The sequence below is a fragment of the Lampetra planeri genome, chromosome 44 (genome assembly GCF_965212315.1).
Source record: "Lampetra planeri chromosome 44, kcLamPlan1.2.h2, whole genome shotgun sequence".
NCBI lineage: Eukaryota > Metazoa > Chordata > Hyperoartia > Petromyzontiformes > Petromyzontidae > Lampetra > Lampetra planeri.
In genome coordinates this window covers 4,117,413-4,189,205 of record NC_136150.1, presented here as the reverse complement: position 1 = coordinate 4,189,205, position 71,793 = coordinate 4,117,413, and the positions used below count along the sequence as shown (strand labels likewise).

The 71,793-nt window shown below is 55.5% G+C and overlaps 2 protein-coding genes across 3 annotated transcripts in view; both read right to left on the bottom strand.

Moving 5' to 3' along the window:
• Positions 1-5,761, bottom strand: part of LOC144732837 (L-selectin-like) — a 7,712-nt gene extending 1,951 nt beyond the window's left edge. Inside the window, exons 1-4 of one of the 2 annotated variants that reach the window (XM_078614457.1) lie at positions 5,582-5,761; positions 4,982-5,092; positions 3,836-4,132; positions 1-3,114 (exon numbers count right to left, since the gene is read on the bottom strand). The exon at positions 1-3,114 is cut by the window's left edge and continues 1,951 nt beyond it. In XM_078614457.1, coding sequence (XP_078470583.1) covers positions 1,707-3,050 — 1,344 coding nt within the window. In that variant the 5' untranslated portion in view covers positions 3,051-3,114; positions 3,836-4,132; positions 4,982-5,092; positions 5,582-5,761 and the 3' untranslated portion in view covers positions 1-1,706. Of the gene's footprint in view, positions 3,115-3,786; positions 4,133-4,981; positions 5,093-5,581 lie in introns of those variants that run through there. The other variant, XM_078614458.1, reaches the window with a different exon arrangement.
• Positions 5,762-25,938: 20,177 nt separating this feature from the next.
• LOC144732827 (plasma membrane calcium-transporting ATPase 3-like) lies at positions 25,939-56,241 on the bottom strand. The gene is given in 24 exon segments (XM_078614442.1): positions 25,939-28,252; positions 33,497-33,610; positions 33,612-33,680; positions 34,105-34,212; positions 34,816-35,027; positions 35,471-35,684; positions 36,526-36,717; positions 37,659-37,762; positions 38,540-38,627; positions 39,470-39,649; positions 39,991-40,240; positions 41,019-41,076; positions 41,155-41,338; positions 41,637-41,756; positions 42,766-42,888; positions 43,335-43,549; positions 44,078-44,198; positions 44,235-44,281; positions 45,297-45,329; positions 47,592-47,732; positions 49,195-49,320; positions 49,521-49,778; positions 53,577-53,774; positions 54,791-56,241. Coding segments are annotated over 24 exon segments (3,882 nt in total). The 5' UTR covers positions 55,110-56,241; the 3' UTR covers positions 25,939-27,844.
• Positions 56,242-71,793: the final 15,552 nt, after the last annotated feature.

Below are 71,793 nucleotides of genomic sequence, written 5' to 3'. Positions count from 1 at the left end.
TAGAGCAGGGGTGGGCCGTATAAGGCCCGCGAAATCATTTGGTGTGGCCCTGCCAAGGCAATCAACCGCAGGCGGGACTCGAAATTCAATAGATCTAGGAGAAAATCTGGCAAAGCAGTTGCGAGTAGCAGCAACATCATCAATAGCAGCTCACATCACACGCCTCGCCAAAGAGAAGCAGTTCCAGCCATCGCATTAGGGGTGAGTTAATTAAATGTTTGAGCAAATATAACGGTGCTAATTTTAAAGTTGATAATGTTGTATGGCCCGCGAATGATGTTATAAATATCCAAATGGCCCTTGGCAGAGAAAAGCTTCCCCACCCCTGATTTAGATAGACCAGGGGTCGGGTAAATATGCGGCTTTTTAACGACTGCTTCGTGACGTTATAAACATTCGTTGCGGCTCTTAAAATATTTCGGAGCAAATTTTTTCAGCGAATTCGGAAGAACAAAAATCGCTCTTCTTGTTATTTCGGTTGCCGACCCCTAACACATAGACCCATGGACTCGCATAGAGACCCATAGACTTGTAACAGAGACACGTGGAGTCACATAGAGACCCATAGACTCGCGGACCCACCGGTGCTCACACAGAAACCCATAGACTTGTAGCAGAGACACGTGGAGTTACATAGAGACCCATAGACTCGCGGACCCACCGGTGCTCACACAGAAACCCATAGTCTTGTAACAGAGACACGTGGAGTCACATAGAGACCCATAGACTCGCGGACCCACCGGTGCTCACACAGAAACCCATAGACTTGTAGCAGAGACACGTGGAGTTACATAGAGACCCATAGACTCGCGGACCCACCGGTGCTCACACAGAAACCCATAGACTTGTAGCAGAGACATGTGGAGTCACATAGAGACCCATAGACTCGCGGACCCACCGGTGCTCACACAGAGACCCATAGTCTTGTAACAGAGACACGTGGAGTCACATAGAGACCCATAGACTCGCGGACCCACCGGTGCTCACACAGAGACCCATAGTCTTGTAACAGAGACACGTGGAGTCACATAGAGACCCATAGACTCGCGGACCCACCGGTGCTCACACAGAGACCCATAGACTTGTAACAGAGACACGTGGAGTCACATAGAGACCCATAGACTCGCGGACCCACCGGTGCTCACACAGAGACCCATAGTCTTGTAACAGAGACACGTGGAGTCACATAGAGACCCATAGACTCGCGGACCCACCGGTGCTCACACAGAGACCCATAGACTTGTAACAGAGACACGTGGAGTCACATAGAGACCCATAGACTCGCGGACCCACCGGTGCTCACACAGAGACCCATAGTCTTGTAACAGAGACACGTGGTGTCACAGAGAGACCCATAGACTCGCGGACCCACCGGTGCTCACACAGAGACCCATAGTCTTGTAACAGAGACACGTGGTGTCACATAGAGACCCATCCTTGACAATACACAGCGGAGTGTGTGAGACACAGAGGGAAAGAAGGCAGGTGGCGTCTTTGGAAGGTTCATCGCAGGGCACCGATCTTCAATCAGTGCCTTGGAAGGTTCATTACAGTCGCCACCGCAGTCGCGGCAAGAATGTGTATCCTGGACGTGGTATGCCGGGTGCTGAAATGCTTTCCGGGGCCGCTGGTAAAGTGTGGAGTAGGCGACAACGCAGCGAGTAGCCACCAGGGTCAAGGCACCCCCCAGGCTCGTTACGCTGCTGTTAGCACGCGGCGTGTACAGCCGTGGCGAGAGGGGAATACTGGACGCGGTGTGCCGGGCTGCCGGTCACACCAGGGAGAACTTGCCGACCTTGCGGCTCCTGCGGTAGAGGAAGAAGAGGGCCGAGCCGCCCACGGCGGAAAGGCCTGCAAGGGCGGAGCCCACGGCGACGGGCGACGACGTGGATGATGACGAGGAGGAGGTGGAGGAGGAGGAGAGTAATAGTTTTGTCTCCGAGGGTTTCTTCGGCAGAACCACGTGACTCGAGTGGAGTGCCGGCTTGGGTCCGGCGCTGGGCGATGATGTTGGTGGTGGTGGTGGTGGAAGTTGTGGTGATGGTGGTGGTGGTGGTTTTAATGATGGTTCCGACCTCAATGAGGATGTGGGTGACAGAAATGAAGGTGATGATGATGGTAATGATGATGATGGGGGCATTGCAGATGATGGTGACGATGATGGTGGTAGTGATGTTTTTGGCGATGGTGTTGTTGGTGATGGTGTTGTTGTTGGTGTTGTTGGCGATGGTGTTGTTGGCGATGATGTTGATGATGTTGTTGGTGATGGTGTTGTTGGTGATGATGTAGATGATGTTGTTGGTGATGGTGTTGTTGGCGATGATGTTGATGATGTTGTTGGTGATGGTGTTGTTGGTGATGATGTAGATGATGTTGTTGGTGATGGTGTTGTTGGTGATGATGTTGTTGTTGGTGATGGTGTTGTTGGCGATGATGTTGATGATGTTGTTGGTGATGGTGTTGTTGGTGATGATGTAGATGATGTTGTTGGTGATGGTGTTGTTGGCGATGATGTAGATGATGTTGTTGGTGATGGTGTTGTTGGTGATGATGTTGTTGTTGGTGATGGTGTTGTTGGCGATGATGTTGATGATGTTGTTGGTGATGGTGTTGTTGGCGATGATGTTGATGATGTTGTTGGTGATGGTGTTGTTGGCGATGATGTTGATGATGTTGTTGGTGATGGTGTTGTTGGTGATGATGTAGATGATGTTGTTGGTGATGGTGTTGTTGGTGATGATGTTGTTGTTGGTGATGGTGTTGTTGGCGATGATGTTGATGATGTTGTTGGTGATGGTGTTGTTGGCGATGATGTTGATGATGTTGTTGGTGATGGTGTTGTTGGTGATGATAATGTTGTTGGTGATGATGTTGATGATGTTGTTGGTGTTGTTGGTGATGATGTTGTTGTTGGTGATGGTGTTGTTGGCGATGATGTTGATAATGTTGTCGGTGATGATGGTGGCGATGTTGTTGGTGATGATGGTGGTGGTGATGGCGGCGGTGCTGTATACGAATTGTTTGCGAGCCCATCTCCCAGGATCAGGCATTTAAATGCCCCCACCGTCTCTATGCAGCGGGACCCCTCTGGGCACGTGCCTGGCACACACGAGTCTGTGGGGGAGGTGGGGGGGGCACGGGAGTGGGGGGCACACAGAGAGAGGGAGGGGCACGCAGGGAGGTTAATTGGCAGGATTACATTCGACTACTTTCTCAGAATTATCATCTTCGTCATGTTCATCAATACCACCATCGTCATCACTACAACCACAATCTGTGGACATCGTCATCATCGTCGTCACACTCATAAACACGAACCACCATCATTGCAAGCACAGCCACCACCAACACCACCATCGTCACAATGATGAATTACAAGCACCACCACCATCATCACCAACACCGCCACCAACCATGACAACAATCGCCACCACGATCATCATCAACGACCACAAAAACAACATTAACGATGACCCCAACTAAATCAACGTCACTGCCCCCCCTCCCCCAACCCCCATCGATATTTATCGATCAACATCCATCAACGTTTATCCATCAGCATCGACACCCATCCACATTTATCCATCGAAACCACCGCTCCCGTGACCGCCACGGGGCGGTTGACGCGGCACCTGGCGGTAACTCGCTCGTCACTGGCCGTTGCCGAGGCTAGCGGTTGGTACGTGGCAGGCCGCCCTGGTTAATACCGGGGTGTTTTGCGGTGTATTGTATCATCGTCGTTATCGTCGTCACCACTATCATCATCATCATCATCGTCGTTATCACCGTCACCACAATCGTCATCGCCGCCACCGCCGCCGTGCGTGTCCCTCACCTTGAGCGCAAATGCCAAACTTCGCCATGTTGCAGCTGGCGTCGTTGAGGGGGGCCCTCGGTCCGAGGGGGGCACTCTTGCCCAGCGCCACGTCGGCGCACGCCTGCTGCCCGCCCATATTGTTGGGCTCCCCGGGGCCCCACTGGGCCACCCCCTGGCCGAGGGGCGCCCCGCCGGACGATATCCACTGCCAGCCAGACGGGACCTTGCGGAGGCCCAGCCAGTAGTTTAACTTGCGCGGCGGGTAGAGGGCGTTGAGGTGGTCCAGCTCCTCAACGCTGCGCAGCACCAGCAGCTCTGCGGGAAGGAGAGTGGGGGGGGGCGGGAACGGCGGCCACGGGGATTACCGTCTTGATGGTCGCGGTGGATGGAGGGTTTGTTGAGATAAGGCCGCGGTGGTTGGTCATGATTGTTGCGTAGGGGAGCGGCGGGGCAGCGGTTAGCGCTCGCGCTGCGGACCCCCCCCAGCTCGATTGCCGCTCGCGGCCAACACCGGTGACGATTATCTGAACCGGTCCTGAGCCTCCCCTAGGTTGACTCGGCCTAGAATGAGTACCCGGTGCGATGTGTAAACATCGCCACTTGGGAGACAAAGGCTGCCGGGCGTGGTGCTGGCCAACCACCCCCCTCGTGTACCGTGCCGGCCTTCATAGGTGCTCGCTAACAGCACTTGCCCCAACAGTCTGCTAAGGCTACACGGGGGATCTTTGGTCATGATTGTGGCGGTGACGGTGGTGACAGTGATGATGGTGGTGGTGGCCGTAGTTGTTGGTGGTCATGATGGTGGTGGTGGTGGTAGTGAAGATGATGGAGGTGATGCTGATGGTGGCAGTGGTGGTGATGGTGCTTGTGGTAGCTGTGGTGTGCATAGTATTGTGATGGTGATGATGATGTTGAGAAGGTTGGTGATGGTGATGATGGTTGTTGAGAAGGTTGGTGATGGTGGTGATGATGAAGACGCTGCACCGCGTGGCACTCATTCAACTCCACTCGACATTTTTACATGTCGACGTGCAATGTTCACTCACTAAACCCACATCTCATGAATCCATGTGTTTCTTCATTTGTATATATATATCTTGTTTTAAATGCATCGATTGGTATAACCTCCGGTGACCTTTGGCCAGGACCTTAACAGTGACCTACCCGTGTGGTGCGTCTTGCAGTGGGTCATCGCCATACGCCACGGCGATAACTTTGGGGTTTGGTGGAAGGAGCGCGCGGTCACGTGGTGCCACGATCCCAGCACGTGCACAACTGTGACAAAGACAAAGGTCCCCCGTATAGACTTTAAGCGACCATTGGAGCAAGTGCTGTAAGCGAGTGGCATCTATGAAGGCCGGCACGGCACACGAGCGGGTGGGCGGTCAGCGCCACGCCGGGCCGCCTTCACTGTGACAAGCGCACACATACACAGAGCACGTGGCCAGCAGCATCGTCGTCATCAGTATCAGCAGCAAAATCATCAACAGCATCAACTATCGTCGTTTCCACAACTGCCAGCACCATCATCGACAGCACCGCTGTCATCGTCATCATTATCGATGGCATCACAATGGTCATCTTTAGCGGTAATGTAATCGTCATCATCATCATCATCATCACAGTATCATTAGCAGTATAATTATCATCATCATCATCATCACAGCCAGCACCCTGCACCCAGCACCATGGACTCAGCACTCAGCAGAACTCAACAATCAGCACCCTGCACTGCCCCACTCAGCACCCAGCACGAGCGCTTACCCGTCATCACCAACAGAGTCGTAGCAGGAATTGCCATAGCGCGGTTGTCAGACGCAAACGACGCGTATCACTAACTGATAACACGGAGTACACACGGAGTACACTCACAGTACACAGCGTACACTCGCAGTACACACACTGATGACACTTACAGAGTACAAGCACAACCTCGGGCTATCGTTAGATACTGCGCGCTTCTAACAGGCACACCAACGAATCTTTATACACCTTATCATCCCTCCCGCCCCCACTTCTCCGCCTCTCCCTCCTCCTCCCTCTCCTCATCCACTTCCTTGAGATTCCACGAACACTCTTGGCCAATGGCAGGAGCCTCGCTCCCCTGGCCCAGGCTCAATCCATGCTGGGAATTTACACGTGGAGTTTCCCAGAAGTCCTGGACCGAATTCCCCACGTGGTCGTTGGTCGTGGTGCTGCTGCGTTGCCAGTACCGCAAAAGTAATAATGAATACAATAATAAATATATAATGTGCGACGTTTCGGGCAATTAACCTTTGTTCATAGGGCAGTTAACTGCACTATGAAGAAGGGCCATAGCCTCGAAACGTCGCCTGTTACATAATTGTCACGTGATGGTACCTAAGCACGTGGGTGGAATGGACTGCTCGGTGGAGGTCGGGGAGCGGTGGTGCAGTGGTCAGCGCACGATGCAGTGCACAGGCGCGTGGGCACGCATTGGAAGTTCACCTCTCCGCTACGAAGAAGGTCCATTGCCCGAATCGTTGTCTGTTAGATATATTAGATATATATTAGGTATATCCAAGTCTGCTTTGAAAAACGAGACTCTTTAAAGTGGACTTCCCCCTCTAGTTTTCTCGGTTGTCTCCTGGTTCTGTTTTTGTTTCCCGATTTTCATGCCTCACGCATTAGATCCGAGGATGGAATCCGCATTCTACACATTCGTCGTCGTATTATTATTATTATTATATGCGGATTTATTTCTTGAAAGGCCACAGTGCTATTGACGATTGTGTTGAGTTAGTTAACACGGGTACCGCATTGAGTAGTTCTGATCAACCCTGTTCAACTCGAGTTTGGTTTGTTTCGTCCAACCTCTGCAAGTGCAAGGAAGCTGCCGCAGTGGCGATGTAACGGGCAGCAGCAGCAACAACAGCAGCAGCTACAGCAGCAGCAGCAACAACAGCAGTAGCAGCAACAACAGCAGCAGCTACAGCAGCAGCTACAGCAGCAGCAGCAGCTAGAGCAGCAGCTAGAGCAGCAGCTACAGCAGCAGCAGCAGCTAGAGTAGCAGCTACAGCAGCAGCAGCTACAGCAGCAGCAACAACAGCAGCAGCTACAACAGCAGCAGCAGTTACAGCAGCTACAGCAGCAGCAGCGACAACAGCAGCAGCTACAGCAGCAGCTACAGCAGCAGCAACAACAGTAGCTACAGCAGCAGCTACAGAAGCAGCTACAGCAGCAGCTACAGTAGCAGCAGCAGCAGCTACAGCAGCAGCAACAACAGCAGCAGCTACAACAACAGCAGCAGCAGCTACAGCAGCTACAGCAGCTACAGCAGCGACAACAGCAGCAGCTACAGCAGCAGCTACAGCAGCAGCAGCAACAACAGCAGCTACAGCAGCAGCAGCAACAACAGCAGCAGCAGCAACAACAGCAGCAACAACAACAGCAGCAGCAGCTACAGCAGCAGCAACAACAGCAGCTACAGCAGCAGCAGATACAGCAGCAGCAGCAACAACAGCAGCAACAACAACAGCAGCAGCAGCTACAGCAGCAGCAACAACAGCAGCTACAGCAGCAGCAGATACAGCAGCAGCAACAACAGCAGCAGCTACAGCAGCAGCAGCAACAACAGCAGCAACAACAGCAGCAGCAGCAGCTACAGCAGCAGCAACAACAGCAGATACAGCAGCAGCAGCTACAGCAGCAGCAGCAACAACAGCAGCAGCTACAGCAGCAGCTACAGCAGCAGCAGCTACAGCAGCAGCAGCAGCAGCAACAACAGCAGCAGCTACAGCAGCAGCTACAGCAGCAGCAGTTACAGCAGCAGCAGCAGCTACAGCGGCTACAGCAGCAGCTACAGCGGCTACAGCAGCAGCTACAGCGGCTACAGCAGCAGCAGCGGCTACAGCAGCAGCGGCTACAGCAGCAGCAACAACAGCAGCAGCTACAGCAGCAGCTACAGCAGCAGCTACAACAGCAGCAGTTACAGCAGCAGCAGCAGCAACAACAGCAGCAGCAGCTACAGCAGCAGCTACAGAAGCAGATGCAGCAGCAGCAACAACAACAGCAGCAGCTACAGCAGCAGCAACAACAGCAGCGGCTACAGCAGCAGCGGCTACAGCAGCAGCAGTTACAGCAGCAGCAGCTACAGCGGCAGCACCTTCCACCCACACAGTACGACGGTTCGACTCCCATCTTCTGGCGCGACAGTTAAAATCAATGGGGGGGGGGGGGGAAGTTTATACAAAAACAAAACCCCGATGGGAAGGTCGCTTGCGATTGGTGGGTTAAAGCGTGGGTCAGCCCACCAACTTCCAACTCGTCATCGCGGGAGAGTCGGCCAGACTGGAGATAAAAAGCGTGCGATATTTTGATAGTAGTCCATTTGTAGCTGCTCGCCGCGAGCCCTGATGGTGCATTGCCCTTGTGCTGTTCGCCTGTTGGCGTTGTTCTCTGGTCTGAGCTGGTGAGAGACAAGGCCCTAACGAAGGCTGCTGCTAAATTTTGATTTGAAGCTTTCGTGACTGACTGCAGGGATTCATATTCTTGGTCCTTTCGGTAAAGTCACGTAGAAGGGAAATAATAAAATAATAATAAAATTCAAGTAGTATATATTAAAATCCTTTATATTAAGTTCGCTTGCTTGCTTGCTTGCGTGCTTGTGTGCTTGTTTGCTTGCTTACGACCGTGCAAATCTTTCAGTCGTTTTTTAACCCACTTCCCGTGATCCAATCGAGCTGACATTTTCCACACAGGCTCGTTGTGCGTGACAACTAATTTTCGTGAAAACATTTTTCCAAAATTTTACACTGTTTAGGGAATTTTTTAAAAATATTTATTTACCAATTGCTTAATGCTGGCAGACAATCATCTGACCCATAGGTGGCAGCCATCTCAAGCCAGAGGACGAGAGGACTCTAGCCGCCACGCATTTAAAGGATTTAGAGTGAAAAACTTTGTTTTTACAGGTTAATTTTTTTCTTTTCTTTTTTATTTCCCTTCTACGTGACTTTACCGAAAGAACCAAGAATAAGGCTGCTGCTGTCTGTGGTGTAGCCCCAATCAGTTTCAAAGACAATGCATCATCATATAATTATCAGAGCGCGTTTTGTTTGCGTGTTCACCACAAGTACCGTTTGTGGTTAATGCAGTGTAACTTGATTCCTTGCAAAAAGGTACCTGATTTGGTGTTCGAACATCTTTACACAACTCGTTATTTCATTGCCAGAAAGGGTGGAACCTTTTCTTATTTTTCCATAATCCATATTTTTTCACAATTTTTTTCTTTAAAAAAAGTACATTTTTATATCGCGATTATGATTTGCATTTTTTTTATTTCGCTCATCTGCTACTGTTTTGTTATTAATTAACTTCGTTGTGACTTGTTGCGTATGTCGGGGAAGCGGCGGTGGTGTTCTTTGTTCATGAAACCCGATGTGAGAGCTTCGTTGGCTCACAGGGCAGTTCAAAATCAACTGAACTGAAATGTCCCCTCGAGAATTCGCCGCAGTGGTGGGCCCCCCGTCCTGCTCGCCTGGGGCGGGAGCGAGGGAAATTGCAGGGGCCGCGCCTTTAGCTCGCAGTTAGCGCAGCGTCTGCTGCCGACGGCGTCGAGTTGAGATATTGCCATCGTCGATGGATTGCGAAAGAGATTTTCATCCAGCTCGTGGTTCGATCATCGCTGAAGATGATGCAATCACGGCGCACGCATTCAAGTCGATAACACTGGTCAACACACTTTTTCTGGCATAAGGTATTCCAACGGTTTTAATGTATCTTCTTGGTTCTTTCGGTAAAGTCACGTAGAAGGGAAGTAATAAAATAATAATAATGTTTTATTATGTTTTATTTTTATTATTTTATTACTTCCCTTCTACGTGACTTTACCGAAAGAACCAAGAAGATGAATCCCTGCAGTCACGAAAGCTTTAAATCGAAATTTAAGGTTTTAATGTAATTTTGGGGTGCTGATTCCAAATCTGGCATCAGTTTTTGTCTATCACATCAGGTTTTTGAGATATCAAATATTGCATTTTCAATAAAAACTGCAGAAGAAAAATATTAAATAAATGTGGATATCTACATAAAATGATATTATAAACACACTATCCTAAAAATACAGCACCATATTTTAACACTAAAGCAGTCACTGACTCGCAACAACTTGCAATCATAAGTGACAGAGTTAATTTCGAGTAAAATCAATGAAAATGGGGTATGCCGATAGCATAAAATGAGATGTGATAGAGCAAATCTGAGAACAGATTTGGAATCAGCACCCGGAAATTAGTCTAAAACAACTGCAAAAGTCCAGGCCAGAAAAAAATCTTTTTTTTTGTTGACCAGTGTAATGCGAGTATAATCCACCACGCATGGTGATCGACTGTTTGCAATGAACTCTGAAAATGCAACGTAATTTGGCTGCTATTAATTTCCACGTGAGCCACTTCGTTGACCTATCAATTGCGATAGCCACGTCGCTTCTGCAACAACAAAAAAAGTTGTATATCTCAGTGGGGCTTACCTGGTAAAATATAAAATATTTTTTTTGTTTAGTTTAATGATCCTTGCATCGGTATAGCATCACTCGGCCATTATTAGCACGAGTGGCCACGTACGGTGCGAAAGAAGTTCAACGTAAACACATGATGAACCCGGCTGGCCTGAGTTCGATTCCCCAGTCACGGCTAACGTCAGCGGCGAGTGATCTCAGAACCGGCCGCGAGTCCTTGCCCTACCTCCCATCCTCCCCCGCTCTTCACAAACTCGCAAACGTCCAGAGCGGGGAAGTATGATCCGACAAATGACGATGACATTAAATGCCATCGTGTTGGGGGGAGAGGCCATCATCCAGCAGTGGATTGGCAAGGGCCGAGTTTTTAATTCGTAACTCAACGTGTCGATTATTGTGCCCAATGTTGTGCACATCATATAAAGCTTCACGGATAACGCAGCGGAGCGCATTGCTGATGAGACGTTAAATGTCGAAACCGATCCATGCTGTAAAGAAAACTAATTATCGATTTGTTTATCTGAATCACGGTCCACGATCGAGGCATTGTATCGAACCACCGCGTAGACGTAAGGTTGTACCGTCAGTATCATCACCACCGTCAGCCGTGGGTGGGTGGGTGGACGAGTAAAAATTAATGGACTGCAAAATGATTTAAAGGTACCAAGGAACGATTGCGTCATTTCAACGAAATGACAAAATAATCATGATGACCACACGAAGGGGGTTTTCTGGACAATATCTCTACCACCCACACGGGGGGGGACACGGGGCGGCAGGGGGGTTACGGGAGGGGCACGGGGGGGGGCACGGGAGGGGCACGGGGCAATGGGGGGGGCACGGGGCGACGGGGGGGGGCAAGGGGGGGGCACGGGGCGGGAGGGGGGTACGGGAGGGGCACGGGGGGGGGCACGGGAGGGGCACGGGGCAATGGGGGGGGGGCACGGGAGGGGAACGGGGCACCAGGGTGGGGGGCACGGTACCCCCACCCCTGTAGGGGATAGGGGTGCCGCGTAGGGGATGGCGGGGGAGGGTTAGGGGTGCCGCGTAGGGGATGGCGGGGGGGTGCCGTGTAGGGGACAGGGGGTCAGGGCTGGGGACTGGCTCAGGAAGTGAGCCGCTGTTTTGAAAGCCACTTCCACTTGGGGGTCCCCGCCCTGCTTCTCGAAATCCACTCCGCACACCCCTCCCCCTTCCTGATGTGTGTGGTGTGTGTGTGTGGTGTGTGTGTGTGGTGTGTGTGGTGTGGTGTGTGTGTGTGGTGTGTGTGTGTGGTGTGTGTGGTGTGTGTGGGGTGTGTGTGTGGTGTGTGTGGTGTGTGTGTGGTGTGTGTGTGGTGTGGTGTGTGTGGGGTGTGTGGTGTGTGTGTGTGGTGTGTGTGTGGTGTGTGTGTGGTGTGTGTGGTGTGTGTGGTGTATGTGTGTGTGGTGTGTGGTGTGTGGTGTGTGTGGCGTGTGTGATGTGGGGGTGTGCGGGGCAGCGGTAGTGTAGCGGTTAGCAAGCTGCGCACCGAACCCGGCGACCTGGGTTTGATTCCCGCTCACGGCCAACATCATCTGAACCGGTACTGGGCCTCCCCTAGGTCGACTCAGCCTCAAATGAGTACCTGGTGCTGTGCGTAAAAACATCGCCAGTGGGGAGACAAAGGCGTCCGGCAGTGGTGCTGGCCACCCACCCCCTCGTGTGCCGCGCCGGCCTTCATAGGTGCTACTCCGCTAACAGCACTTGCCCCAAAATTACGCAAAGGCTATGCGGGGGATCTTTGTCTTTGTGCGCGTGCGTGGGTGGCTGGCCGGCTGGCTGGGCGTGCCGCAGCCGCCGCTGCTGCTCTCGATTGAGGTTCCGTCGAAGAAGCAGCGTCGCTCGACTGCTTGGAAACTCGCAGGTCACTACGGCACTTGCCCCCCACTGAATGTTCAGGGGGGGGCGGGGGGGAGCTGGCACTGTGGCCGATAAGATATCGCCAGTGGGAGTGAGAGCCGCCGCACCATTAAAAAACATTGTGACAGCAGCAGCAGCACTTGATGACGACGACGGGGGGTGTCGTCACGTGCTGCGTGTTGTCGGTGGGCCGCAGGACAGCGACCGCGCTGAAGGCCACCAGTGGCCTCGCCAGTGGCCCGCGGGCCTTGCAGTGAAGGACGCCGCGCTAATGTGATCGGAGCGATGAGCTGAACTTTTGCGGGGACTCCACACCCACGCCAACGTGAACCCGGACTCGACGCAGCCTGACAGAACCGTGGGCAGTGTAACGTGGAGTCGGTGCCCGATTCGCAGATACGAGAGAGGAGGAGGCATCGTCACCATCGCCGCTACTCCACAATCATCCGGCTCAGCCAGGTGGTCTCCCATCATCATCGGCCGTCCAACGAAGATCGAGATCTCTCGATTCACACTGGGACCCATAGACTCACACAGACACCCTTATACTCTAGATTTGAAGCTTTCGTGACTGCAAGGATTCATACTCTTAGGTTTTTTCGGTAAAGTCACGTAGATAAAAAATATAATTAATAAAAGTAAAATAAAAAATCACGACGTTTCGGAGGCAACACAAGCTTCCGTCTTCAGGTGGAACCGTCACAGCACGATTGCTGCATCAAGTAAAAAGAAATTCCACGAGACCCGACCTTGTATATATACTCGTAAATATTATACTCGTAAATAGATGTATAGATTTGCACGGAGACCCTTAGACTCACATAGACACCCATACACTCACATGGATACCCTTATACTCATAACGAGATCTATAGATTCACATTGACATCCATAGACTCTCATAGAGACGCATAGACTCACATAAGAAACCTTAGATTCACAAAGCGAATTCGAAAGAAGTTCAACACGCGTGCATCATCTCAGCGGATCGTCGGTTCGTTTCAATCTCCCTGCGCTTAAAGCAAGATTCAGTGTCTTTAACAAACCCCCCCCTCGGCTAACCATCATCCAAGATCGCCAATCATCAGATCGAGTGTTGTGGTGGGGTAAAGCGTGAGTACGCACACCCAATGACGAGACGTCTGGGCCACTGTAGAAGAGTAGGCCGAACACCCACGGTGGCTTGGAGATGTTAACTCCCTCGCCTGGTATACAGCAGGTCGTTGGATCGATCCCGATCCTTACGATGCCTGCTGCTGTATATGTGTAGTTTTCGTGTCTCTCATCATCATCACGGTGGCTAGGAGATGTGAACTACCTCGCCTGGTATACAGCAGGTCGTGGGATCGATCCAGATCCTTACGATGCCTGCTGCTGTATATTTGTAGTTTTCGTGTCTCTCATCGTCATCACGGTGGCTAGGAGATGTTAACTCCCTCGCCTGGTATACAGGAGGTCGAGGGTTCGATCCCCACCCCGACGACGCCTGCTGCTGCTGTATATTTGGAGTTTGCGTGTTTCTCTCCCCGTGGTCGCGGGGATTTTTCGTCCGCTGTTTCTCCTCCACATTTACAAGCACGCGTTCGGAGTATCTGGGCTGCAATACATTTCCACGTGACAAGCCACTTGGCTGAGCTATCATTTGTGGGCAGGTCGCTTCTGACAAAGAACTACATCATCGCTCAGTGGGCCCTACCTGGTAAAATAAAAAAAAGTGTTTAGTGGAAACCGTCTCTAGATGGGGGTCTCTGTAACCGCTCCGTAAAGCAGTGGCGAGTGCAAGGAATTGCAGTGCTACGCCTTTACTCGCCAAACACGGCTATAAATTTGACTCCCACCGCTTCCTCCAAACTCGGTTGTACTCCGATTCCGCGTAGGCATCGCTGGATAGCTTCCTCTGCTCAGAATTGTTGCTTTCATTCGCAACACAATGACCATGAGCGCTTTGAAACCAAGGGTCACTCAGCCGCCCACTCGCCTCCGAGCTCACCCCGACTGACCCACACACACTCACTCACTCACATCCGCGCTCACCTCGACTGACTCACACCCACCCACTCGCCCCGACTCACACACACCCTCCCAATCGCCCCGACTCACCACACACACCCACCCACTCGCACACCCAGGGTACCGCGGGATTACTGACCGAAACGACTGGCAGATGCACCCCGTGTCCTGCCCATTGTGGCACCTCGCTGCGTTTTATCCGCCCGGTGCTTCGCGCGTTGTTGTGAGCGTCGCTCCTCTGCTCTCCGATGTTTGCTGGAAGGCGGCTGCCTCCAACTGCCCGGAAGCGGCCTTCATGAGCCTCCTCCTACTCAAGAGGCCGATCTTGACACCGCTAGTGTCAATCTTCTGCAAGTCCACTTATCAGCCCATCCCATCTCTTCTCTACCCCGTTCAGCGCCCGTTGAGCCCCCTCTGTCCGACCAAACAGAAGCTGCCTGGGCATGCGGTGGCTGGGCATGCAGTGGCTACACGAGACAGCCAACGTAGCCTCGCCTGCCGGAGGAGCGCACTGATGGGACTGTGTCCCAGACCTTTCAATGCTTCTGGTTAAATCCAGGCAGGCCAGCCTGAACGTTTCAAATCGGCGCAGATGTTCATTTAGAGGCCTTCACGTTTTGCAAGCATAGAGAAGGGAGGGCAGGCGACTGTGACTGAGAAGACCGAAGCTTCGGCATAGACACACACAAATAGACAACTAAATACAAAGATCCCCCGTATAGCCTTTAACAGACTGTTGGGTGGGGCAAGTGCTGTTAGCAAAAGCACATATGAAGGCCTGGTACGGCACACGATGGGGTGAGTGGCCAGCACCACGCCCGGCTGCCTTTGTCTCCCCAGCGGCGATGTTTACACACCACACCAGGTGCAAATTCTTTTCAGTTTCAGTTTCATTTATTAGGTATAACCCTGTGAGTCCTGTGGCTCTTGACTCGGGTGCAACCGCAACAAAACATAAACATGAACAAGAAACATCTTAAAGTGACTAAACGCAACAGAAAAATCCTGGAAAAAACAGCAAAGTCTTCCAGAAAAAAAACGCCGCATTTCAACGGTGTGCAAAAATCCCAGTGGGATGCAAGTCAAACAATAACAACCATAAGACAATGTTGATTAAAGTTATCAGGCAAACTCTGTACTACAAAAAACAAACATGAATAAACCAAAACGTTTGCAAAATCACTAAAATAAAGCTATAAAAACAATGTAACAGTGATCATAGAAACTGTGATTCAAATTTAACAATACACGATATACAGAACATGTATGACCAAACTTGCAGCAATAGTTGGCTGCATGAATCACTTCATAACAGCTGGAGTATCAGTAGCAGAATCTACATTTTTCAATACACCTTTAATGATCAGCACACTAAATCAAAACTCAAGACCATACTTTGCAGCGGTCATCCGGAATAATACATTTGATTTCAGGTCATTCTGAATAGCAGTTGCAGCTAGGGGTGTACAACTCCTCTAGAGCAGTTTTGAGTGAAGATCTCACAGGTAGTGATCCAAGTTGCAGTTTATTGGCGATAGCATTCCAGACCCTGGGGGCATCAATACCAAAGGCCCTTTCTCCAGTATTTGTACGGCAATAGGGAATGCGAAGCTGGTAAATGAGCGAAGACCTTAGGTCACATTTGTTCTTCGAAACAGAGAGGAGATCCAGCAGGTAGTCTGCAGATTTTTTTGTAATTACATCGTAAATGAATAAGATCTGATGCACAAGCCGTCGATCATTAAGAGATGTTAAGTTTGACCCAATGTAGAGATCACAGTGGTGGCTCATATATGGGCAGTTCAATGCAAATCTTAAGGCCGAGTGATAAATTAAGTCAAGCTTCTTCAGTAAAGTACTGGGGGCTGATTTATATACGATGTCAGAGTAATCAAGTAGATGCAGTACGGTAGCTTTGATCAATTGCAAGCGGAACATAGGGGGGGAAGCAGTGCTTGTGTCGATACAGAAAACCAATCTCTACCTTTGTCTTTTTACCAATATAGTCAATGTGATCTTGAAAATTCAGTTTTGAATCAAAACTAAATTTGAAGTCGACCTAGAGGAGGCCCAGTACCGGTGCAGATAATCGTCACTGATGTTGGCCGTGAGCGGCGGGGGGGGGGGGATCGAAATCCGGCCGCTGGTTTCGGAGCTCAGCGTGCCAGCCGTTAACCTCCCCCCCAACCCACACACATCAACACACATCAACACACAGACAAACAAACACACTAAGATATAAATAAAACGACTCTCTGATTCCGACCCCCCCGTCCGTCCGTGTGGGGAGGGGCGGCGTCGGCGGAGTTCTGGAAATTTGCTCGGAAAGCACCGGGCAGTCCCCCGTCACCCCTAAACCACCCCCCAGCACATCACTTCCCCGCTCTGACGAATCCGCCGCCGTTGTTTTTAGATTGTCGGGAAAGTGGTGTTGACAGAAGGATTGGCCGCACAGAATCAGCAGGGGCGGGGGGACACTGAGGGTACGCAGAGGCCAGGGTGCTATGCGACACTTACATCAGTAGCACGGTCACAGCGATGGGTGGAGGGGAGGGCTGGGAGATGTCACCACGGCCCGAGACATTCTGGATGTGCTCGCTTGTTCTGTAAGAGCGTACGGTTTTAATCGCTTCATTTATATACGCCGTGATCTTACGTGTCGCGTTGATTGATTGATTTATTTGTACAAACCGCACGGCGGCAGGCTTCAGTCACCGCGTGGTTGCGTTTGGGGCCGTCCATAAATGACGTCACGAACCTAGGGGGGGGGGGGTCAGACATTTGTGACGATGTGTGACGAGGGAGGGGGGTTTGAGAAATGTGATGTCACATCAAAATGCGCAACTTTATATAAATATAGACAACACGTTCTACTTAATTAAATATACTTCGATCCCGACCCTGACGCCTGCTGCTGCTGTATATGTGGAGTTTTCGTCTCTCTCATCATCATCACGGTGGCTAGGAGATGTTAACTGCCTCGCCTGGTATACAGGTAGGGGTCGGCACGGTTTGGCTCAAACCACCAAACCGCGGTTTGAACCGAACCAAATCGGTTTGGTTTGGCTCTGTTTGAACTGGTTCGGTTTGGTTTGGGGCTACGAAAACCGACTCGGTTTGGCTCGGACAGGGTGGAACCGGCTCAAACTAGTTTGGTTCAAGCCAACTTAAGAGGTTTGGTTTAGCTTAGTTTGGTTTGGTTTTGGTTTGGTTTGGTTCAGTCGTCGCTGGTTTGGTTTGGATTGCTCAATTTGAAACCAGTTTGAGTCGGTTCAAACCGTGCCGACCCCTATATACAGGAGGGCGTGGGTTCGATCCCGACCCTGACGCCTGCTGCTGTATATTTGGAGTTTGCGTGTTCTCTCTCTCATCGTGGTCGCGTAGATTTTTCTCCAGGTCCTCTGGGTTTTTCCCTCCACATTTAGAAACACGCGTTTAGAGTATTTGGCTGCTAAACATTTCCACGTGATAAGCCACTTAGTTGAGCTATCATTTGTGGCCAGGTCGCTTCTGAAAAAGAGCTAAAGAGCTCAGTGGGCTTTAACCTGGTAAAAAAAAAATCAAAGTAGTTTATTTTTTCTAGTTTGCGTCCTTATCCAGTTGTGCCTGAGTAGTGTCGCCGTACACTTGAACGTTTCCTAAAATTTCGCTTTGGGAATTTTTTTCGCAAAAAAAAAATATACACACGACATTTTTTTACATTACAACGACGGCGCTTTTCCCGTTGATTAGAACTCGGGTGCGAACGCGCCGCGAAATTTGGCGACTAACTTCCTCCCTTTGTGCGCCACCAGACCGCGCGTGATTAATTCCGCGAGCTACCGTTTAAATTCTTAACAACAACAAAGAACAATCCACGGCGCAAAACTTATTAGAACTTTCCCACTCGGCCGCACGCACCCCCCAAACTCGCAAGAGAGGTTCTCCTGTGGTCAAACTAAACTACAAACACTCTTTGGTTATTTCGGTAAAGTCACGTAGGTAAAACATTTAATTAAATAAATGAAAACAATTAAATTAAATCACGAAAAAACCAAAGAGGATGAATCCTTGCAGTCACGAAAGCTTCAAATCTAGAATTAAACTACAAATATTTATATTTTTTTATTTTGACGGGTAAGGCTCACTGAGCTATTATAGCCCTTTTTCAGAAGCGACACAAATGATAAGTGGCTTATCGCGTGAATTTATTTTTTATCAGCCAAATACTCTAAAGGCGTGTTTGTAAAAGTGGAGGGGAAAAAAACTGGAGGACCCGGAGCAAAATCCACGCGACCACGGGGAGAGAGAGAGAGACACCGCAAACTCAAAATCTACAACAGCAGCCGTCAAGGTCGGGATCGAACCCACGAACCTCCCGTACAGCAGGCGAGGTAGTTAACATCTCCTAGCCACCGTGGCGGGGATGAAGGGGGTTTCAAAGGTGACCCCACCCCTACACCCATTCTATGAACCCTTCTCTCTGCGCTGGGGCGCTATCACAGCCCGCTGAATACTTCCTCACCGTGAAATGTCGGGCAGAGGACGGACGAAAGTCTAAACATCCCCCTACTCTTTGGTTTTTTCGGTAAAGTCACGGAGGTAGTAATAAAACAAATCAAATCAAGATATAAACATCCCGTGCGGGTTTCCTGGCCAAGGCTAAACGATCTTTAAGATAACCATCATAATTACCATCCTTATTTGTACAAGGTAAACCACCGGCATCTTCATCGCCACGGCCACAAATCGCACGGTCACGTGTCACCATTGTTCAAGATGATAGTGTGGAAGCTGGGGAGACGTCAAGAGACCAGGGGCCGGGAATCAGTTGCAGGAGTCACCTGGGGACACCCGGCGGGCGTTGGGTGCGGTGCCAGTCTCGTATACGAGTCTGTGTGAGTCTATGTGAGTCTATGAGTCTATGTTAGTCTGTGTGAGTCTGTGTGAGTCTGTGTGAGTCTGTGGGTCTATGTGAGTATATGAGTCTATGTGAGTCTGTGTGAGTCTGTGAGTCTGTGTGAGTCTGTGAGTCTGTGTAAGTCTGTGTGAGTCTATGTGAGTCTATGTGAGTCTGTGAGTCTATGTGAGTCTGTGAGTCTATGAGTCTGTATGAGTCTGTATGTGAGTCTATGTGAGTCTGTGTGAGTCTACGAATCTGTGAGTCTGTGTGTCTCTATGTGAGTCTATGTGTCTGTATGTGAGTCTGTGTGTCTCTATGTGAGTCTGTGAGTCTGTAATTGTTACACGATCGTCATGATTTTCATCATCATCATCATCATGTCATCATTGCCATCGCAATCATCATCATCATCGTCGTCGTCATAATCGTTATCATTGTGATCATAATAAATGATCGTAATCATTGCGATCATCGTTATCATTAAGGGCATCATTATTGTCGTCATCATCATCACGAGGCCTCCTTTGCCAGTACAAAACTGAAACCTTTTGCAAGGAATCATGTTTACATTAACCACAATACTTGCAGTCACAATGCAAACAAAAAACAACACTGATAATTTATGCAGTGTCCTTGAAATTGATTGGTCCCACACCAGAGACAGCTTTCCTTAGAGCCTAGTCTCATACGGTATTCGACCAGATGACGCCAAAAGGCGCACACAAAAGGTTTCAGTATTGTCGCCAGAAAAAAAGGTGAAAAACCCCTTATTATTATTATTATTATTATCATCATCATCATCATCATTTTCATGGTGATCATCATCATCATAATCAGTCATGATTTGCATCCCTACTATTTACAAAGTTAGACTGATGGCCTTAATCTAAGTTGTCTTGTGGTTGTTGTTGTTTGACTTGCATCCCACTGGGATTTTTGCACACAGCGTTGGTATACGGTGCTTTTTCTGCAATATTTTGCTGTCTTTTCTTGGATTTTCTGTTTGCACTTAGTCACTTTAAGATGTTTTCTTGTTCATGTTTTTGTTTTTTTGTTTGTTGCGGTTGCACCCGATTCAAGAGCCAAATAGCTCACAGGGCTATACCTCTTCTTGGTTCTTTCGGTAAAGTCACGTAGAATGGAAATAATAAAATAATAAAAATAAAACATAATAGACTCTGTCTTATCGACGGACCTGTTCTTCACCTGAGGACGGCTGCTTGTGTTGTGGCCGAAACGTCGTGAGAATTATTGTATTATGTTTTATTTTTATTATTTTATTATTTCCATTCTACGTGACTTTACCGAAAGAACCAAGAAGATGAATCCCTGCAGTCACGAAAGCTTCAAATCGAAAGGGCTATACCTAATAAATGAAACTTGAAAACTTGAAACTACGTTTGCCCATCGTCCTCCTCCCCCACTGCCCACGCCCCGGCTGGGCTCCCCCTCCTGCCACGCGCCCGTGAGCGTGACTACAGCCGCCGGGCGAGATTGTCGCCGAACCCTTTGAAACCACGGTGGCTCTGTGCGGTCGTTGCCAGTTTCATCCCGACATTTGCTCGCGGCCTGCGCGATATTTTGTGACGCGCTTTGAAATGGTGTCGGGTGCGCGCGCGTGTAATTTTGAGGGTACATTTTGTGAATGCGCGTAGGCGTTTCATCATTTTTGCGGGTGCACTTTGAAATGTCTGTCAGGTAGAGAAGTGGACATACTTCATGGGTACACTTCGGAAAAATCAAAAACTCACATCGCACTGTCATCACCACCACCGGCACCACCACCTTCAGCGCCACAGCCACAACCGCCACCAGCAGAACCACCACAACCATCACCACCAGCACCACCAACACCACCAAAAGACAAAGCTCCCCCGTAGAGCCTGCAACAGACTGTTGGGGCAAGTGCTGTTAGCGAGCACCTATGAAGGCCGGCACATCACACGAGGGGGTGGGTGGTCAATACCACCAGCACCACAATCACCAGCACCACCACAACCACCACCACCAGCACCACAATCACCAGCACCACCACAACCACCACCACCAGCACCACAATCACCAGCACCACCACAACCACCACCAGCAGCACCACAGACCACACGGCGCCTCGCGGGCCTCGCTGTAATTTCACCACGACGACGTTTATTTGTTGATATTGCTCCGAAGGTGCAAATCACCTTGCGATTATTCCTGACAGAAACAAATAAATAAATAAATGCGCCCGACCGCCGCCGCTCCAGCCAGGGGGGGGGGGAGGGGGGCCTCAAAAAGCGGCAAAGAACCCAACGACGATGACAGAGAAACTGTGAGCCCCCCCCCACTCCCCGCACACTCTCTCGCCCGTGCCCCCTGACACGAGAACGCGCGGCTCCGGAACAAACAAAAAACACCCCGATACTGCAAGAGGGGGGCGCCACGCGCGGACGACGACGACGACGTGGGGGTGGGGGGGGCGGAGGTGGGGGGGGCTTGAAATCCATCCGCACGAAAATCCATTTTCGTGGGTGGCGTTTCGTGTTTTTTTTGCTTCACCCAACGATCACGAGGCACGGACTCGGCGCGGCTGAACGTTCCCTCCGTGGCCATGGCGGGAGAAGTGGAAGAAGAAACCGATCGTGGGTGGCGGGGCTGTGCGGTGGCTTTACTCGGTGTCTCACGAGCGATGAACGGGGGGGGGGGGGGGTGGTTGGTAGGGTGGTCGGGACGGAGGTGGGAGTCGAACCTATACTGCCCGGCTCTGTCCCATCCGCACGCGTGCGGTCAAAACGAAAATGACCCCCAGCGAGCACCGATGGCACACGAGAGGGTTAGGTGGCCAACACCGTGCCCGGCCGCCTTTGCCTCCCCATGAGTGTTGCTGTTTACACACTGCACTAGGTACTGGTTTTAAGGCCTAGTCGACCTAGGGAAGGGCTCAGGACCTGTACCAAAATTCATCACCGTTATTTGTTATTTGACGGGGGGGTGGGGGGGGGGGGTCGTGAGTGGGAATCGAACTCGGGTGACCGGGTGAGTAGCGCGGCGCTAACCACTGCGCCACCGCTCCCCCACCAAATGAACAATAAATGACAATAACGGAAAACCAGCACCATCACCGCCACCACCGCCACCACCGCCATCACCACCCACGCCTCCATTGTGTTTCTATTGTTCCTCGCCAGTCGTGGCGCCAAAGTTCCCCATCAGATTGAGCCCAGCTGAAGCACGCGGGCGTCCAGCGTGGGTGGGGGGGGACAAACTAAAAGAGGAGGGAGAGAGTGTGGGGGGGGCGTTTTTTCATGACGTCAGCGACCGGGGGGCGGGGTGTTCTTTATGACGTCAGCGACCGTGGGGCGGGGCGGGGTAGGGGTAGAGAACGCGACGAGCGAGGAGGTCGCAGAAGAGAGACGGTGGCATGCACGCGGGGGTGTGGGGGGGGGCACAAGGTCACGTGGCACCCAGCGGGGCCAAATACCACAAAGAAACACGAGCCTCGCGCGCGGTGAGATGGCGCCTTCGTTTTTAAAGCACAAAGTCAAGAACAGAGAGGAAGGGGGATCCGAATAATGCAAAAAATTAATACAAATTTTCGTAATAATAATGATTATTACTATAATACTGTATTGATAATCATTATCATCTTGGCATGGGGGGGGGGGGGCAGGAGGGGCGCGTCACGAAATGAAGACGCGCGGAGAAACGAAGCCTCGTGGCACCGACTCGGCAAATAACAGCGGCAGTAATAATATCGACAGTGATAATAACAACAATAATACAAATCATATCGTGTTGTGTATATTTAAGTTACTCTTATATAAACTATTGCCAAACTCATGCAGACTGTCAGAGCCACGCGGAGGTGGTGCAGGGCGGGGGGGAGAGAAGGGAACGAGGGGGGGGAGATGGGAGGGAGGGTCGTGCAGAGGTCGCAACCGGGTACCCGATACCCGTACCCTACCCGATACCCGGCTACCCGTACCCGGCTGGGTACGGGTACCTGTTTACGACCCTGGTGCGGCCGGGTACGGGTAGGCCGTGAGTCACCGGTGAGTAACCGTTTGTCACTCATTTCGGGTAGGGTACGTGTACCCGTTTGCGACCCTGGTGCGGCTGGGTACGGGTAAGGAATCAAAACCCGTTTGCGACCTCTGGGGTCGTGTTTGATAGGTGGCCCCAAGCCTCGAGCGGTCCTCGTGGCGGTGAGGGTGCACGTGGTCGAGGTCCTGACTCGAGCCCCCAACCCAGGCCGACATTCCTAGTCTAATATCTTAACCCTAGCCCCCACCCCCTCCCCCTCCCCCGCCCAATCATTAGCCCCAAATACAAACGCCAGAACCACCTAATCCCCATCCCTAGCTCCGACCTCTAACGCATGTTTAACGCGTAGGCTTTTGCAACCAATATTATTCATCATAAAGGGTATTTCTTTTTGGGGTTAGGCATACTCTCGCGACGAACCTTACTAATTGGCTGTGTCGGGTGGCGGCGGGTTTAACGACACATTTAGATTTGCGCGATCTAACCCTCCACAAAACCTTTATTATGGACTGCAACGCTGAACTTAATCCTAACACAACAGCTGATACTCGCCGAAGCCACAAACCCCAGTCCTTACTATAGTCCCAGCTCTAATCCTCAGACTAACCCCAAACACCGTCCTACTTACTCCTTTCCCTAGTCCTAACCATATCCCTCGTCCAGTTCCTGGCCAAGATGCAGTCTAAGCCCTAATCCTATCTCTCGTTTCTAGCCTTCATCATAGACGACCTTTTAGCCCTAACCCCTAATCCTACCTCTAGCCCTCGCCTGGATCGCGATCCCTAACAATTGCTGGAGCCCCAACACCATCCCTGGCTGTAGCTAAAAACCCCAGTCTTAACATTGTGCCCATAACCCTACCCCTAATTATATAACCCTACCCCTAATTATATAACCCTACCTCTAATTATAGCCCTAGCTCTAGTCCTCACCCTATCCCGAATTCCTAGCGCCAAACATTAGCCTAATCCCCCACCCTAGCCACAATCCTAACCCTACAGATGAATATTGTCCCTATCTCCTAGCCCAGCCTAACACTACCCCCTTGACCCCATCCCATCCTGCACGGTGCAGGCCGCACCCCACCCTCCTCCCCACCTTCCCCACCTGCGCCACCCCCACCTCCCCCACCTCCCCCTTTACCTAAGGTGTGCAAGGAGGCGGGGGGGGGTCCGGCTTCACCTGAGACGCGAGGAAGCCCTTCTAACAGTAGCGGCGGGGTCAGCGACATATTGGCAGGGGGGGGGGAGGCAGCTCCAGCAACTGCTATCAGAATGTCTCTACAATCGTGAGCGAGGTTTACATTCCAGATGCCACGGGACAAAACCTCCCCACCGCCACCACCACCACGAACCACCGAGTCCCAGGGCGGCTGGAGCCAGGGAGTTAATGAATGGTCGTCAGGCGAGGGAGACTATCCACCGGACGTTAAGCCGCCTCGACAGGTCACCTGAGCTTGCAGTTGTGCAACCAAATCGCTCGTCTCAGCGAGCAGTTGCGCAACGAGGGGCGTGTCCGGGCGTGGTCTCAGTGCCTGGTCACGCCCTCCATAAGCCGAGCCCCGCCCCCCTCCTCGTCAGCGCCACCCCCTAGAGGGTCGTGATGACCGATCGATCGCGGCTCGCGAATTGCGCAGCACGAGGTGATGAAACACGTGGTTTACACATCCCTGAGCGGATCGAGGCTGGAGAGTTCAGAGTTCGTCGCAGCGACGTCCGCATGCAAGCGATTCAGTTGCGCACAGCCAACGTTGCGTGCAACTGATTGATCACCCGTGGAGCCGACTTTCTAACTGATTCATCGTCCCAGCTCTAAATGTATAGGGCGCCACGGTGGCTAGGAGATGTTAACTCACTCGCCTGAGATACAGGAGGTCGTGGGTTCGATTCTGACCCTGACGCCTGTATAACTGGAGTTTGCGTGTCTCTCTCCCCGTGGTCGCGTGGGTTTTTCTCCGGGTCCTCCAGTTATTCCCTCCACATTTAAAAATCAACATGCGTTTAGCGTGTTTGACTGTTAGAAATGTCCACGTGATAAGCCACTTCGTTGAGCTATCTTTTTGTGGCCAGGTCGCTTCTGAAAAAGAGCTATACAGTAGCTCAGTAGGCCTGGTCAAATCAAAATTAGCTTAGTTTAAATTTCGATTTAAAGCTTTCGTGACTGCAGGGATTCATCTTCTTGGTTCTTTCGGTAAAGTCACGTCGAATGGAAATAATAAAATAATAAAAATAAAACATAATAAAATAATTCTCACGACGTTTCGGCCACAACGCAGTCAGACTCTATCTTCTCGACAGACCTGTTCTTCACCTGAGGACGGCTGCTTGCGTTGAGGCCGAAACGTCGTGAGAATTATTTTATTATGTTTTATTTTTATTATTTTATTATTTCCATTCTACGTGACTTTACCGAAAGAACCAAGAAGATGAGCTTAGTGTGTTACGCCAGAAGTGTATTTATAATAGAGCGAGACATCATTTCGCACGTGGACGGAAACTGGAGTGCCTGGAAACCCCTCCCCCCTCCCCGCATGCGTGCAGTTACACAACACAAACCCACTTGCTGTACTGACACGTCCCTCCACAGCGGCACTACCATCATTTTGGCGATTCACCAATCCTACCGCGAAGCGCCTGGAATCGGCAGGAATTGTAGCTGCCCGACCCGGCTAGATTCCTGGACGCGTTCTGGAGGTTCGCGCTGGAAACACGTGGGAGGGGGTAGGTCCCACGGATGGACTGACCCCTGCCATGGGAATGTGGAGTTTTAAACCACTGGCTGGGGGGGCGGAGTGGAAAGTGGTGGGGGGTGGGGGGGATAGGCCGGCGAAGATGATCGACGCTCTGACAGTTTTCGTTTTGGTTGAGAGTGAAAGTGAAGCAGTGCTACGAGACGAACATCCACAGTCATCAGCTCTCAGTGTCCCACACACCGTACAAAATGGAAGCGCAAATGTTCACGTGTGTGCTCAAGTGTGCGCGTGCTCACGTGTGCGTGATTGAGTGTTCACGTGTCTTCAAGCGTGTGCGTGCGATCCAGTGTTCGTGTGTGCGTATGATAAAGTGCTCATGTGTGTGTGTGTGCCTACGTGTTCATGATGTTTCCGCACTGCACAAGTGAGTGTGTATTAATGTGTGTGCGTGCGTGTGTACACGTTCATCTGTGCACGCATGTTCCTCTGTGTTCGCGTGCGTACGTGCGTGTATTTAGGTGTTCACATGTCACTTTAAGTGCGTGCGTGCGTGTGCTCATGGCCGTACGTGTTTACCCAGTTAACATGGAACGTCGATCCAACGTCCGGCACATTTACCAGATATACGTGCATTAAGTGTCCGTGTGTCTGTTCAAGTGCGTTGGCGTGCGCGCGTCCCGAGTGTCCACACGCGCGTGTGCTCTTAGGGCCATCTTGGGCCTGCGTCGTGCGGGATTCGCGACTCGCGCCATCTCTGCCCCGACCTTTGCCGCCTCCGTGAGCGGTCCGAACAATAAATAAATAACGACAACTTAAGACCAGAAACGGCATGCTCTTCAATTGCATCGCTGACACCGTGGAACGAAATGGGTCCTCGTGAGGTCAATAGGTCAATACGGGTCGCGGGTCAGCGGCTGCCCCCGTAAGTGGGAGGTGAACCCGCGTGACGTCGCAAGCTGCCCAGGTGGTTCGTTCCCAGGGAAAACAGAGGCCCCCCAATGTCATTAATGTAGTTTTCGACGTCCTCTCTTCTCTCGCGTCGATCCCTGGTTTTACTCAGGTGCTGCCCCGCGGGGCTCGAGATGATTCACACAAACGACCGGATCCAATCCCTGAGCACAACAATAAATCCAACCCGCGTTGTTTTTTTTCCGTTTCCCTGCAGAGCCCCGAGCTCCTAAATTTCGCGTGGAGTCCGTGTTGCTCAGTGAACGGCAACAGAGCCTTCATTTCACTTCGTTGGGGGCAAAACTTGGTGTGGTAGGTTGGATTTGGGACCTCTCTCGGCATGAGCTTCTTGAACTAGGGGAGCGAAGTTCAGCATGGTGAGGTCAGGAGGTTACGTGGAAAAGTGGGACAAAGTGCAGCCCCCCCCCCCATCCAACATCGGCCTTTCGTCCTTTGGCCCACACACAACTCCGCCGTGTTGCCTGGCAGGCTTCGGGCCTTGTGCATCTCACGAAGGATTTGACTGAGAGGAAAGGCCCTGAATAATGAATCCACATTCTCGGTTTCCATTTTACCGTTCACATTTCTTCCGTCAGACTCTCCCGCTTGACAATTAGAAGAACTCCCCCCCCCTCCCAACACACCTCATTGGTTAAAACAAAAGTTAAAGGCTGTTCGCACGCGACGACGATGCCTCCGGCCGCTATTTTGGCGGTTGGTTCACCCAAGAGGCCAAGCGGCAAAACGGGCACCGAGGTGGCGACGTCAAAACCAATATGGCGGCAGAACCAAGTTAGCGGCCCCAAAAATGGGTAGCAAAACCAGGATGGCAGCACCAATATGGCAGCCACAAAACGGTGACGAAACCAGGACAATGGCGGCGGCAGCAGCAGCAGCAGATCGACGAAAAGGGACAGAAAACCCCAAGATGTACGCGACAAAATGGCGGCCCCGAAATGGCAGTAGCACCAACAATGGCGGCAACGGCATGGCGGCAACACCCAAGATGGCGGCGTCAGGGGGCGGCACAAAGATGACGGCCGTACAAAAATTTGGCCGCGGCGGCGGCGCCGAGAACTCGGTGTGGTAGAAACACGGCGGCTGCGGTGGCCTCCCCTAGAGTGAAGTCTCGAAGCTGTGGAAGGGGCTGCCGGGGCTGGAGGAGGCGGTGGCTGATTTGCTGGCGTCCTCCGTGCTCAGGAAGCTGATGCCGCTGTCGAGGCCGCGGCGCTCGAGGCCGTACGGCTGCAGGTTGAGCTGCTGGTGGCGGTCGTGGTGGTTGTGGTTGTTGTTGCGGTTGGGCGACGGCCCGCCGAGGCCCGCGACGGGCCGCAGCCCGTCGTTGCGCTTGGTGGGTGCCTCGTCCTCGTCCGCGTCCGTGTCATCGATGAGCGGGATCTGCGGTGTGGCGTGCTCGCCCTCCGTGAAGTCCGGCTGCGACATGAAGTTGTGGATGGACGTTCGCGAGTCCGGTTTCTCCAGCCCCTCGTACAGCGAGCTCCGGAAAGCGTTCACCACGCGGATCTGCGCCCGGAGGGGGGGAGGGGAGGTGAAAACGCGACACGGCATCATTTGCCAGCAGTGGTCCCCGCGTCTACACCGGTAAACGTGGAAAGTCGGGCCTACGTTGGCCCGACGGTTTCAACCTCATGCGAACATTGGCCCAGCGTTGGCAATGTTTACTGAGAGTGGGCATCTATCAAGAGTGTGAGCTAGTAGACTGGAGTAGGTGGCACGTGACTTGTGGACAGTAGCCACTGTGGGTGTCATGGGTGCCCCGGCACCCCCAACATGTCGAGACACGAGTCTCGGTACTGAGTTAGTCGCCAGGATTTTCGTGGGTGCCACGCTATCCCTGGGGGGAGGGCGAACTTCGCCGATCCGATCTGCGAGCCGGGAACGCTGCTGACCTGGAACGGATCCGGCTGAGATGGAACCCCACGTAAACCTCTCATGTGAGCGCACAGAAAAACCAAGACAAAGATCCCCCACCTTGACATACTGTTGGGCAAGTGCTGTTAGCGAGCACCTATGAAGACCGGAACGGCACACGAGGTGGTGGGTGGCCAGCACCACGCCCGGCCGCCTTTGTCTCCCCAGTGGCGATGTTTACACACCGCACCAGATACTCGTTTGAGGCTGAGCCGACGTAGGGGAGGCCTAGGCCCGGTTCAGATAATCATCACCGGTGTTGGTGGCTGTGAGGGGGAATCGAACCCGGGTCACCGGGGTTCGTAGTGCAGCGTAGCGCGGACCGCTACACTTCCGTGTGAGCACACACACCCACACACACACACACGTACACACCCACGTACACACACCCACGTACACACACCCACGCACACACCCACACACACCCACACACACCCACGCACACACCCACGCACACACCCACACACACGCATACACCCACACACGCACACACCCACGCACGCACACACCCACGCACACACAGCCACACACCTACGCACACACGCACACGCACACACCCACACATCGACACACACACGCACACACCCACCACGCACACGCACACACCCACCCACACACACCCACGCACACACTCACACGCACACACCCACGCACACACCCACGCACACACCCACCCCCACGCACACACGCACACACCCATACATCGACACACACACGCACACACCCACCATGCACACGCCCACCCCCACGCACACACGCACACACCCACACATCGACACACCCACGCACACACCCACACACCCACGCACACACCCACCCCCACGCACACACGCACACACCCATACATCGACACACACACGCACACACCCACCATGCACACGCCCACCCCCACGCACACACGCACACACCCACACATCGACACACCCACGCACACACCCACACACCCACGCACACACCCACCCCCACGCACACACGCACACACCCATACATCGACACACACACGCACACACCCACCATGCACACGCCCACCCCCACGCACACACGCACACACCCACACATCGACACACCCACGCACACACCCACACACCCACGCACATACCCACCCCCACGCACACACGCACACACCCATACATCGACACACACACGCACACACCCACCATGCACACGCCCACCCCCACGCACACACGCACACACCCACACATCGACACACCCACGCACACACCCACACACCCACGCACACACCCACCCCCACGCACACACGCACACACCCATACATCGACACACACACGCACACACCCACGCACACGCGCGGGTTAGAGCAGAGCAACCGCTGGGGGGCGCGCCCGGGTTAGCGGCGTGATCGAGGTGGGGGTGGTGGGGGCGTGAGCGGAGATGAAACGAGCGAGGCAAAGGGGGTGAGTTTAACAAGCAGGGTTAGTTAGACACGGCGCCACTCGTCAGCACCCACGGCAGCAGGAGCTGCAACAGGAGGAGTGGGGGAGGAGGGGGGGGGCATCAGTGAGGAGAACACGCGACAGATCGCACTGCAAACCGGGACCAGCTAGGTCTGAGCTGCAAACTCAGATAACCCCCCCCCCCCCAGTGCCGGATTATCCTAGTTGCACAAGTAGCTACGCAAGTAGCTACATAAGTAGCTACATGTGGGCTACTTATGTCGCTACACAAGTAGCTACACAAGCTACGGGCCCTGCACTTACTATAGTACTATACCGCCTTCAACTTTTATAAACGACTGGGTGTTTAAGGTTAACGATTTTTACGTATTATCTGGCTTAATTGCAAATGAAAAAATACACTTACTTTACTATGCAAGTAAAAAATTTGTGTTTTAATATTTACGTTTTTATTTTATTTAGGGCCCCTTTATAACATATGCTACAGGCCCCGCACTAGCTTAATTTGGCACTGCCCCCCCACCCCAAAGCAAGGTCCAAGCATTCAGGCGAGGTTTAGAGCTGCGTGAACCCTCACACTGTCCTTGAAACAAGGCCAAATAATCATCATCGTCATCATCAGATGCAGTCAATCCACTGGTGGATGAAGGCCTCCTCAATGCGCTGACATCTCCGGCGATCCCGCAAACGTTCAACGTTCCCCACGAAGCTGGAACCAAACCCGGCTTGGTGGAGTCTCGGCAGCAGCTCCTCGTTTGGTTTGGTCGGAGCCTTGATTTCTAACATCAGTCCAAGGCAATGTCTAACCAGCGTCGTGGGGCTACGCTTGGACTGAGCCCTGACCCTAACCCTTGCCAGAAATCCACACCTAGCCAAAGCCCTAATCCTAGCCAGAGCCCAAATAGCCCTCAACATTACATTAGTCCTAACCGTAGCCCAAAATATCGATGTTAACCTTAGTCATAACCTGAATCATAATCTTAGTCCTAACCCTAGCTCTCATCCTACTGATACGCCTAACCCTAGCCCTAACCTTAACCTTAACCCTCATCCTACTGATAGTCCTAACCCTAGCCCTAACCTTAACTTTATCCCTAAATCTAGCCCGAACTCTAGCCCTAATCCTCATCATACTGATAATCCTAACCCTCATCATACTGATAATAATCCTAACCCTTGCTCTAACCTTAATTATCTCCCAAACTCTCGACCTAACCCTCATCATACTGATAATCCTAACCCTAGCCCTCACCTTAACTTTATCCCTAATTCTAGCCCTAACCCTCATCCTACTGAGAGTGCTAACCCTAGCCCTCACCTTAACTTTATCCATAACTCTAGCCCTAACCCTCATCTTACTAAGAGTGCTAACCCTAGCCCTCACCTTAACTTTATCCCTAACTCTAGCCCTAACCCTCATCCTACTGATAGTCCTCACCCTAGCCCTCACCTTAAACCTAACCCGAGCCCTTGGCTAGCCCAGCCACTCCCCGAGAGTGGCTGGGCGAGCCCCGTGGGGCACTGCACGCGTGTGAGAGAGCCACACAAGCCATCAGCATTAGTGTACGGCCGTGAAATTCTGCAGTCTCAGTCCCTGCCTCCCAAAAGACTGCATTTGATCCCCCCATGTCATCGGGACTTGCCTCTTCGTTTGCCAAAATAAATTGCCAGGTTGGGCATTTATATAAAATTAAAAGAATAAAAGCAAAAACCCCATTAGAATAAAACGGTGCAACATGAGATTTAGTTCAAAGGTATTATTTGACCCAGGTGAAAGGTTAAGTTGGACGACAACTCGTCATCAATGCCACAGCTGCCCACTTTGTTGCGGTGGGAATGAGCCATGAATCGACATCGCTTCGGCGAGCCCTGCGACCGAGGTAGGGACTGACTCACGGCAGGGGGGGGGGGTGCAAAGCGAAAGAGCTTCTTGCAAACGTCGTCGACGGTACTCACGCCGTCATGGGGAAGAGGGGGGAGCGGGGTGGTGAGGGCACTCAGGACGAGTGGTTAGACGTCTGTTAAGAGAAAGACGGTGGTCAGTGTGGGAGTGGACGGAGGGGTGTTAAGATCGGGGGAGGACCACTCACACCACGGACCATCGACACTGAACGGCGACGAGATAACACGCGAGGAGGTGACACGGACAGGCGGTCGTAACCGGGTATCCCAGCATACTTTGCATGTCAAGGTGACACCAACGGTCCTAAGTAGCGCATAAATTGCAATTTCGTGTCCATTTATATATTAATTTTTGTCATTTACTCCACCGATTTTATGGCAACCGCTCAGTCACCCTTCGTGCTATCGAAGAACGGAAGCGGATATCAAAGAACTAGCACCGAGACCCCTTCGAGCGACCGCCCGCTCCAAGCACGGCAGCTTGGGTGCCACCCTCCCTTACCTGTGACTCATCCAACAACCGCCCCCCCCCACACCCGCCGCCCCCGGTTGAAATTTTACCCTCGCACATCCACGCAGGACGATCTGCGCGACGCGGCCACCCTGACGGACCCCGCTCGACGACTCGGAGGAAAAGGGGGCGGGGGGGGGGGGTGGAAATCGGGCCGAGAGCCGACCGGCAATCTGAGCCGCAGGAGACGCCGCCGGAGGAGGCGACGGTAGCGGCTCGCGCGGCCGACTCCGCGTCGCCCTGTGGCGGAACGCGCGACGCGGCGCGGGGACTACAGCGGGTGGGTGCGTGGGGAGGTGGGGGGGGTTACTTCGTCAGACGCGGCGCGGGGACTATAGGGGGTGTGTGCGTGGGGAGGTGGGGGGGTTACTCCGTCGGGCTGTGCGCTGGAGAGAGAGCCCTGCTTCTTGAGCGAGGGGCGCCGCGGAGCCGCGCCGCCCGTCAGGAACGTGTTGAGCGAGTTTATCTGTGGGGGGTGGGGGGGGTCAGGGGGAAGGGGAGCGGGGGTCAATGGGAGGGGGGCACTTGCGGGCCCCGGCGGTGCGCGGGGGGGAGGCATGGTGCGGTGTGTGGTGGTGGTGTGTGGTGGTGGTGGTGTGTGGTGTGTGGTGGTGGTGGTGTGTGGTGGTGGTGGTGTGTGGTGGTGGTGTGGTGGTGGTGTGTGGTGGTAGTTTGTGGTGATGGTGTGGTGGTGGTGGTGTATGGTGATGGTGTGTGGTGGTGGTGTGGTGTATGGTGGTGGTGTGCGGTGTATCTCGTATGACCAGGTGAGAACTCGAGAATGCAGGGACCAGGATGAGACTCATTTGCGAGCTGTTAATCTGCCAATGGGGAGCGCTGCTGCGTAGTCCCAGCTGAGTAAATTGGTGGCAGTGGTGGCCGGCGGCCGCGGTTGATGCCGCCTGGATGTGGCGCAGGGTGGCGCGCTCGCCTGCGCGGACGGTGCAGTGCGGCGTGCCGTGGCGCGGTGCGCTTGGGCAAGGTGCGGTGTGCGGTGCGGTGCCAAACCTGCGTCTGGATGCGGTGCAGGCCGCGGAACCACAGGATCTGCCCGTGCCGCATCTCCCTTTCCGCGTGGTCGATCTCCTCCTCGTCGTCTGGGCCCTCGTCCGGGGGGGGCGAGCGGGGGGCCCGGCCCCCCCCCCGCGTCCCGCAGGCACCGCAGTCGCGCCGTCGGCACCGCTGAGATCAGCTGAGCACAAGGGCGATGGCGGTCCCCCGCATTAGCGAGCGCCTATTAAGGGCCTGGACGCCCTCATGCGAGTGGGGCAGAGGGGGGGGGGGGGCACTCCGAGAGCCAGGTGACAGCGGTCCTCACCAGTGTGTGTGTCACCTGTGTCACTAGTGTGTGTGTCACTGTGTGTGTGTGTCACGTGTGTGTGTGTCCCGTGTGTGTCACGTGTGTGTGTGTGTGTGTGTCACCTGTGTGTGCGTCACGTGTGTGTGTGTGTGTGTCACGTGTGTGTGTGTCACTGTGTGTGTGTGTCACCGGCGAGCGTGTGCCACTGGTGAGTGAGCGCGTGCGTGTCGCGCTGCTGCCCGTGGCGCTGCGGGCGAGGTGGGCGTGTGTGGAGGCGCCGTGTGTGTGTGGGTGCTGCCGGGGCGGGCCCCCTCACCTGGCCCCACAGGAGCTCGCCAGCGCCCAGGAAGACGCACCACAGCCAGTGCTCGGGGCTTAGGCCCGAGCAGCTGAACGGCTTCCCCCCAAACTGCACGATCACCACCTGCGGCACAGGCAGCGCGGGGGGGGGGGGGGGGGTGAGCGAGGGGCCGTGGTTTGTGGTGGGGGGAGTGGTTGAGGTGCGGGCGCTGGGGGCGGTGGGGGGAGTGCTTGAGGTGGGGGCGATTGGGGTGGTGGGGGTGGTGGTTGAGGTGGGGGCGGTTGTGGTGGTGGGGGTGGTTGGAGCGTTGGGGGGTGTGGTGGAGGTGGGGGCGGGTGGGGCGGTGGGGGGAGTGGTGGAGGTGGGGGCGGGTGGGGCGGTGGGGGGAGTGGTTGAGGTGGGGGCGTTGGGGGGAGTGGTGGAGGTGGGGGTGGTTGAGGCGGTGGGGGGAGTGGTGGAGGTGGGGGTGGTTGAGGCGGTGGGGGGAGTGGTGGAGGTGGGGGTGGTTGGGGTGGTGGGTGGAGTGGTGGAGGTGGGGGCGGTTGTGGTGGTGGGGGCGGTTGGAGCGTTGGGGGGAGTGGTGGAGGTGGGGGCTGTTGGGGTGGTGGTGGAGGTGGGGGCGTTGGGGGGAGTGGTGGAGGTGGGGGCGGTTGGGGCGGTGTGGGGGAGGTGGGGCCGTTGAAGGAGGAGGAGGGCGATTAGGAGGAGGAGGAGGGGGGAGTGAACCTGCACGACGAAGGTTCCGAAGACGATGGAGCAAAAGATGGGGTTGCGGAAGACTCCGTGGAAGACGTTGCGCTCCCCGTGGATCTTGCGCGCGTTGATCTCGTTGAAGAGCTGCATCATGACGAAGGCGTTGAAGATGATGGTGTAGTGCTCCGAGGGCGGCGCGTGCAGCGGAGCGTTGCGCCCGCTGTCCACGTCGAAAATCCGCTCACCTGCACCGAAGACAGAGATCCCCCGCGTAGCCTTAACCGACTGTCGGGGCAAGTGCGGTTAACGAGCAGCACCTACGAAGGCCGGCACGTCGCACGAGGTGGTCGGGGTGGCCAGCACCACGCCCGGCCGCCTTTGTCTCCCCAGTGGCGATGTTCACACGTAGCACCAGGTTCTCGTGTGTAAATTTCAGGGCAACCGCCCGAGCGGCAGTCACCCTTCGTGCTCCCGGAGAATGGCTCGCGGAAGCGGACATCAAAGAACTAGTTCGAGCGACCGTCCGCTCCACCAACACACGCACAGCAGCGTGGGCGCCGCTGTGCGTGTGTTGGTGGCTTGGGTCGCTGAATTCGCAGCGCAGCGCGCTAACCATTGCACCGCCGGTTCCACACGGGTACGCCACGCGCACACGGACGCACGCGCGGGTTCCCTGCACGAGGCCCACCGGCGAAGAGCAGCGTGAAGATGACGGTGAGCTGGTAGATGGCGTGGCCCAGGATGTTCTTGGTCATGGTGAGCGACACGAGCGGCTTGTTGCGTCCATACGGCCGGCGCAGCAGCAGCTCCTCGGTGGGCGGCTCCGTGGCGAGCGCCAGCGACGCGAACGTGTCCATGATGAGGTTCACCCACAGCATCTGCACGGCCTTGAGCGGGGAGTCCTGCACGGCGCGGTCCGCGGTGACGGTGGACGGGAGGTTGCGGGGGGGGGGGGCGGGGGGTTAGAGGCCGGAGAGACGCGAGGGCGGCCCATGGTGAATTCCTGGGCCGGGCTGTGAGCCTCCGGTGGCGTTTCGCGGTCGTGGCCCCCGCCCGAGCGGTTGTGTCACTTGTTGTCGTCGTCGTCGTCATCATCGTCAAAGTCATCATCGTCGTCGTCATCATCGTCATTATCTTCGTGATCATCATCATTGTTATCATCGTCATCATCGTCACCGCCTGGAGTTTGGGTTTTCTGTTTGTCGTGCAGTTGGCAGCTCCTGCACGGACCGATTCGTCCCAGGTGAGTGATAGATCATCGCAGGTGAGACACGGGTCAGAGGTGAGATACAGGTCAAAGGTTAATCGCAGGTGAGATACAGGTGAGTCACAGGTAACAGCTGAGTCCCAGGTCACGGGTGAGGCACAGGCAACAGGTGAGTCCCAGGTCACAGGTGAGATACAGGTGACAGGTTCATCACAGGTAAGATACAGGTGAGCCACAGGTCACATGTGAGATAGAGTTAATAGCCGAGTTCCAGGTCACGGGTGAGGCACAGGCAACAGGTGAATCCCAGGTCACAGATGAGTCACAGGTAACAGCTGAGTCCCAGATCACAGGTGAGATACAGGTCAAAGGTTAATCACAGGTGAGACACAGGTGAGTCACAGGTAACAGCCGAGTCCCAGGTCACAGGTGAGATACAGGTCAAAGGTTAATCGCAGGTGAGATACAGGTGAGTCACAGGTAACAGCCGAGTCCCAGGTCACGGGGGAGACGTCGGTGCGGCGCCGCGTCGCCACCTGCGTGAAGCAGGCGCCGGTGAAGGCGACGATGACGGCCACCACGTTGACCGTGAGCTGGAACTGCAAGAACTTGGAGATGCTGTCGTAGACGTTGCGGCCCCACATCACCGCCTTCACGATGGAGCTGAAGTTGTCGTCCGTCAGGATGATGTCCGACGCCTCCTTGGCCACGTCCGTGCCCGCGATGCCCTGCGGGGGTGACCGGGGCATCAGGGCCATCGGCGCAAAGGCCCCGCCGGCGTGGAGGGAGCTCTGGGGAGTGCCGCTCTGGACGGCGTTTGGCCCCCACCCCCCCCCGCCCCCCCCCCCCCGACTCTCACTCGGCTCACTCCACGTGGCTACTCGCGGTCACGTGGCGGTGAGCGCGGGATCTATGGGACCTCTTTTTGTCAGTTTAAAAATTATGAAAATTAAGAATAGGTTTTACCCTTTCTGGCAAATAAAACAGGACTTGTGTTAAGATGATAATTGTTTTTTTTACCCTTTTTTCTGGCAACAAAACTGACACCTTTTTTACAAGGAGTCATGTTTGCATTGACCACAATACCTGCAGTCGGAATGCAAAAAAAACACAACTCTGATAATGTATGCACTGTCCTTGAAATTGATTGGTCCACACCCGAGACAGCTTTCTTTAGAGCCTAGTCTCACATGGTGTTGGACCAGATGACGCCAAAAGGCGCACAAAAAAGGTGTCAGTTTTGTTGCCAGATAAAAGGGTAAAAAAAACAATTATCATATTTCGCTACTGGCAAATGAGGTTCCAATGGTTGTGTTAAGTGTTCAAACACCCAAATAAATACCTTTTGAAAGGCATCAAGTCCCCATTAGTCACACGTGCTTGTGGCAAAACGTGCAAACAAACATGCTGTGATAATATATGCATTGCCTTTGACGCCCAAAGGCGTTCTCTCGTCTAACGCTGGTGAGACGAGGCCATGAAGAACGCTGTAGGCCAATCAGTTTCAGCGTTTCTGTTTGCATGTTTTGCCACGAGCATGTGTGGGTGAGTACGGGTAAGCGCGTGCGAGGGTGGTTGAACGTGGGTGAGCGTGGAGGCTTGTGGGTGAGCGTGGGTGAGCGTGGGTGAGTGTGGGTGAGCGTGGGTGAGCGCGGCGGCGGGGCATCACCATGGCGAAGCCGACGTCGGCCTTCTTGAGCGCGGGCCCGTCGTTGGTGCCGTCGCCCGTCACCGCCACCACCTGGCGCTGCCCCACCGTGCTGTCGATGATCCCTGTTCCACGCCGCCACGGGGGTCAGCACGGGTTGGGGGGGGGCGTCGGGGGGGGGGGGGTCACGCGGAGAGGTCGGGTCGCAGGGCACGCAGGGTCGAAGGTTAACGGGGGGGGGGGGGGTCGCAGCCCTCGCGCGTGCCCGGGGGGGTCGAGCGTTCGCTGTCAGGTCGAGGGCCGGGGGCCACCGATATGCCGGTCTCATTCGTCCCGGTGCCGCCACTCGCTTAGGCCAAATTGCAGCTGTGAGAGTGAGAACGTCGGCTCCAGCGGCGGTCGCTACTCTCGCCGGCGGGGCGAGTGGGACAGTGCTGCCCCCTACTGCGTCAACCAGAGGGCACCTGACCGGAACTCGGGAGGTAGCTCTGCGTTATCCGCTTCCGCGGGCCCGTCCTCTGACGCACGGGGAGTGGCGCGCCGCTCAAGCGAGGATCCCGTGACGGGGGTTCTCCGTCGCGATGCGGACGCCGACTCCGCAGCTCGGTTCAATTTGAGCGGGGGAAAAAGACGAACAAAATATCTCCAAAGGTCGTAGGTCGGAGATCGCGTGCAGCATGTTGCCGAATGCACGTGTGAATGAGTGAGTGAGCGAGTGAATGAGTGAGTGAGCGAGCGAGTGAATGAGTGAGTGAGTGAGTGAACGAGTGAGTGAGCGAGTGAGTGAGCGAGTGAGTGAACGAGTGAGTGAGCGAGTGAATGAGCGAGTGAATGAGTGAGTGAGTGAGCGAGTGAGTGAGCGAGTGAATGAGTGAGTGAGTGAGCGGGCGAGCGACACTCACCTTTGACGAGCGTGTGTTTGTCTGTGGGGGAGGAGCGAGCAAGCACTCGAAGCTTGGGCCAGATCTTGTCGATTCTCTCCTGCTCTATCTGTCCCATGGCACACGGGGAGGGTAGGGGGTGGGGGGAGTGTGGGGGGCGGGGGTGGGGGAGCACACGACGCTCCCGTCACTAGACGCGACGCCGCGCGGTGGCGGTGGTGGCGGTGGTGGCGGTGGTGGCGGCAGTGGTAGGAGCAGTGGTGGCGGTGGTGGTGGTGGTGGCAGCGGTGGTGGCAGCGGTGGTGGCGGTGGTGGCGGTGGCGGCGGTGGTGGTGGTGGCAGCGGTGGTGGCGGTGGTGGCGGCGGTGGTGGTGGTGGCGGTGGTGGTGGTGGTGGCGGTGGTGGTGACGGTGGTGGCGGTGGCATTGGTGGCGGCGGTGGTGGCGGGGGTGGTGGTGGCGGTGGTAGTGGCGGTGGAGGTGGTGGGGGTGGAGGTGGTGGTGATGGTGGCGGTGGTGGAGGTAGTGGTGGGAGTGGTGGTGGTGGTGGTAGTGGCGGTGGAGGTAGTGGTGGAGGCGGCCGACGTGCAGAAAATCCCCCAGCCCGGCGTCATCACGTGGGGTCAGTGACTAATTGCAGCAGCGCGTCGCCTCCATCGTCATGATCGTCGAGCTACGACATCACCTTCTACTCGCCAAATCTCGGAAGCAATGAGGACGGCTTGTAGGTGAGCGAGCGAGTGAGTGGGTGAGCAGGTGAGCGAGTGAGTGAGCGAGTGAGTGGGCGAGTGAGTGAGTGAGTGGGTGAGCGGGTGAGCGAGTGAGTGAGTGAATGAGCGAGTGAGTGAGCGAGTGAGTGAGTGGGTGAGCGGGTGAGCGAGTGAGCGAGCGAGTGAGCGGGTGAGTGAGTGAGCGAGTGAGCGAGCGAGTGGGCGGGCGGGCGGGCGCTCGCCTCTCCCTTATCGTTGCGGATTCGCCGGTTGAACTCCTTCCCCTCGATGCACAGGAAGTCCTCCCCGGGCGTCAGGATGCCGCACTTGCTGGCGATGGCGCGCGCCGTGCTGATGTTGTCGCCCGTCACCATGCGCACCGTGATGCCCGCGCGCTGGCACTTCCGGATCGCATCTGGCACCTGGCGAGGGCGGGGGGCAGGGGGAGAGGGGGGGCAGGGGAAGAGGGGGGGCAGGGGGAGAAGGGGGGCAGGGGGAGAGGGGGCAGGGAGAGAGGGGGGGCAGGAGGAGAAGGAGCACGAGGTGCGGGCGTGGGGGGAGATGCAATTTGCTCGCCATGTCCGCTTTGATCCCCCAACCGATCCGCCGAGAGCAGACCGCCAGCACCGCTCACCGTGCAGGCCACACCGCCCACTTCTGCCGGTCTCGCTGCAAGCCGAGGTGGATCGAACCTCAAATCCTCCCCCCCTCTCTCCCCCCCCCCCGCCCCTAAACCTCCTCGTCCTCTCCCTCCGCGCCTCACCTCCGGCCGCACGGGGTCCTCGATGCCGACGACGGCGATGCAGGTGAGGTCGGCGACGATGGCGCCCTCGTCCTCCCAGTTGGGGTCGGCGCCGCCGCCGCCGCCGCCCGAGGGCAGGTCGCGGAACGCCAGGCAGATGGTGCGCAGGCCCTCGCTCGCCATGGGCTCCACCACGGAGCGCACGAGCGCGTCGCGCTCGCGAGCTCGCAGCGGCGCCGCCTCCCCCGCCGCGTTCAGGACCCACGAGCACCTGGGAGGCGCGTGGGGGGGCGGTGGAGCCAGCGATCGTGTCCGCCGAACGGGACTCCGGCTCCGAGCGCTTGCGCCTGGGTTTGGTTTTAACCGGGCGAGGCCTTCGCTAGGGCTAGCTGGCAATGGGAGTGACCTGGGGCGTCGCTTTGCTGCTGCCTTGTGGTCTAGCCTAGGGGCACCCCCATTGTCAGCTAAGCATCACCCCGCAGCACACCACACACCGCACACCACACACATCACACCACAAACACCACACCACACACCGCACATCACACCACACACAGCACACCACACACAGCACACCACACATCACACACCACACAGCACACACATCACACCACACACAGCACACACCACACACAGCACACCACACACAGCACACCACACACAGAACACCACACACAGCACACACCACACACACCACACACATCACACCACACATAGCACACCACACACAGCACACCACACACCACACATCACACACCACACAGCACACCACACACAGCACACCACACACATCACACCACACACAGCACACCACACACATCACACCACACCACATTTCACACCACACACCGCACATCACATCACGCAGCACACCACACACCACACACCGCACATCACACACCACGCACCGCACATCACACCGCGCAGATCACAGCACACCGCACATCACATCGCACCACCCACAGCAAAACCACGCGCCGCACAACCGCGCCATCACAACGCCGCAGCATCGCGCCGCACCGCGTCGTCACACACCGGCCGCCCCTCACTTTCGCAGGACGATCTCGGAGGCGCCCTTGGTGAAGACGCGGAAGCCCGAGATCGGCGGCGCCGCGGCACCGACGCCGCCCCCCACGAGCCCGGCGGCGGCGGCGGCGGCGGGGGCGGCGGCGGCCACGTGCTCGGCGCGCAGCACGGTGCTCATGGACTTGCGGCTCGAGTTGAAGGTGAACACCTTGAAGAGCGACTCCTCCGGCACGATCCGCCGCACCGCCTGCGCGTCTCGCCCCAGCGCCAGCGCCAGCCCCAGCAGCGAGCACTCCGTCTTGTTGCCCACGTGCCGGGGCAGCCCGCCGGGCTTCTCCGGGGCCTGGCGGCCACGAGGAGGAGCGGTGGGGGGGGGGGGGGGAGCGGAAGATGGGGCAGGAGGGAGGAGAGGGGGAGACGGAGAGAGCGGGCGGTGGTGAGGAGGTGAGAGGGCAGGCATGCGGGCAGCTCCAAGTGTCTAGATGTTGCTCACCAGGATGTTGGTGGTGAGTGTCCGACAGGATGTTGGTGTGAGTGCTCACCAGGATCTCGGTGGTGAGTGTCCGACAGGGTGTTGGTGTGAGTGCTCACCAGGATCTTGGTGGTGAGCGCTCACCAGGATGTTGGTGTTGAGTGCTCACCAGGATCTTGGTGGTGTAAGCGCAGTTGACGGCGATGCCGGTGGTGAGCGCGTCCAGCGTGGCCGGCGCCAGGGCCTCCACGCCCGGCACCGAGCGGTGCAGAACCCCGCCCACAAACGCCTGCACCGCACCGCCAGCACCACGCACCGCCAACGCCAGCGGTTATCGCTCGGTGGTTGTGGTTGCTGGTGATTGGTCGGTAGTTGTGGTTGGTGGTAATTGGACGGCGGTGATTGGTTGGTGGTTGTTGTGGTTGTCGTTTATTGGCTGACTGCTGTGGTTGGTGGGGATTGGTCGGTGGTTGGTGTTTATTGGCTGATTGCTGTGGTTGGTGGTGATTGGTCGGTGGTTGTGGTTGGCGTTTATTGGCTGACTGTTGTGGTTGGTGGGGATTGGTCGGTGGTTGGTGTTTATTGGCTGATTGCTGTGGTTGGTGGTGATTGGTCGGTGGTTGTGGTTGGCGTTTATTGGCTGACTGTTGTGGTTGGTGGGGATTGGTGGGTGGTTGGTGTTTATTGGCTGATTGCTGTGGTTGGTGGTGATTGGTCGGTGGTTGTGGTTGGCGTTTATTGGCTGACTGTTGTGGTTGGTGGGGATTGGTCGGTGGTTGTGGTTGGTGTTTATTGGCTGACTGCTGTGGTTGGTGGTGATTGGTCGGTGGTTGTGGTTGGCGTTTATTGGCTGACTGTTGTGGTTGGTGGGGTTTGGTCGGTGGTTGTGGTTGGTGTTTATTGGCTGACTGCTGTGGTTGGTGGTCATTGGTCGGTGGTTGTGGTTGTCGTTTATTGGCTGACTGCTGTGGTTGGTGTTTATTGGCTGACTGCTGTGGTTGGTGGTGATTGGTCGGTGGTTGTGGTTGGCGTTTATTGGCTGACTTTTGTGGTTGTTGTGATTGGTCGATGGTTGTGGTTGGCGTTTATTGGCTGACTGCTGTGGTTGGTGGTGATTGGTGGGTGGTTGTGGTTGGCGTTTATTGGCTGACTGCTGTGGTTGGTGGTCATTGGTCGGTGGTTGTGGTTGTCGTTTATTGGCTGACTGCTGTGGTTGGTGGTCATTGGTCGGTGGTTGTGGTTGTCGTTTATTGGCTGACTGCTGTGGTTGGTGGTGATTGGTGGTGAGCGAGGTTCACCTGCACCACCGTCATGCGGTTGGTGGTGAGCGTGCCCGTCTTGTCGGAGCAGATGGCCGTGGCGTTGCCCATCGTCTCGCACGCGTCCAGGTGCCGCACCAGGTTGTTGTCCTTCATCATTTTCTGCGCCACGGAGCAGACGTGATGAGGTCACGATGGCGTCATCATCGAACGGGTACAACTCTCGCACAACTTTTAAAGACGACACGCGCGTTGGCAAAAAGCATCGCAGCCATGAAAGGTTTGCCGGACCCTCGACACAAATATTACGTCATCAGCATCAGCGTCATCGTCGTCATCAGCCATGATCTATCCACTGCTGAGTGAAACCCCTCCCCTTTGCCGTCGCCACCTCTCGCTACCTGTATGTACGGATCTCTGTACGTTTCCCACAATGCACCTTGATGGACCATGCAAAGGGAGATGGTGACAGCGAGCGAGGGGCAGCCCCTGCGCTCCCACCTCTCCCACAATGCACTTCTGTCACAACTGCCTCCCCACCTCTCTGGCTCCCACAATGCACCTCACCGCGAGTGCCGCCCCCCTTTAATGCGCGTCCCACAATGCACCTTGACGGAGTAGGCGAGGGCGATGGTGACGGCGAGGGGCAGCCCCTCGGGCACGGCCACGACGAGCACGGTGACGCCGATGATGAAGAACTTGACGAAGTACTGCACGTAGACCGGCGTGCACTCGGCCAGCCAGGGCCGGCCCTGCACCCAGAACGTGTCGATCACGAAGTAGAGCACCAGGATCACCACCGTCACCGACGACATCGCCAGACCTGCCGGGGAGGTGGGGGTCACGGGGGTTCGGGGTGGGAGGTGGATCAGAGAAACTCCGATTAGCACGGTTCGCTATGTACAGTGCGAAAGATGTTCAACATACGCATAAACGTAGGAACACTAAAGAAGACACTTAATACTGATTAACACGTAGGCTTTCGCGACCAATATTATTCATAATCAACGTTTTTTGGGTTTAGATCGCGTTATTTATAAATGTGTCGTAACCCTCCACCACCCGTGGCACTTTTTTACTGATTGGCTGTGTCGGGTGGTGGAAGGTTACGACACATTTATAAATAACGCGATCTAAACCCAAAAAACGTTGATTATGGACTTAAGACTGAGTCGATCCTGGAGAAGGCCCAGGAGGGTTCAGGTTGCAATCGCCGCTGATGTTGCCCATGGACGGGAATCGAACTCGGGTGGCCGGGTTCGTAGCGCATCGCCCCAGCCGCATCGCACGACGGCGGTTCCAGGCGACGCGACCGGGTGACCCCGGCGGAGCGTTCCGCCGCGCCGCTCACCGGCCTTGCCGATCTGCACGGCGAGCTTGGTGAGCTTCCCCTGCAGCACCGACTTCTCCTTCTTGGGCGGCGCCGCCGGCCTCCGCTCCCGGGCGTCGTCCGCGTCGCCCCCCTCGCCCCCCTCGCCCGCGTCGCCCGCCTCGCCCCCGTCCCCCACTCGCAGCGGCTGCATCTCCACCGACGCCACCCCATCCTGCGCCTTGGCTGTGCAGACCAACGCAGATCTCCGTCAACGTCATCCTCGTCTACATCAAAATCAACCTCGTCAACATCAACCTCGTAAACATAAACCTGGTCAACATCATCAACATCATCCTCGTCAACATCATCCTCATCCACGTTATCCCCGTCAACGTCATCATCATCATCCTCGTCAACATCATCATCAAAATCAACTTCGTCCATGTCATCCTCGTCCACGTCATCCTCGTCAACATCAACCTCGTCACGTCATCCTCGTCACGTCATCCTCGTCACGTCATCCTCGTCAACATCATCCTCGTTACGTCATCCTCGTCACGTCATCCTCGTCAACATCGGCAGTGGTGGCGTCGTAGGCGTCAGAACTGCCGTGGCCGCCATCGTCACCGCGCTGTCGTCATGGCCGCCACTTGCCACAGACGCCCGCGGTTCGGGCCTTTTACCACCCCCCCTCCCCTTCCGAGTGGCCTTGCCATCGATATCATCTTGCTGGGATCCATGTGCTGTTGCTAAGGAACCGCTAATGTTGCTAAGGTCCAGCTGCTGTTGCTAGGGTCAAGGTGCCGTTGCTAGGGTTCAGCTGCTGTTGCTAGGGTCCAGCTGCTGTTGCTAGGGTCCGGCTGCTGTTGCTAGGATCCATGTGCTGTTGCTCGAGTCGGGCTGCTGTTGCTAGGGTCAAGGTGCTGTTGCTAGCGTTCAGCTCCTGTTGCTAGGGTCCAGCTGTTGTTGCTAGGGTCAAGGTGCTGTTGCTAGGGTCCAGCTGCTGTTGCTAGCGTCCAGCTCCTGTTGCAAGGGTCAAGGTGCTGTTGCTATGGTCCATGTGCTGTTGCTAGGGTACAGGTGCTGTTGCTAGGGTCAAGTGCTTTTGCTAGGATCCATGTGCTGCTGCTTGGGTCCACGTGTCATTTTTAGGGGCTGGATGCTGTTGCTAGGGACCAAGTCGTGTTGCTAGGGACCACATGCTATTCCTAGGAAACGGATGCTGTTGCTAGGTTACGCGAGGGATGGCGGTTGCTACCTTTGCTCTGGTGGTTCTCAGTGACCTCCTCGTCTTTGTGTGTCGCACGGAGGCATAGACGGAGGAGGTGGAGGGACGAGGACGATGACGCGGAGGCGGCATGGACACGTCAGCGAGGTGGGGGGAGAAGCACACGCGCACAGAGACACAAAGACAAAGATCCCCCGTATATCCTTAACAGACTGTAGGGGCAAGTGCTGTTAGCGAGCACCTATGAAGGCCGGAACGGCACAGGAGGGGATGGGTGGCCAGCATCACATCCGACCGCCTTTGTCTTCCCACTGGCGATGTTTACACACCGCACCAGGTACTCATTTGAGGCAAAGTCGACCTAGGGGAGGCCCAGGACCGGTTCAAATCATCGCCACCGGTGTTGGCCGTGAGCGGGAATCGAACTCGGCTCGCCGGGTTCGTAGCACAGCACAGCGCTAACCGCTACACCACCGCTCAACGCACGCACACATAAGGGCACACGGACACGCATGCACACAGGCAATGAGACGCATAAGCCGAACAGACACGCACATGGTGAGCAAGCGAGGGACACACAAAGGCGACGGATCGCATTGCGTCTGCTGAGCCGCAGGCGAACGATCGTCACCATGCCGCTCCTTTACCCCGGAACAGCCTCCCGGAGTCTCAACAACTCCATCGCGTTGCCGTCGTGCCCAAGGCGCCGTGAATACGAGCGTGATAGAGGCGCTCGTGCGTGCGGGAGGGGGGGGGTCTAAGAAACCCGGAGGAAGCCCTCCGCGTTCACGGGGCAGAGACCACCCAACAGATGGATTTCGATCTACTTGCTGTGCTGCCATCTCCGCGGTCGCGGTGCCTCACTCATTTGCTCCGCTTGAGAAACCTGGAGGTGGCTGTCCTGAGAGATCGGGGGTGCTGAGATCCCGGGGTTGAGAGAGAGACCCACAGACTCAGATAGAGACACGCAGACTGGAACCCAGGGTCTCCGCGTCTCTCATCTCGCAGACACCAAGCAGGCCACCTCCAGGATGTGTAGCTAAGCAAATGAGCCAGACACGGATATGCCAGCGCAGCGAGTAGATTGGCTCTATTTGTACAGAGCTTTGGGTGTTTTGGAGACGAGGGTTGGTGGATCACGCAGAGATTTGTGAGAGTCCCAAACCTCCTCGTAGAACTGCTGTGAAGTGGCCATGGCATGGCGGTACAGCAAGCGGGTTCCATGTGCAGCTTTGAGTTTCTCCCCCTTGCCCGCACGCACCACGTGCGTGTGCACGTACGAAGCTCAACGGCCGTGAACTCCGATGGGATTCGTCGGCAAAAAAAAACACATTGAGCAGCACCCTCGGGGGCGAATCGAGTGACGGACGCAGCGGCTTGTGCGGGTTGATCCACCCGCTCGAATCCATCTCCCGGCACAGCAGTTGAAGCAATACAGGGCGAGTTTCCTAAACCCCGCAATCCCCCCCGCCCTCCCCGCCACCCCGCCCCCTCCGCTGCCTCTGTCCAATGTCCAACCCTGAAGCGGCAGCGAACGACTTCCACCACAGTCAGGCAATGGGCACGTCGCGTGTGTGTGTGTGGGGGGGAAGTGGTGGGCTAAAACGTGGGTAATGCCCACCTCTTCCCATACGTGGACGAGTGGAGCGAACATCCGCTTTCGTCTAGCAGAGCCCCAACCCCCACCCCTACCGCCCTTCAGCCAACAGTGGAGCCGGAGAGCAATTGCAGGGCTGCGCCTGTACCTTCGTTTTGAGACGTTAGGGTATGGAATGATGTGCGGCGTGCGGTGACTTGGGCCTGCCGCCGTGCGCTTTGCGGTGCCCTCGCTCCTCGCGTGCCACTGGAATCGATCGCCGGTTCACGACTGCCGGCACCGCGAACCGATTCTCAAAACGGATTCCGGTCAACAACGCCCGTTGGAAGTTTGTGGTTGGTGATATCGTGGTTGTGGTTGATAGTTTGTGGTTGTGGTTGGTTGTTGCTAGTTAGTGGTTGTGGTCGGTAGTTAATGGTTGCGGCTGGTGCTTAATGGTTGCGGTTGGTAGTTAGTGATTGTGGTTAGTAGTTAGTGGTTCGTAGTTAGTAATTGTGGTTAGTAGTTAGTGGTTGTGATTGGTAGTTGTGGGACTGCTACCAGAGACTGAGTGAGGCTCTCCTGGGAGCACAGAGGGTCGTCCTGACGATGATGGTGACGAGGACGGAGACGATGGCGGTGACGATGATGACGGTGATGACGAAGGTGACGATGATAACGACGATGACGGTGACGAAGGTGACGACGATGACGGTGACGACTGCGACGACGGCTACCGCCACCATCACAGTGCCGCCCACCTTTCTTGTCGCGCCGCTCCTCCTCCTCCACGTCGCCCGCCCCGAGCAGCGTGAAGATGATGCCCGTCTGGGAGTTGACGCCCACGGCCGTCACCACCATCTTCCCCGAGCCCTCCATCACGTGCGTGCCTGCAGCCGCAGCGCCGCACGGGGGGAGGAGGGGGGCGACGAGGATGAGGATGAGGAGGATGAAGAGGAGGAGGATGAAGAGGAGGAGGAGGATGAGGAGGAGTATGAGCAGGGTGGTTGGTGTTGGTGGTGCCAATGCTGTGGGTAGCGGTAGTGCAGTGGTTTGCACGCAGTGCTACGAAACCGGTAACCGGGTTCGATTCCCGCTCACGGTCAACAACAATGACGATTATCTAAGCGGGTACTGGGCCTCTCCTAGGTAAACCCAGCCTCAAATGATTACCTCGTTCAGTGTATACATACAGAATATATAATATATGGTAATCACTGGGGAGACAAAGGCGGACCTGGCGGTGTTAGCCACCCATCCCCTCGGCTTTTTTCGGTGCTCGCGGACAGCACTTGCCCCTACAGTCTGTTAAAGGCTATATGGGGGATCTTTATCAATGTGTCTACGCGTACTGTGTGTGTGTGGACACACGTTCATGCATGTGCCCTTGCGTGCGGCCGTGTATTTTGGCACGTCTATGCATTTGTGATATGTGCGTATATCTATGAATGTGTGTGTGTGTGTCCGTGTGACTTTGTGCAATGACAATAGAACCTGCATACGGTGTGAGGTCACTAGTGGCCACGGGAGGTAATGACAGGAGAGTCAGCCTGCAGTGCGAATGGACTAGTGGCCACGGGAGGTAATGACAGGGGAGTCAGCTGTGAGTGCGAAGGGACTAGTGGCCACGGGAGGTAATGACAGGGGAGTCAGCCTGCAGTGCGAATGGACTAGTGGCCACGGGAGGTAATGACAGAGGAGTCAGCTGTGAGTGCGAAGGGACTGATGGCTACGGGAATGTTCGAGTAGGGAGCCTGGTCACGTGACGGTGGAGTCTGCCGGTGGAGCGAGCGTCCAGAGTCAGCGAGAAGGTTCGGGAAGGGGGGCGTGGCCTCGTGTCGGTATAAAAGGGGGAGATGCGCAGGAGGCTCGGGGCTGTTGCAGTGGGGGTCTCCGCCTGATGTCAAGTGAACGTGTCTTCAATAAAGTGCCATCTCAAGAGAAGTGTGGCAAGTCGTCATTACATTTGAGTCAGTGGGTGTGTGTGTCCGTGGGTAGTGGTAGTGTAGCGGTTAGGGCGCTGCGCTACGAACCAGGCGGCCCAAGTTCAATTCCCGCTCACGGCCAACACCAGTGACGATTATCTGAACCGGTCCTGGGCATCCCCTAGCTCGACTCAGCCTCATAAGAGTACCCGGTGCGATGCGTAAACATCGCCACTGGGGAGACAAAGGCGGCCGCGCGTGGTGTTGGCCACTCACGCCCTTGTATGCCGTGACGGCCTGCATAGATATCTCACTAACAGCACTTGCCCCAACAGTCTCTTAAGTCTATACGGGGGATCTTTGTCTTTGTTTTTTGTCCGTGTCCGTGTGTGTGTGTGTGTCGGTGTGTGTGTGTGTGACCCCTGACCTGAGAGAAGGTTGGGGTCCCTGTCGATGGCTTTGCGCACCTGGTCGGACTCCCCGGTTAGGGAGCTCTCGTCCACCTTGAGGTCGTTGCTCTGGATGAGCACCCCGTCCGCGGGCAGCAGGTCACCTGCACGGTCAAGCAGCGCTGCCATCATCATCGTCGTCGTGGTCCTTGTCATCATTGTCACCGAATGCATCACGATCATTGTCGTCGTCATAATCTGTGCCCTACTTTAGCATCTCAGCAGAGCCACGAATGTCGCCTCCAATTCCACATTCAACCCCCGCACCGTGTTCGAGCCCCTTTACTGCATCTGACCCTCGTACCGTATTTGACCTGGGCGATGTCGCCCACCACGATGGCCGCCACGGGGAGCTGAAGCAGCTGCCCGCCGCGGATGACCGAGAACTTCTGCTCCTGCTCGATGCGATTCTGGAGTCCGCGGAACTGTCGCTCCTTGCTCCAGTCGTTGAACGCCGTGACGAGCACCACGCACGCCACCGACAGGAGAATGGCCGCTCCCTCGATCCAGCCGGCCGTCGCCTCCCCCTCGTCCTCCGCGCCGCCCCCGGCGAGCCCGCACGCTGCACGGTGTGAGGGTGGGGGGTCAACGAAGGAGGGGGTGGGGGGTCAAGGGGTCAAGAGGTGAAGGGACGCGAGGTTGGCCGAGAGGACACGGTCACTTTCGAGTAGTTTTTTTGCGTTGGTCAATAATGGTACAACCCCATCCCGGGCTCCGACACATCAATCCACCACTCCCATCACTGCACGCAACACTCCCTCCATTCATCCATCACGCTATCTGTCACTCCAAACATCACTCCTTCAATCACTCCATCCATCCCTAAACCAATTCCACCAATCACTCCATCATCCCATCGCTTGATCCCTGTCAACATCACTCAATCAGCCCATCCACCGTTTTATCTTTTATCCATCCATCCAACTACCAATTAATTATTCAATCCCTTAGCGCCCTCCTTCCCTCTACCCTCAATATGGAATCCCTGCATCCCCCCCCCACACTCCCCCCTCTAGCAGTGTCTGCTGCTGCTACTGCTGCTGCCGCTCGTGGCTATGGGGATCGTTAAATTTTTTATTTCCCGACTTCATCTAGGACACGGAGCGCCTTAACATGCACGGCGCGCAGCTGCCCACGCGTACACACAGACACACACACACGCATACACACACACACGTATACAAGCACGCATACACACACAGACACACACACTCACGCATACACACACATACGTATACACTCACGCATACACACACAGACACACACAGGTATACACTCACGCATACACAAAGACCCCCCCGTATAGCCTTTACAGATGCTCCCTAACAGCAAGTGCTGTTAGTGAGCATCTGAACCGGATCCTGGGCCTCCCCTAGGTCGACTCGGCCTCAAATGATTACCTGGTGCGGTGAGTAAACATAGCCACTGGGGGAGACAAAGGCGGCCGGGCGTGGTGCTGGCCTCCCACCCCCTCGTTCGCCGTGCCGGTCTTCATAGGTGCTCGCTAGCAGCACTTGCCCCTACAGTCTGTTAAGGCTACACGGGGGGGGGGGATCTTTGTCTTTGTTTTGCCCGTGTGTGTGTCCGTGTGTGGGTGTCCTGTACGCTCGCATGTGTGTGTGTCGTGTTCCGCCTGCTGCTGTTTCAGAAGACACCGTGTTCCTGGAGCAGAGATTTCCTTTCATCTAAGAATATCTCCCCCGCGTGGAGACTCCTGCACAGTCCCCACGAGTGCGCGCACGCAACGCACGACCACCCCGGACCCGGCAATCCCTGGGTCTCATTCCAGCTCCAGCTCCTCTGCTTGAGAGTGCCACAAAATTCCGGTTCGTTCCTGCCCCAGTGCCGGATGATCCGCATAGCAAAAGCAGCTGCATAATGCTACGGGCCCCGCACTTTCAAGGGCCCCCGCGCTGAATGCTTTCAAGCCATCAATTCGGGTTCAGTGATTCTGCACTCGCTCTATTGCTATAGTACTATACCGCCTTCAACTTTTATGAACGACTGGGTGTTTAAGGTTAGCGATTTGTCGTATTATCTGGCTGTATAGCAAATGAAAAAAATAAAATTTTGCTATGCAAGTAAAAATGTGTTTAAATATTTAAGTATTTATTTATTTCGGGCCCATTTATAACATATGCTACAGACCCCAGCACTAGCCTGCCCTGGCTTTCCCGGGAGCAGTGATCACGGCGGACGCCAAAGACGCCCGTGACGCCGTCGTTCGCAAGAGGCAGCCCGTCGCGTGGCGGCGTCATGGTCCAGACTTTGGCAAAATGTGCAAGACTTACACCGCAAGTCACCTTCCGTGGGATTCCGTGGGATTGTGTGGGATTCCGTGGGATTCCGTGGGATTGTGTGGGATTCCGTGGGATTCTGTGGGATTCCTTGGGGCTACACCGCACAGCAGTAGCAACATGAAAGGCAATCATCGCCCCCTCCCCCCGCTGCTAAAACGCGGGAGGACCCTCCGGCGAGGGCCTTATTAGGTGCTCGCTAACTGCACGTTCCCCAACAGCCGGTGACAGGCGACAACCACGGGGGAGGAGCCCGTGTCTGTGCCACTGCGTCTGTGGGGGGGCGCGGTGGTGTAGCGGTTAGCGCTACGCTGCGCTACGAACCCGGCGACCCGGGTTCGATTCGCGCTCACGGCCAACACCGGTGACGATTACCTGAGCCGGTGCTGGGCCTCCCCTAGGTCGACTCGGCCTCAAACGAGTACCCAGGTGCGGTGTGTAAACATCGCCATTGGGGAGACAAAGGCGGCCGGGCGCGGGGCTGGTCACCCACCCTCTCATGCGCCGTGCCGGCTTTCGTGGGTGCTCGCTAACAGCACTTGCCCCGACAGCCTGTTACAGGCTACACGGGGGGAATCTTCCTGTCCTTTGTCTTGTGCGCGCGTCGCCGCTGTTTATTCTACAGCAGTGGCAACAGCCGTCTGCCAGCCCCGCTAAGAATAGCGCCACATGGCGCTGCAACAGTCGCGGCGCTGGTCGGCCCCAGACACACCACACACCACACAACAACAAAAACCCGTGCGCGTGTTGGGGGGGGGGAGCGGTGGCGCAGTGGTTCGCGCCGCGCGACGAGATGCGACGAACACCTCCCCCCCACACCGAGTTGCGACGGCCCGCTCAGAATCGACGACGGTCACGGCGAAGTGTTTCGACTGCTCAGGGACCTTCCCCAAAGGTCTACTCGGCCCCCGTCAAAAAAAATGCGCACTCGTCAGCACCGGTGAGACAAAGGCGGCCCGGCAGTGGTTTGTGTTGGCCGCCCGCCCGCCGGCCACGTGTTTCCACAGTGGCGGACGTCGTTGATGCTCGCGAACAGCACTTGCCCCAACGGTCTGTGAAAAGGCTATACGGGGGATCTTTGTCTTTGTGAGCCACGCAGAGATGGTGGGGGTGTGGGTGGTGGGGGCTTGGCACCAGCCCCACCAACCCCCCCCCCCCCCCACCGACCGCCACACTCTCCCCACGAGCCACTGGGCACGCGCGGAGAGAGTGGAGGAGTTCCCCTGCCCGGGCAGTGAACCGTGCCTCCCCTAGATAGACTCGGCCTTAAATGAGTCATTGGTGCGGTGTCTGTGAACGTCAGGAGGTCGGGTGCGGTGCATCGGCCACCCCCCCCATCTCCCCGCGTGTGCTGGCCTTCATAGGCGCTCGCTAACGACACTTGGCCCAACAGTCCATTGAGGCCATGCGGGGGACCTTTGTCTTTGTACACGCCGTGTTTTCTTGTCTCGTGCCGTTGCCGACTCCGCTGTGAGCGCCGCAAATAGATCGATCACTCAATGGGGCAGGGCCACGTGACGCGTCTGAAGCCACGTGTCCGTTTTAATTGGTCAGCCTTGCTGCTGCCACTGACCCTGACACCATAGCCGTGTCACTAACCCCGACACCATAGCCCTGTTAATAACCCTGATACTAATAATAGGGGTTTTCCCCCTTTTTACTGGCAACAAAACTGAATCCTTTTTAGGAGGATTCATGTCTGCATTAACCACAATACTTGCAGTCAAAATGCCAACAAAAAACACACTCTGCTAATATATGCATTGTCCTTGAAACTGATTGGTCCACACCAGAGACAGCTTTCTTTAGAGCCTAGTCTCAATTGGTGCTAGACCAGATGACGCCAAAAGGCACTCACCCTGTCACTCACCCTGTCACTCACCCTGTCACTCACCACTCACCCTGTCACTCACCCTGTCACTCACCCTGTCACTCACCCTGTCACTCACCCTGACACTCACCCTGACACTATATCCCAGCCGCAATGGCTCAGCCTTATCCACACCACCAGCTCAATGGTGCTCATTGCGACGACTGCGGCCGGGCGCGAGGAGTGTGCCCACCGTCGCTGTCGGAGCCGGGCGGCTGGTAGAAGGAGAGTCCCAGCGAGACGAGGGCCGCCACCTCCAGGATGATGAGCGTCACGTCCTGCAGCGCCTCCCACACGAGCGCCAGGAACGACTTGGGCTTCTTGGGCGGGATGAGGTTCTCCCCGAAGACGGCACGCCTCCGCGCCAGGTCCTCCTCGTCACCCGACACGCCTGGGGGGAGGGGGGGGCGAAGAGGGAGGGAGGGGGGCGAAGAGGGGGGGTCACTAACGCTTCATCGGTCGATGGAGTGACCGTCTTGCGGTTTCTCACACCATTGAAGGCGCGAGCCACGGTGGTGCGATTGTGTAGCCGTGCACCCTCCGCCACCCGACCACCCCACCCCCGTCTAGCTATGGGCCTCATAGTAAACCCATAGAGATGCACACAGAGACACGTAGAGAGACATTGACATGCATATAAGACTCCCCCCCCCCGTGTAGCCTTTACAGACTGTTGGGAAAAATGCTGTGAGCGAGTAGCCACCTGTGAAAGCCGGCACGGCACTCAAGAGGGGTGAGTGGCCAACACCACGCCCGGCCGCCTTTGTCTCCCCAGTGGCGGTGTTTACACACCGCACCAGGTACTCATCTGAGGCTGAGTCGACCTAGGGGAGGCCCAGGACGAGTTCAGATAATCGTCACTGGTTGTTGGCCGTAATCGGGAATCGAACTCGAGTGGCCGGGTTCGCAGCGCAGCGCACGAACCGTCGCGCTACCGCTCACCATCAACACCACCGCCGCTGTCAGCCCCGTCACCATCAGCAGCACCACGTCCAATACCTATACACGCCATTGGCTACTAAGTGACGGTGACGTCAGCATGGCACCTGTGCCAGGCCAGGTGCACTTTGCGGCCACGTGAAGTGTCGAAGGCTCGCTGGTGACAAGAGGTCATGGGACAGACCCGGCAGGTGCCATGGGTTGACTGACTGAGATGACTAGGAGATGCACCACCCGTGCCCTTACTGTGCCAAACATGCCAATTGGCTGTGTTTTAGTCGCCCGGCGCTCCACTCGTTGTTGTGAGCGTTGTCATCACCACCATCACCACCACCATCACCAAATACCACCATCACCATCACCACCATCACCACCATTACCATCATCACCTTCACCACTAACCACTATCACCATCACCACCATCACCACCATCACCACCACCATAACCATGACCATCACCATCCTCACCGTCCACGGGCGAGGTCCGGAGCCGGCGACACATCCCCGCGACCGCGTCCCCCGCTCCACCCCCGGCTCCGCTGCTCCCGTATCTCTCGGCCATGTGGGCCATCGCCTCGGCCCCCCGCATCTCCATGAGGTCGCGCAGCTCGCGCACGGTCACCCCGAACCCCCCCTCGGCGTCCTGCTCCATAGCGGCGGTGGGGGGCGCGGGACCCCCAGCCCGCCCCGCGCCACGGCCCCCCCCGCCGCCGCCGTCTTGGCCAAGGGGGCCCGGTTGGGGGGCGCGCGCCCCCTTGGCTTTGTAGTCGACGGAGCTGTTGGCCATTGCGGGTCTCCGAGGATCAGTCCACACCCCCAAGTCCCGTGCGGGGCTGGTGGTGAGCGGTGGGTGGATTTGAGGGTGGGTGGGAGTGGGTTATGAATGAAGGGTGAAATAGCAACGTCAAATAGGTGGAAAGCACAACACTTGAATAGGATTCTAATCAGAACGCGTGCGTCCGCCTGTCCATCCCCTTCTGCGTGCGTCTGCTGGGCGAGTTTGGGTGGCGGGTCGCTGTGACCCTGAATCCTTCCTGTGGCCTCGATGGACTTTGGTGAATCGGCCCCTCTCCGCCTCTCTGCGTCCGGGTCCGTGTGACCGCCCGCCTGCGTATCCGTGGGCCTGCCTCTTGTCGACGCCGAGAAGTCTGCTGAACGAAGTTGACAGGGCCCGCGAGTTGGAGCGGCGGAAGACTGCACTCGGGACCGGGATGACGAACCACGTTTCAACGAGCAGGCAGGGTTGAGCGGTGGGTGGGTGGATGGATGGAGGCGAGGCCGAGTCCACGGTGCGGTCTATGAACAGTGGAACTCTGGGAGCAGCAACAACAAAAGGAATAAATAAACGAGGCCGCAGAATTCCCTGCTTCACTCTTCGGCCCTTACCGCTGTCACCGCCAAATCCCCGTTTTTCTTACACCACCTCCTCCTCCGCCTACTGCTCCACCTCTTCGTCTCCAGCCAGGCGGAAATGAAAGAGCCAACGATGAAAGATGGAATGAAAGGGAAACCTGGAGAGAGCGACAGCGATGGGTTGATGACGAGGACGACGATGTCGGTGATGATGGCGATGACCGTGGCCACAGCGTGGACACGGGGCGATGGCGACGACGACGATGACACGGCGGGTGCTGCTGCTGCTGCTGGTGGTGGTGACGGGTCCTCATCCCGTGCGTGAGACACTCTGGCCGCGCCCAGCCGCGTAGCCTCTCCCCGAGTCTCCCCCCCGCGTGTCTTCTCGCTTCGTCCCGTGTCTCATCTCACGCTGGGCGGCCCCGCTGGACGCGGGGATCAAGGCGGCGTCGGGGACGGGGTGGGGGAGGGAGTCGACAGGATCGAGGGGGATCAAGTGGATGGAGGCTGGATGCCGGCGCGGTGGCCCACTGACGATGATTCCATCGCGAACTCAAGATCCAGGAACCCCGATCGCACCTGCAGCGGCCTGCAGGGGACGAGGGGATGAAAGGTGGTGGTGGGAAAGAGGGGTTACAGAGATGCGGTCAACTATAATCACCAACTATAATCACCAACTACAAATCCCCAGATATAATGATAAACTATAATCACCAACACGGCAGCAGCGGCATTGCTGGGGATGACACCACTGCATCTTCACTGAGCCCAGGTGTGGCCATCAATGTCGTAAGCAGCAGCAGTGTTGTCATCAGCAGTAGCAACACCATCATAGTAGCCATCATCAGCAGTTATTATTTGTTTCTTTCGGTTAAGTCACGTCTAAAGATAAAATAATAAATTAAATTAAATAATTATTATTATTTAATTTATTATTATTTAATTTAATTTATTATTTTATCTTTAGACGTGACTTAACCGAAAGAAACAAATAATAAACAAATAACAAATAATAATTCCTGCAGTCACGAAAGTTCTAAAATTAAGATAAAATTAAGATATCATCAGCAGTGTTGTCATCAGCAGTAGCAACACCATCATAGTAGCCATCATCATCAGCAGCAGCATCAACAGCATCATATTCATCGTCGTCATCATCACTGTCATAATACTATTGAACAACAACACAATCATCATAACATCGTCATCATCATCACCATCGTCATCTCTCTCCGCTTCGTGGTGACGCCGAGTCCATTCCTCGCCCTGTTTATCACGGCTGATCAAACGACACCCACCGGGGAGACAAAGGCGGCCGAGCGTGGTGTTGGCCACCAATTCCCTCGTGTGCCGTGCCGTCCTTCAGACGTGCTACTCTCGCTCACAGCACTTGCCCCAACAGCCTGTTCAAGGCTATAAGGAGGATCTGTGTGTGTGTGTGTTTATAGTGGGGAGCGGTGGTGCAGCGGTTCGCGCGCTGCGCTACGAACCCGGCGACCCAATTTTTACTTGCATAGTAAAGTGATTGTATTTTTTTATTTGCTATACAGCCAGATATCTCGCTCGTTCAGCAGTTCCACTGCTGGATTATTTGTTCCGCCTGAGGACGACCGCTTGTGTTGCGATTGAAACGTCGTGATATATTATTTTGTTTTATTTTTCTACCTACGTGACTTTACCGAAAGAACCAACGAGTATACAGCCAGATAATACGACAAATCGCTAACCTTAAACACCCAGTCGTTCATAACAGTTGAAGGCGGTATAGTACTATAGTAATAGAGCAAGTGCAGAATCACTGAACCCGAATTGATAGCTTGAAAGCATTTAGCGCGAGGCCCTTGAAAGTGCGGGGCCCGTAGCTACTACTACATGTGTAGTAGTTACTACACGTGTAGCTACTACGCATGTAGCTACTACACGTGTAGCTACTACGTGTGTAGCTACTACACGTGTAACTACTACACGTGTAGCTACTACTACATGTGTAGTAGCTACTACACGTGTAGCTACTACGCATGTAGCTACTACACGTGTAGCTTCTACGTGTGTAGCTACTACACGTGTAACTACTACACGTGTAGCTACTACTACATGTGTAGTAGCTACTACACGTGTAGCTACTTGTGCTACTAGGATCATCCGGCACTGGTTGTATGTAGATGCTCGCCAAAAGCACTTGCCCTAACAGTCCATTAGAGGCTATATGGGGGGCCTTTGTCTGTGTGGCTATGTGTATGCGTCACCCGTGACCCCCATTCGATGTGCTCCCCAGCACCCGATCCCCCGTGGTGGGGGTGGGGGGGCAGAGGGCATGGCGGGGTGACACCCTTGACCCTCACGTCCCTCGCCATCATCACCACCACCATCACCACTCCCATCACCACCATCAACGTAACTACCACCAACATCCTCGCCATCGTCACTACCATCACCACCAACATCACCACCATCACTGTGACTACCACCAACATCCTCACAATCGTGACTATCATCACCACCAACATCACCACCATCACTGTGACGACCACCAACATCCTCACAATCGTGACTACCATCATCACCATCGCCACGCCACCGCGACGGCCATCACCACCATCACGAAAACATCACCACCATCACCAAAACATGACCACCATCACCAAAACATGACCACCATCACCAAAACATCACCACCATCACCAAAACATCACCACCATCACCAAAACATGACCACCATCACCAAAACATCACCACCATCACCAAAACATCACCACCATCACCAAAACATCACCACCAAGGCCGACCTCGACGTCACCGCTCATCTCCTACAATCTAAAAAATGACTTAAATACCCATGCAACATCACCGCAACCTCCACAACCACCACCACCACCACAGAAAAAGACAAAGATCCCCCGTGTAGCCTGTAACAGACTGTAGGGGCAAGTTCTGTTAGCGAGCACCTATGAAGGCCGGAACGGCACACGAGGGGGTGGGTGGCCAGTTGAGGGAGGCCCACGACTGGTTCAGATAATCGTCCCTGGTGTTGGCCGTGAGCGGGACTAGAACCCGGGATGCCGGGTTCGTAGAGCGGTGCGCTGACCACTGCGCCACCGCTCCCCACACAGACACAGGACGCATGGCACACCATGCGTACCACACACACACCACACACACACCACACATCCTACATACACCACACACACCACCACACACCACAAACACACCACACACCACACACACACACCACACACACCACCACACACCCCACACCACACACACACCACACACCACACGCACCACACACACCACACCACACACACACCACACACCACCCGCACCACACAGACCACCGTACACCCCACACCATACACACCACCACACACCACACATACACCACACACCACACGCACCATACACACCACACGAACCACACACACCACCCACAGACCACACACATCACACACACACACCACACACACACACACCACACACACCACGCGTACCACACACACACACACCACACGCACCTCCACGCTTGTGCCGCATCCTAAATTTAAATCCGGCGAGGCCCCCACCCCGCCGAAGATGAGCCACGGGGGCACGAGGAGGAGGGGGCACGAGGGTGGGGGCTGGGGGGCCATGGTGAGGTCATTATTCGGCAGTTTTATTTATTTATTTCGCTGATGCGGCCACGCTCGCCGTGGTGGTGTATGGTTGTTGTGTGGTGTGTGGTGGTGGTGTCTGGTGATGGTGGTGTAGTGGTTGTTGTGTGTGGTGGTGTAGTGGTTGTTGTGTGGTGGTGGTGTAGTGGTTGTTGTGTGGTGGTGTGTGGTTGTTGTGTGGTGGTGGTGTTGTGTGGTTATGGTGTTGTGTGGTGGTGTAGTGGTTGTTGAGTGGTGGTGGTGTAGTGGTTGTTGTGTGGTGGTGTAGTGGTTGTTGTGTGGTGGTGGTGTAGTGGTTGTTGTGTGGTGGTGTGGTGATTGTTGTGTGGTGGTGGTGTGTTCTGGTGTGGTTGTTGTGTGGTGGTGTGTGGTGGTGGTGTGGTGGTGTAGTGGTTGTTGTGTGGTGGTGGTGTGGTGATTGTTGTGTGGTGGTGGTGTGTGCTGGTGTGGTTGTTGTGTGGTGGTGGTGTGTGCTGGCGTGGTTGTTGTGTGGTGGTGGTGTAGTGGTTGTTGTGTGGTGTGTGGTGGTGGTGTACTGGTCAGCGCTACGCTGCGCTACGAACTCGGCGACCCGGGTTCGATTCCCCTTCACAGCTACCAACACCGGTGACGATTATCTGAACCGATCCTGGGCCTCCCCTAGGTCGACTCAGCCTCACATGAGTACCTGGCGCGGTGTGTAACCATCGCCACGGGGGAGACAAAGGCGGCCGGGCGTGGTTCGTGGCCACCCCACCCCCTCGTGTGCCGTGCCTTCAAAGGTGCTCGCTAACAGCACTTGCCCCAACAGCCTGTCCCAGGCTATACGGGGGATCTTTGTCTTTGTGTGTTGCAGCGGAGTCGGGGGGATACTTCTTGCTCTCGATCTCGACTCTGATTTTCGAGTTGGTGTCAATAACCATCGAGGTGGGGGGGCGGTGGTGGTGGTGGTGGGGGGGTGGTGGTGGGGGTGGTGGTGGTGGTGGGGGGGGCGCGGTGGTGGTGGTGGGGTGGTGGTGGTGGGGGCGCGGTGGTGGTGGTGGTGGTGTTCGCGGTGGTGGTGGTGGTTGGGGCGCGGTGGTGGTGGTGGTGGTGTTGGCGGTGGTGGTGGTGGTGGTTGCGGGAGGTGGGGGCGCGGTGGTGGTGGAATGTGAGGCGGTTGTTCTATCGCCGTGGTCGCTGTGGTGGAGGTGGTGGAGGTGGTCGCTGTGGTTGCTGTGGTGGAGGTGGTGGAGGTGGTGGAGGTGGTCGCTGTGGTGGAGGTGGTCGCTGTGGTTGCTGTGGTGGAGGTTGTGGAGGTGGTGGAGGTTGTGGAGGTGGTGGAGGTTGTGCGCGAGTCTTTAACATAGTTGATTCTTCGTGGCGCTGCCCGCATTCCTGGCCCCGCGGGGAGGAGACTCAACCCACGACAGCTGCGTCCTGCCTCTCCGTGTCCCGTCTCCGTGTCTCCCCGTCCCCCAGTCTCCTGTCTGCCGGCGCAACATCTCCCATACAGCATCCCAATCAAACCTTTCCCCGTGCCACTATCTCGCTGTCTCCCTGTCCCTCGCCATTGCCAAGGGCACCCAACCCTCCCACCCCCAACATGCACGACGAGGCTCCCTCTGCATTAATTCTTCGCAGGGAGGCTCCAACACAGCGGCGGCGCGCCGGAGTGAAATGTCCGAGCGTGGAGACGGAGCGATGAAATCGGCGGTTTCTGAGTCTCGACGGAGCGGTGGCGAGCGCGACCGCGCACACGAATCCGGTGACCCGAATTCGATTCTCTGCTCGCGGCCAAAAACAGCGGCGGTCACCTGCACCGGTCCATGGGCCACCCGCCCAGAGCTCCACTCACGTCTCCAGTGAGAAGCTGGTTTGCGGTGTTGTTATGCATCGCCACTTGGAAGACAAAGGCGGCCTTGGCGTGGAACCGGCCACCCCCCCACTGCCTTCTCGCTCACAGCAACTTGTGGCCAGCAGTTCGTCAAGGCTGCACGGGGGCATCTTTATCTTCGACGAGACTCTGGGATGGGTTGTCCGCCAGGTGCCCCCCCCCCCAAAAAAACCGTGGCGAGCATTTGTGGCCTTTCTCCTGTCGGCGTCTGGCAGAAGGAAGGGGGCGATGGCGGGGTACGGCGCCACGAACCGCGACAGCCCAGGCAACGCAGACGCAGACGGCGTTTCCCGTCCGCCGCAGCCTCCCGAAGCGTTTTGTCCCGCGTTTTAAATTCATTTATTTTTCTTTCCGCGATTAACATTTGACGGAGGAACAAAAGGGCCCACCCACCCTCAGCTCGGCACACGCCGAGTGTAGAGCAGCAGCAGCGGCAGCGGCGGCAGCGGCGGCAGCTTCTGCAGATAGCGAGCGACTGGCTAATTGGCCGATCAGCGCGGAATAATTACAATCGAGTCATCGTGCAGCAACTCAGTTGTAAAATAATTCCCTAATCCGGCATTAAAAACAGTGGCCTCCTTAATTAATGCGCGTAATTGACATTTTTGCTTTAGACTATCCTCCCATCCCACCACCCCCCCCCCCCCCCCCCCATTGTTTTATTTATATTTTGTAGAGAGAGAGGGGAGAGACACCGCGACCCCAGGCGTGAGAGGAGAGCGCGGGGTGAAATGGAGACAGATGTAGTCTGCTTAGTCGTGGCGTTAGGGTTAGGGCTCGGGCTCATGCTCGCGGTTGATTGGCTCCTGCAGCCCTTCGGGTTGTGGTGCGATTATCTAGCGTGGTTATGGTTAAGATGGAGGTCTAGTTGGTGAGTGTGGTTAGGGTTGGGGTCTAGTTGGTGAGTGTGGTTAGGGTTGGGGTCTAGTTGGTGAGTGTGGTTAGGGTTGGGGTCTAATTGGTGAGTGTGGTTAGGGTTGGGGTCTAGTTGGTGAGTGTGGTTAGTGTTGGGGTCTAGTTGGTGAGTGTGGTTAGGGGTGGGGTCTAGTTGGTGAGTGTGCTTAGGGTTGGGGTCTAGTTGATGAGTGTGGTTAGGGTTGGGGTCTAGTTGGTGAGTGTGGTTAGGGTTGGGGTCTAATTGGTGAGTGTGGTTAGGGTTGGGGTCTAATTGGTGAGTGTGGTTAGTGTTGGGGTCTAGTTGGTTTGTGTGGTTAGGGATGGGGTCTAGTTGGTGAGTGTGGTTAGTGTTGGGGTGTAGTTGGTGAGTGTGGTTAGTGTTGGGGTCTAGTTGGTGAGTGTGGTTAGGGTTGGGGTCTAGTTGGTGAGTGTGGTTAGTGTTGGGGTCTAGTTGGTGAGTGTGGTTAGGGTTGGGGTGTGATTGGTGAGTGTGGTTAGGGGTGGGGTCTAGTTGGTGAGTGTGCTTAGGGTTGGGGTCTAGTTGGTGAGTGTGGTTAGGGCTGGGGTCTAATTGGTGAGTGTGGTTAGGGGTGGGGTCTAGTTGGTGAGTGTGGTTAGGGTTGGGGTGTAGTTGGTGAGTGTGGTTAGGGCTGGGGTCTAATTGGTGAGTGTGGTTAGGGGTGGGGTCTAGTTGGTGAGTGTGGTTAGGGCTGGGGTCTAATTGGTGAGTGTGGTTAGGGGTGGGGTCTAGTTGGTGAGTGTGGTTAGGGTTGGGGTCTAGTTGGTGAGTGTGGTTAGTGTTGGGGTGTAGTTGGTGAGTGTGGTTAGGGGTGGGGTCTAGTTGGTGAGTGTGGTTAGGGCTGGGGTCTAGTTGGTGAGTGTGGTGAGGGTTGGGGTCTAGTTGGTGAGTGTGGTTAGGGTTGGGGTCTAGTTGGTGAGTGTGGTTAGGGCTGGGGTCTAGTTGGTGAGTGTGGTTAGGGCTGGGGTCTAATTGGTGAGTGTGGTTAGGGTTGGGGTCTAGTTGGTGAGTGTGGTTAGGGTTGGGGTCTAGTTGGTGAGTGTTGTTAGTGTTGGGGTGTAGTTGGTGAGTGTGGTTAGGGGTGGGGTCTAGTTGGTGAGTGTGGTTCGGGTTGGGGTCTAGTTGGTGAGTGTGGTTAGGGCTGGGGTCTAGTTGGTGAGTGTGGTTCGGGTTGGGGTCTAGTTGGTGAGTGTGGTAAGGGCTGGGGTCTAGTTGGTGAGTGTGGTTAGGGGTGGGGTCTAGTTGGTGAGTGTGGTTAGGGTTGGGGTGTGATTGGTGAGTGTTGTTAGGGGTGGGGTCTAGTTGGTGAGTGTGGTTAGGGTTGGGGTCTAATTGGTGAGTGTGGTCAGGGGTTGGGTTCTAGTTGGTGAGTGTGGTTAGGGTTGGGGTCTAATTGGTGAGTGTGGTCAGGGGTGGGGTCTAGTTGGTGAGTGTGGTTAGGGGTGGGGTCTAGTTGGTGAGTGTGGTTAGGGTTGGGGTCTAGTTGGTGAGTGTGGTTAGGGTTGGGGTCTAGTTGGTGAGTGTGGTTAGTGTTGGGGTTTAGTTGGTGAGTGTGGTTAGGGCTGGGGTCTAATTGGTGAGTGTGGTTAGAGCTAAGGTCTAGTTGGTGAGTTTGGTTAGGGTTGGGGTCTAGTTGGTGAGTGTGGCTAGGGTTGGGGTCTAGTTGGTGAGTGTGGTTAGGGTTGGGGTCTAGTTGGTGAGTGTGGTTAGTGTTGGGGTCTAGTTGGTGAGTGTGGTTAGGGCTGGGGTCTAATTGGTGAGTGTGGCTAGGGTTGGGGTCTAGTTGGTGAGTGTGGTTAGGGGTGGGGTCTAGTTGGTGAGTGTGGTTAGTGTTGGGGTCTAGTTGGTGAGTGTGGTTAGGGTTGGGGTGTGATTGGTGAGTGTGGTTAGGGTTGGGGTCTAGTTGGTGAGTGTGGTTAGGGTTGGGGTGTGATTGGTGAGTGTGGTTAGGGTTGGGGTCTAGTTGGTGAGTGTGGTTAGGGTTGAGGTCTAGTTGGTGAGTGTGGTTAGGGTTGGGGTGTGATTGGTGAGTGTGGTTAGGGTTGGGGTCTAGTTGGTGAGTGTGGTTAGGGTTGGGGTCTAATTGGTGAGTGTGGTTAGGGTTTGGGGTTGCGTCTCACTCGCCTCATTAGAGTTCTGGTCTCATTATCTCGTGTGGTCAAGAGTAAAGACTAACTCTATGATTAAGTGTTAGGGTTGGGGGTAAGAGCTATAGTTAGGGTCTGATTAGCTCGTGTGGCTTAGAGCTCGGGCTGAAATATAATTGGTAAATGTGGTTGGGGTTATGGCTCGCGTTATGGTCTCATTGGTGATGTATGATTGGGGTTGGAGTCAGCGATATGATCTCATTGGTTCGTTCCGTTAGTGTTAGCGCTATAATCGTTTTGGCCAGTGTGATTAATGCTGGGGTAATTGCTGCGGTTGGAATTTGATTGGCCGATGTACTAAGCCCCGTGACACAGTCCCCATCTCTCATATTGCCAGACATAGCGCGTTCCATAACCAATTTATGGTTTCGATTTAAAGCTTCTTTCGTGACTGCAGGGATTAATCTTCTTGGTTCTTTCGGTAAAGTCACGTAGAAGGGAAATAATAAAATAATAAAAATAAAACATAATAAAATAATTCTCACGACGTTTCGGCCACAACGCAAGCAGCCGTCCTCAGGTGAAGACCTGTTTTTTATTACGTTTTATTTTTATTATTTTATTATTTCCCTTCTACGTGACTTTACCGAAAGAACCAAGAAGACAATTTATGGTCGTTGAAGTGTCTCGTGTCTGCGTGTACATCTGTGGCTCAGGGCTCCGTCCTGGTCAGTGCGCCCCTGTCACAGAGGTCGCAAACGGGTTTTGATTCCTTACCCGTACCCGGCCGCACCAGGGTCGAAAACGGGTACCCGTACCTGGCCGTACCCGTACCCTACCCGTACCCGGCCGGGTACGGGTAGGGTGCGGGTATCGGGTACCTGATTGCGACCTCTGGGATGAAGCCATGTTGCAGGCGCGGGTGGGTTGATTCTAGGAACTTGAATTGTGAGAAGAGACAAGACGTTGGGAAATGAGTGACAAACAGTTACTTACCAGTGACTCACGGCTTACCCGTACCCGGCCGCACCAGGGTCGCAAACGGGCGCCCGTACCCGTACCCGACCGGGTACGGGTAGCCGGGTATCGGGTAGGGTACGGGTATCGGGTACCCGGTTGCGACCTCTGCCCTGTCCCAGCACGCGCGGGCGCTCTCCGTGGTGCTGAGTGCACAACGCGCCAGCCGGGAGGCTCGTGGTAGTGTGAGCGATCGTTTTGGGAGCGGTGGCGCAATGGTTCGTGCGCTGCGCTACGAACCGGGTGAGCCGCGGTTGGATTCCCGCTCGCAGTCAACGACAGTGAACATCTGAGCCGGTGTTGGGCCTCATCTAGGTCTGCTCAGCCTTAACATGAGTTGCTGGTGCGATGTGTAAAAATGATCAGCACTGGGGAGACAAAGGCGGCCGGGCGTGGCGTACCGTGCCGACCTTCGTAGGTGCTCGCTGACAGCACAGTTTAAGGCTATACGGGGCATCTTTGTCTATATTTGCTGGTGTTGGGGGTAGCGTTGACGTTTAGGGTAGAGTTAGAGGTCGTGATAAATCGCTCGTGTTCCTAACAGTGTTGTTGTTAGCGCTGGTACTAGCTCTAACGCGAGTGTTAGCGCTATTGCTACGGCCACTGCTCGTGTTAGTTCCTGTGTTTATTCTAACGCTCGTGTTGGTCCCGACTGGATACTGTTGCTCATGCGAGCGTGAGCACGCGGGCGTTGCTGATGCTGTTGATGGCACCGCCGCTAGAACTCGGGCGGCGGGAATTGCGCGGGAGGAGCGCCAGGTTGGAGCACGTGTCTCGCCCGGACGCTGTCCTTGGTGCTGAAAGTGTGGAGGCCCGTGATGATTTATTCAGCGCGGAGAGAGAGAGCGGGAGACTCGGGGCCATTGGGAGGAGGTACTGGGGGAGGGGGGGGGTCTGGGTAGAGAGGCGGGGGGAAGGGGGGGGGGCGCTGGTGGGGGGAGGGAGGAGGCACGGGGGAGTTGCGGGCGTGGAAGGCGAGCCGGCACGAGACATAATCCACCGTGGGCCGTGCAAGCCTTAATAGGTGCTCGCTAACAGCACCCTTGTCCCTACGGTGGGCAGTTGTTCCACGGGGGGGGGGGGGGGACGGACTTCATTCGCCGCTGACGAGTTGCTGCGAGCGGTGGCGCAGTGGTTGCGCGCGCCGCACGCTGCGGTGACCCTGGGTTCGGCTAACGTCAGCCAGCGGCAAGCGGCTACGGCCTTAATAGGTGTTCGCTAACAACGCGTGCTTCCGCGGTCCATTTATGTTAAGGGTGACGGTGCTCCCGATGGGTTTTTTTTCTCCTCGGTGAGTCTCGAGACTCGTTGCGAGGAGGGTAATGCTGCATCGGCACGTTTGACCCATTTGCCAATCGTGAGAGCTTTGCTTCTTGTCCGAGGCAACCGAAGGAGCAGGATAAAAAACCCGGCACGCATACGAAGCAGGGTGCAGTAGCACTCCGAGCTCCACACAGATAGATTCAAGAATCCATCGCTTGCCCTGTCACCTCCTGGCCACCTCGCAGCCAATGCCGACAGCTCCCGGCCATTTCCCGGATACAGTCTCCCATCCACGAACTTAACCGGCCTCAAAGCCTGCTTAGCTTTTCAAAAATGTGGTGAGATCCATTGTGTGTTACAGGCACGCACTTGCCCCGCCATCCTGCGTGGACTGCGCGGGGGACCTTTGTCTTTGTGTGAATTGGTTGCGGAGGGACGGTGCCCAGGGCCGCATTCAGGGTTTTCTCGCCACTGACGCTCTCCGTGTCCGGCTTCTTTGAACTCTCCCAATCACCACCTCGGGCTGCATCAAGCTCGACTTCTCACCACGTGTCGGACATCGCCATGGGAATTCACACCGGGCATGGGGGGCGTGGGGGAGGGAGGGGGTCTCGGGGGAGGTGGGGGGGAGAATCCGTGGTCATTGTGTGCGTTCGGGCTGCTGTTGTTGTTGTCGAGCAGAAATGTAATTAATGAGTTAAAGAGGCCACGGTGCTGCCCGTCATCACGTGGCCGAACTGTCCCCCTCACTCTGCGCCTCCGTTCCCTCTCCCCGGCCCCAGTCTCTCGCCTCCCCTTACCCCAGTCTCCTCGCCGATTCTCTCCCGTCTACCTCTCCCCCCCTTTCACGCACTCCTCTCCCTCGCGCGCCTGTTCCTCTCTATCTGCCCTCTGCTCTCTCCACGTCTCTCCTCTCACCAAATCCTCTCTCCATGGTCCCTCCGCTCGCTCCCCCTGTCTCTCCACCACCGTCTCCGCCATCTCCCGTGTCCCTCTCTCTCTCTGCCCCCCCCTCTGTCCAACTCACACTCGTCGCTGCTGGCTGACTCACTCTCCCAGCTACCTGCCCTGTAACTCTCCTCTCTCTCTGCCCCCTCTCTGCCCCCCCCCCCCTCCTCTCTCTCCAACTCACACTCGTCGCTGCTGGCTGACTCACTCTCCCCTCTACCTGCCCTGTAACTCTCCCCCCCCCCCTCTCTTTCGCACTCATCTCCTTATCTCCGCTCTCACGCTCTCACCCACTCCTCCTTTCTCTCTCCCACTCAATCAACTCCCCGCGCTCCCCCGCTATCTTTCCCCCTTCCAACTCTCATCTCCCCCCTTTGCTCCTCTACCTCCCCTGTCTCTCTCCTCTCTCTCTCTCTCGCTCGTATTCCCCGCATCTCCCTCGGCAGTTCACGCGCACGCACTCCCACCACTCCCACCACTCCCACCACTCTCGCTCTCTCGCTCTCTCGCTCTCACCTTCTCCGCCGCCTCGTCGCTAAATTGCGGGTTACGTGAAAATTGCCCGCAATTTATCTCCGCGTTACTTCCAAACCAGGGAGTTTGCGGCGACGTGCGCGTGGGTGACGATGGTGTGTGTGGGTGACGAGGGTGACGAGGGTGATGAGGGTGACGAGGTGTGTGTGTGGGTGACGAGGGTGACGAGGTGTGTGTGGGTGACGAGGGTGACGAAGGTGACGAGGGTGACGAGGATAGCGCCACGCTGCGCTACGAACCCGGCGACCCGACTTCGGTTCCCGCTCACGGCCAACACCCGGTGACGATTATCTGAAACGGTCCTGGGCCTCCCCTAGGTCGACTCGGCGTCAAATGAGCACCCGGCGCAGTGTGTAAACATTGCCACTAGGGAGACAAAGGCGGCCGGGCGTGGTGTTGGCCACCCACCCCCTCGTGTGCCGTGCCGGCCTTCATAGGTGCTACTCGCTACAGTCAATTAAGGCGACACGGGGGATCTTTGTCTTTTTTGTGTCGGGAGAGTGACGATCATTTGAACGGGTCCCGATTCTCCCCGAGGTGGACTAGTCGTGGTGTATTGCAAACGTCAGCGCTAGGGAGACAAAGGCGGCCGGGTGTGGTTCTGGCCACACCATCCAGCTCTTGCGCTGTCTCTTGCCTTCATAATTGCACGCTCACAGCACTTGCCCCTACAGTCTGTTGAGGCTATACGGGGGATCTTTGCCTTGTGTGTGTGTGTGTGAGTGGTGCACGCGTGTGCTGACTCAGGCTATTTTTAGCTCAGCTGGGAGATGACGTCACGAGTTCACGCGGAGCGAAGGAGCCCGTAGACACAGAACATCAAACATCACCAACATCACCACCATCACCAACATCACCACCATCACCAACATCACCACCATCACCACCATCACCAACATCACCACCATCACCAACATCACCACCATCACCAACATCACCACCATCACCAACATCACCACCATCACCAACATCACCAACATCACCACCATCACCAACATCAAACATCACCACCATCATCAAACATCACCACCATCACCACCTTCACCAACATCAAACATCACCACCATCACCAACATCACCACCATCAAACATCACCACCATCACCAACATCACCACCATCAAACATCACCACCATCACCACCATCATCACCATCACCAACATCACCGACATCACCACCATCACCACCATCACGAACATCACCAACATCAAACATCACCACCATCACCAACATCAAACATCACCACCATCATCAAACATCACCACCATCACCACGATCACCACCATCAAACATCACCACCATCAACAACATCACCACCATCACCAACATCACCACCATCACCACCATCACCACTTTCACCACCATCACCACCATCACCAACATCACCACCATCACCACCATCAAACTTACCAACATCATCGACATCACCAACATCACCGACATCACCACCATCACCACCATCACCACCATCACGAACATCACCAACATCAAACATCACCACCATCACCAACATCAAACATCACCACCATCATCAAACATCACCACCATCACCACGATCACCACCATCAAACATCACCACCATCAACAACATCACCACCATCACCAACATCACCACCATCACCACCATCACCACTTTCACCACCATCACCACCATCACCAACATCACCACCATCACCACCATCAAACATTACCAACATCATCGACATCACCAACATCACCGACATCACCACCATCACCACCATCACCACCATCACCGATATCACCAACATCAACACCATCACCACCATCACCACCATCACCAACATCACCGACATCACCGACATCACCAACATCACCACCATCACGAATATCACCGACATCACCAACATCACCACCATTAACCATCACCCCAAGGACCATTGTCACCATCGACACGAGCATCATCATCATCACCACCACCATCATCACCTCCAGCATTATCAACAGATGAGTCGCGCTATCACCATGGTTACCATCACCATTATCACGAGCATCATCTTCACCATCGCAATTGCCACGATCACCGCTATTATCACCATCAACCAGCTTAGTCACCCACCCATCCATCCGCACACCCAATCTACCCGGTCACATACTCACACATCCACCCCAAATCACCCACCCAGTCACCCCACCGATACATCCACCCTCCCAGCCAGTCACAACTCCACACAGTCACCCAGCCAGTCACTCACTCCCTTACTCAACCACCAAGTCACCCACCCCCTTAGTCAGTCACTCACTCCCTTACTCAACCACCAAGTCACCCACCCCTTAGTCAGTCACTCACTCCCTTACTCAACCACCAAGCCACACACTCCCTTAGTCAGTCACTCGCTCCCTTACTCAACCACCAAGTCACCCACTCCCTTAGTCAGTCACTCACTCCCATACTCAACCACCAAGTCACCCACCCCCTTAGTCAGTCACTCACTCCCTTACTCAACCACCAAGTCACCCACTCCCTTAGTCACTCACTCCCTTAATCAACCACCAAGTCACCCACTCCCTTAGTCACTCACTCCCTTACTCAACCACCAAGTCATCCACTCCCTTAGTCAGTCACTCACTCCCTTACTCAACCACAAGTCACCCACTCCCTTAGTCACTCACTCCCTTACTCAACCACCAAGTCACCCACTCCCTTAGTCAGTCACTCCCTTACTCAACCACCAAATCACCTACTCCCTTAGTCAGTCACTCACTCCCTTACTCAATCACCAAGTCAGCCACTCCCTTAGTCACTCACACCCTTACTCAACCACCAAATCACCTACTCCCTTAGTCAGTCACTCCCTTACTCAACCACAAGTCACCCACTATAGTCACCCACCCATCCACCAAGCATCTCCCCCCTCTCTCAGCGCTGTTAGGCGCCGGGTTTTTTAAATCTCGTTTTAAAAAAAATCTCTTCTCAAAGACAAAAATCCCCCGTGTAGCCGGAACAGACAGTTGGGGCAAGTGCTGTTAGCGAGCACCTATGAAGGCCGGGATTGCACACGAGGGGGTGGTGGTGGTCAGCACCACGCCCGGCCGCCTTTGTCTCCCCAGTTGCGATCTTTACACACCGCGCGAGGTACTCATTTGAGGCTGAGTCGACCTAGGAGCTGATGGCCCAGAACCGATTCAGAAAGAAAAAAAATCGTCACCCCGTGTTGGCCGTGAGCAGAAAAAATCGAACTCGGATCGGGGGGGGGGGGTTCATAGCGCAGTGCCGCGCTAACCGCTGCGCCACCGCTCTCCGTATGTACACAACGCGGACGCGCGCCGCGTGTCACTGCGGAGACTGGGGGTGAGGGGGCGGGGCGGGGGAGAGGGGGGGGGCGAGATGAGAGCGCGCGACGTGGAGCGAGGGAGCGGAGCCTGCGGGAGGACGCGGGGCGGAGAGACGTGAGGGGGGGGGGCTGGGGGGGAACGGGGGGGGGGGGCTGGGGGGGGGGAACGCGGGTTGAAGATAATGGGGGGGGGGGGGGGGGATGAAAGAGTCGGGGAGAGGGGTGGGAATGAAAAGAGAGAAACAGCAGAAAATGAGATGGGAGAGTGGAAAATAATTAATTAACGAGCTGAAGGAATGTGTTGAGGGCGGGGGGGATGAGGTGAGGGGAGGGAGAAGTGAGGTGGTGAAGGGGAGATAGGAATGAAATGTGAGGTTGGAAGGAATGATATGAGGCGGAGGGATGAATGAGAGATGGGAGTGGGGGAGGGGGGTATAAACGAGTGGGGGAGATCGGAGATAATGAGCTAGGAGATAATGAGCTAGGATGAACGAATTGAAGAGGAGGCAGAATGATGAGATGAATAAGGCAGGAAGGTGAGAGAGTGAGGGAGAGAGAG